Here is a 61,698-nt window from a genome sequence, read left to right as displayed (position 1 = left end):
CCAATCTACGACATGTTTTTTCGAACCCAGCACCATTATATCTGAGATATAAAGGATTCCAACCCCAACTCCCATTATACACTCACCTAGTACTCATCAGTACTCTAGAATGACAGTCAGCTGGATTTTAGATCTTGTACTCAGTCGATGTACTAAAAAATGAACATTCTCGACGTTACATATCTTCTAGATATTTCATCCGCTTGTTCATTCTTCTAAATTATTATAAAATATATCATTTGGGCCAAGCATATACATCTTCTATAACAAAAGAGACTACTACTGGCTACTAAGGGGAGCTTTGAAGCTCCCGTAGCCTTTCCCTTGACTTAAGGGGAGGTTGCGGGCTGGGTTGACCCTGTGTGAGAACTCTGCAACGCAAATTATCAAGTGTCGCGTACGTGGCCCCTAAGTAGCCCACAGAATAACTATGCATATGGCCCTTCGCCCGCATACAGAAAACACTACAAAGTGATGAACGCTACATTTGTGTCGTCCTCCCCCTAACCCATCTGCCACAAACAAAGAAAACCTATTATTTCGTTGGTACTACATGTATTCTAATTTGTTCCAAAGCAACAGAATTAGTTCTGTTATACTCTCCAAGTAAATTTACAATCAATAGTGGTGGGGCTAGAACGTCTTCATCAACCGTGATATCATCAGTTATTATAAGAAAGCATTTTAAATCGTTTGTGCTCCATTTCGTCTATTTTGTTCTACACTATCAACGTTTGTTATTTAACACTTTCAGAAAAAAAATAAGAAAAATTATTGTGGTGACGATAAAAAGAGGGCGCTCTGCCCACCCACATAGATAGATAGGTAGATACATAGATACATAGATAAATATAAAGACTTAATCATTTGTTCTAATTTGGTCTAGAGTATCAAAGTTTGTTCTTTAACCGTTTCAAAAATAAAGAAAAATAATTGTGGTGTGGCTACAAAGACGTCGACCTGGCCCTCACACACCGGCGCAAATCTGTCTTCAGAATTGGGGGGATGGGAAAGAACGTTCCAATAATATATATATATATATATATATATATATATATATATATATATATATATATATATATATATAACCGATGTTTAAAATATTTAGGAAGTTGAAAAACAATGATGTAGAGGATCTAGGGAGTAGAATTATCTTCAGAGGCGTACTTAGGGGGCTATGGGACTCAAGATCCCCTGAAATAAATTTGTTAGTTTTTCGCATTTCTCGTGCAACAATAATCTTTTTTTTACCATTTCTAGGAATGTCATTGATTTTCCATTTTCTTATGCTCTTTGTTCAAAAATAATACTGTATTTGTCAAATTTCATTCCATTTAAGAACTGAGTCATTTTGCTCTTTCATTTTTCTTTCTACTTTTCTGTACCTTTTTCCTGATGTTATTTTCTTTCGTTTCGCCTATGATTTTTTATCGGCCGTTGTCAGTTGTGATTCAAGTCAGCCCATCGGTAACACCAAAACTAAGAGGAGTTGATAAGTGAAACTGGTATTCCACACCAACTTGCCCGGATATCAACATGACGGGACTTTAGCTATTATAACAAAGAAAAAATTATATCGTTTGGTTATTTCTAAAAGAAGAAAATGTTTGAATTAAAGAAAATCAAAACGAGGGAGTAATTAGCTCGGGAAATTAGGTAGGCCAAGAGGGTGCTTCCTTTTTCTTGTATGAATAGAATAACGGGTTAGATTCACTCCAAAATTTTTGTATCATATTATATAGGATTCTCAAACTCAGGTAGGCAATATCCTTCCCTGTGTTGGGCATAGACCCTCGAAAAAAATCCTAAATACGCCTGTCTTAATATTGGAGGTGAGCAGATTTGAGGCTTACTCTAGGAAAGGGAGATGAAACTCATATTACGGTAGATGAATCTGATTTCTGAAGTGAACCTGATGAAGAGTATATAATATATTAGGCGATGTAGATGAAAATGAAATGAAATCTTTAGTTTTACGGCCCACGCTTATGTCAGTTAGGCTAAAGAAGACGGTGATGATGAGAAATGAATGAACTGGTGGAATGAAGAAAGTGGGAGGAAACGGGAGAACCCCGAGAAAAAACAGGAGTGCGGTGTTTTCCACCACAAAGTCCACACGGCGTCAGGCAATGAAGATGAAGTGGTAGTAGTACTTATCAGTATTACAAATCACTGCCGTGAACACATTCTTAACTCTGAATACATGAATACTTATAATTGATATGTTTCTAATTAAGCATCCACGTTAAAATTGTTTTATAATAATTAATAATATAAATAATGACTTCTCGAAAACTATGAAGAAAGAATATCAATTATGTATGACGTAACAATACTCTTATTTGAGGAAAATGATGATTATCTAAATAGTATCACAGAAATCGTTACAGAAATATGACGCGTTATATTCTCTTTAGTTAACAGATGTAACCGTAAGATTGGGGAGAAAAATATTCCAGTAATTGAATTGTTTTCTTTGCTTACGAAGTATTCCCTTTCAAAAGAAAAAATGGTACACGGGGAAATATGTAGGAGCAGACCATGGTTCGTCCAGGAATACATTAAACTAGAAGAGAAGATAAAACAGGCAAAATTACGTTGACTACAAAATTCGAAACAACTAACTACACAAAATTTCGTTGACATCAGGCGGGAAACTTCGAAAAATTTTAAAACAAAGAAACGTGATTTTTCTTTCACTTCTACTCCTCTCTCACGTACACACGCACTTCATGTGCGTGTGCATGTTCAAAGTTAACAAGGAGAAAGTGGCCGATACACTTGGTGTGGAAAATGTAATTAACTGGTAACTTCAGCGTCAAGCTTTTTGTGCTCTGGGGATAACATCTCCAGTCCTGGTCACCTTTGAAAGAAATACTGTTTAAACGCAAGGGAATAAGCAAAATATATTTTTATCATCTGGGTTAGCCAGTCTCTGTTGAATTACCGGGTCACTACGGGTTTGAATCCTAGACCCAGTTGTGGTCCATAAGCTAAACATCATCCGACTGACACTATGATCCGTTTGAGCTCTAGCGTGTTCATTCTCTCTGTACAAATTACGTTATACCCGCAAGAAATGAAAGTGATGCTTGATATTCGAAACACGTAAATCTTCGGAAAAGACTAGAAAATGGCCATTTCTTTGGTCATTTGAAAACAAAAATTTTATTTATACTAGTTCGACATAAATTTGCTTGCATCTTATAATTCAATGTGATTTATTCATGTTGAAATTAGAAACATGCAAAGTCTTCTGCATCTATAACGTACATCCCATTTTCCATTTGAACATTTGAAACTTTTTAATATGATACGGTTTGGACTTTTAATATAAGATATACTGATAAAAATTTACCAATAAAATGAATTCATACAATTTTATCTTTCTTCTTTTCTTCTTTTTTCTTCATTTTGCATTAGTTATCTTGAATGGAAGTTATGACCTACCTACTGGGTTTATTAGGATATAGTTTGCATCAGTACGTCCAAGGAACACTACCGAATCACGCAGAAACAAAGCATCTGCGTTAAACTTTTGACATTACCTTAGATGTGTCTGTGAGATCTACAGTTCTACTGGAAATTGAGTATGCTATCCTTTATGAAAGGAACATAATGAGTCTCTAAAGCATCCTTTATATATTCGAACAGTCCTGAAAAAATATACAAAAACAAACGTTATTTCTATATTACTGTTGGATTTCTGGTAACGGAACTTTATAATGTTAGGTTCTTTTCTAACTAAGTCTAAAATTCCACATTTTTATCTGTTTGCCCGTTTCTTTTGATTCTTCTCTCGCCTTCTCTCTCTCTCTCTCTCTCTCTCTCTCTCTCTCTGTCTGCATCATTTCTGAACCTCAGTGTAATAGACATCCATTGGTTTCAATTTTTCAGTGTGTGTGTTTCAGTTTCTCCCTAAATCAACTTATGAATCTTGTCTCATCTCTGTTTTGTTATTTCCTTTTATCGATAGTAATACGTGTGTAGTTTGAATATAGAATTGCGTTCATATTGTTAGGGTAAACCATACAGTTATTGGCCGGGTGACAGCTATTGCCCATTTCACGAACTAAATTCTGTATTAAGCACAGCTGTTTTTTTCTGCATCACCATTATAGCAAAGGAAAGAGCAATCCTTTACTTGTGTGTTGGGTTTGTGTTGGTGAGCTGAATTGGTCGCGTGAGGATATATGGCGGATTGCATGTAGACATCTTGTTTTCGACAGGTAATTCTTATAGATTTCTTAAGGAAATCTTTCTAGTTTGTTAAGATCCTAGCTTATGCATTGAGCCTAATAATGTATTAGTTTGGCATTTTTGAGATTATAAACGTATAACGTGACAAAATTATTTAAAAATAGCTGAAATTTCGATTGCCAAAACGTCAACAATGGGGTGGCTAATTATTCGACCATTAAATTTTCTTCTTTGACAGTAATTAGCCACCCTGGTCAATAACTACGTTTTCTATGTATTGAATTCTAACTTGCTTTTTCTATCGAAAAATAGTCGTTATATTTAAAATTTTCATCTGTAAAAATTTTACGTTCCTACGATGTTCGGTTACAATTAATAGCCGGGGTGGCTAATAACTATCTTCTGCATGGCTAATAACTATCGCCGTCCCTTTTTTGAATAACATATTGCATTTAAGCCAACTAACTGATAGTTTTATTTTATTTTGCAGATTACACAATGCCAAAACGACCATCATATTCACCACAAGCATTACACATATTCGCCACAGAAATAACAGAACGAACGAGCGATTGAGTCACTCTAGTAAGTGCATGTGTAAGTGAAGAGAATATAAGAAAATGGTTCAAAGACATTTCCGAATATATCCATGAGAAAAATTTAGAAGATGTCCTGAAAGATCCCTCAAGAGTTTTAAATGGCGATGAAACAGGTTTCCAAATATGTCCAAAAGCAGGTAAAGTCCTTGTTGAGAAAAAGTTGCTAAATATGTATACAATGTAGAACAAGGCTCGCCAAAAGAACAAATCACTGTTCTTCACACGTTTGCTGCTGATGGATCTTCCTATCCTCCTCCAGTCGTTTATCCTTACAAAAGAATTCCTGACAAGATTGCTACATCAGTTCCATCTACTTGGGGTGTAGCACGAAGTGACAACGGGTGCATGACAACACAAGTGTTCTATGAATATGTAGACAATGTTCTGCATCCATTTCTCGTCCTGCAAAAAGTAACATTTCCAGTAATTCTTTTCCTGGATGGGCACAAGGCTCACCTAACTTATCAACAGAGCGTATTATGCAACCAACTACATATAGAGGTCATAGCACTGTATCCGAACGCCACCAGAATTTACAGCCAGCTGATGTAGGAGTGTTTCCACCCATCAAGGTAGCGTGGCGTAAGTCAGTACGGAAGTGGAAAACTAATCATCCCCATGAAGTACTCACCAAAGTGTCATTTGCATCTGTCTTACAAGATGTAATGGATTCTTTGCTAAAACCAGAGAACTTAAAGAATGGCTTTAGAGCGTATGGCCTTTACCCCTTCGATCCAGACGCTATAGACTACTCCAAATTTCTTGGTAAATCGACTGAAAAAATGCTTCCGCAACCACAAAGCTGGAAAGATGAAGATAAGCCCACGTTATCTTATTCATCGTTCTCAGATATCGTTGGAGAAGACAGAATAAGTGAATTTGAAAGAATGGACAAAGATGGTTACCAAGGTGATTATGGATCTGACTTGTTTGCCTTGTTTCGTTTGTGGCTTTATTTCAACAAAACAGATAAAAACATGGAAGCACATCATCCTTCCACATGTGTACCGAAAGAAGCACAAAGTGATTCGAATGAAACAAGCCCTAGGCGGGATGAAACTTGCAATCGTAATAGTCCACACGACTTGGATGGAGATATTATGATAACAATAAGTGGTGAACCAAGGCAGTCTCCTGCTCCATCGGGTTCTGTTAATAGGCCTACATCAACTTCTGGTTTAGGTAGTTTCCTTCTATGGCCAGAAACTCCCAAAAGAAAAGGCAAAAGAAACACTGAACGGTTTCCTTACGCTATAACATCAAAACAATATCAGGAAATACTTGAAAATAAGCGGTTGTCTAAAAAGAAGAAACAAGAAGATAATGATGAGAAGAAAAGAAAACGCAACGAAGAAAAGAAAGTAAAACTGATGAAATACCACAAAAAAGGTTAAGAAAGGTTTGTTTCAAAGTAGTGGCAAGAGTAAAGTTGAAGAAAATTGCTTTACATGCAAACGTAGTGTACACGATAAAGAAGTGATTAAGTGTGATCAGTGTCGAAATTTGTACCGCGTAACATGCATTCCAAAAGCTCACACAATTCACATTCCGGATCCAAGTGATGGCGACGGGTTTCTTTGTCTGAATTGTTTCCATCCAGACGACACAAGTTGTTCGTATGAATTGACTGATGAAGATTCTACTGATGTGCAATATCTTGTAAATATTGTTTCAAATTCAAACAAGTATAATTACATGTAGGATAGGCCTACAAGTCGGCTGTCTTTTCTAAATATCAGTGAACTATAAGATTTTATTATATTTCTACACATTCTAGTTAAACATAAAGTCAAATTTAAAAAGTTCTAGTTACGAATATTATTTTTGCTCTAGAACATCGTACTAACAATTATATTTATAGTTGTACTTCATAGTAGTCTTATAGTAAACGTTGTATTTTATGAATACAAAAGTAGTAATTACTTTTAGGTCGCAATTGGCACCTGGCCAATAACTATCTTGATAGTGGCCAATTACTTTAAAGAGTGGCCAATAACTGTAACTTTTCGTAAATGTTCATTTTATTTTAGTTTTTGTACACCATTTATGCAGCTTCCTAGTGCATTTATAGCCTATTGCATTAAGAATTAAACACAGTTTCCAGAAAGATATATTATTTTCTTTTATGCCAAATAGTCAAGTTTTGACATAATTTCAAAATAAAAAAATCCTTAAGTATCCAATAACTATATGGTTTACCCTAGCTAATTTTACTATGAGGGAGAAGAAAGTAGGAGAGAGGGGGTCTCTTTACCAGACACGATTATGGGATAAGAATGTGTATATTGGGTGGCCTAGCTGCACGGCGTTAGCTGCCGCTATTGCTTTGATGCGGAGTATACAATGGGATCAACAAATTTAAGAAAGGCTATCAACCTCGTGCTTACATATTAAAGAAATCTGACAAAATAGTTATCACTGATACAGATAGAATCTTAAATAGATGCAAAGATTTCTTTGACGATTTGCTTAACACGCAGCCAAAAACTAACATGCGTGGAAAGACGGAAATACACACCGCAGAACCGTATATTCCAGAACCTAACCGAATAGATGTAGAAATCGCTATAAAGAAACACAAAGCTCCGGGTGTAGACGAAATTCCGGCTGTTAATTTTAGCTGGAGGCGAAAAATTGTGTAACAAAATACACAAATTTCTCCTTATCTGGAACAAGGAAGAATTACCACAAGGGTGGAAAGAATAAAGTATTGTTCCAATCCACAAGAAAGGCGACAATACTGACTGTAATAATTATCCGGGCATTTCTCTTCTGTCAACTTCAAATAAAATCCTTTCAAAATTCTATTAGCAAGATTGACCCCATACGAGATGAAATTATTGGGGATTATCAGCGCGGATTTAGACGAAATCGAATTACTATCGACCAAATATTTACCATTCGCCAAATACTCGAAAATAAATTGGAATACAATATCCCGGTACTTCAACTATTTATTGATTTTAGAAAGGCTTTCGAGTCGGTTAGGAGAGAAACATTGTACAACGTTCTTACATAATTTGAAATATCGAAAACAGCTAATTAGATTACTTAAAGCATGTTTAAATGAATCCCAAAAATAAAATCCGGGAAGGAAAATTTTTTTGCACGAGCTTTCACGTCGTGAATGGCCTGAGACAAGAAGATGCGTTGTCGTCATTATTATGGTAATCTTGAAAAGTTAAGGTGAAAAATATATCCAAGATTTGATTTAAATTATTTCGTTCTAAAAATTGATATTAGAAATTTAGTTTTTAAAATTTGATTTTAATTTTTAGTTCGAAAATTTTAAAAGTTTAGTTCGAGAAAAAAGTTTGGTTTGAAAATTTTTAAATGTGATTTACATTTTTAGTTCGGAACTTAATTTTAAAAATTGGTTTAGTTTGAAAATTTTTGTTTCCCTTTATCTGGGTCGAAAAATTTTCAGTTTGAAACTTTTTTAAAAAATTTTTAGTTACAATTTTTTTTTTACTTCGAAAAATGTTTAGTTTGAAAATTCTTGCACTCTGCGGAACCGTTTCGAAAAGAATCGCAGCAGTTTTGGTAAGAAAAATCTGGCAACACTATTTCCATTAATGATGCGCTTATATACCAACAAAACGTTGATCGTTTAAAAATTGCTTAAACTCACAACACAATGTGTTACAAGAGTTCTAACAATGAAATCTACAAGCGACGAGGATGGTCTCCTCTTTCACCATTCTTCAAATCAATGTATCCTTTCAAAGACATAGGCTACTAATTCAAGGACAAGATCTCCACACGTAAACATATAAGGTAAGAACCATCTTACCCATAAAAGAAAACGATAATATTTAAGGTGAACTTCACTACATAATAAAAGCCAACGTAATTCTAAAATTCCAGTCAAGGGTGGATTGGCGTCATATCACTCTGAAATTCCCGTATGGGCTGGGGCTAAGATCATGTGACTTCTATCAACCAATCAAAATCGTGGTACAAAAACACTCATCTTACCAGTAAAAGGAAACAAATGAGCGAGGGATTTCTCCACGTTATACCATGTAACCTGTTCACCCTGGTGGGTCTAAAATCATGTGACTTCTATCAGCCAATCAGTATCTTAGTACCAAAGTACACATCAGAGAGGATACCCGAATTTCAAAAATCCCAGGGTATAAGATCACGTGACCTCTACCAGCCAATCAGAGTCAGGTATCAAAGCACTCATCTTACCCGTAAATGGGAACGAATTTTAAAAAATCCCTGAGCTTAAAATCACGTGACCTTTACCGGCCTATCATAATCGAGGTACCAAAGCATCCATCTTACCCTGTAAAAGGGAACGAATTTCAAATATCTCAGAACCTAAGATCACGTGACATCTGTCAGCCAATCAGAATCAGGTATCAAAGCACTCATATTACCCGTAAAAGGGAACGGATTTCAAAAATCCCGGTCATAAAAGAGAATGGAGGATTTCCTTGCGGAGTGACTCATGACGTCATACCACGCGTGGGCGGGGCCTAAAGTCACATGACCTCTATCAACCAATCAGAATCGAGAAAAATTTTGCTGACTCGGCTTGATATAGTGCGGCTACTACTACAACGTTGCTTTGTGCCATTAAGCAAATTAGAACAAATGGAGCACAAACGCTTTTTACCGGCTTTCTTACATTAACTGATGATTTCAAGGTTGTGGGGGGACTGGCGAAAATCCCGGAGGGACGAGGGGCACGTATCTTCCCAATCTTGCACCTGGGGGGACTGTCCCCCTGATAATCTGATTTGAAAAATGCTTTTTGGGATAAAAGTAACGATTTGTTTAATATTGCCACAAAGGAAGTGAGATAAACTTGGTTTCTCTTTGTGGTTCCATTTTTTTTTTTTTAAAGAATCATATTCTGTAGTATTTCAAACTGAAGTTCGTGCTGTAGTGCGTTTAGTAGTCTCATCAATACGATTCTGAGACAATTTCACTTCCGCTACTTGGGCAATAAATGCCAGAAGAGGACATGCACCTCTCCTCATGCTGGAAAGTTGTCTCAGCTGTAGGTACGGGCACAAATTCGGGGAAATGGGGCGGGATCTCCCTCAAACATTGGAATTGGAGGCTCTCCCAACAATCCGATTTGAAAAGTGCTTTTTCCAGATAAGTGTGATTATTTGTGCCCGACTGCCACAAAGGAAAGTAAGATGAAATTGGTTTCTCTTTGCTTTTCCATTTTTAATGAAAATGAAGGTGTGACACTCTGAATGACGTAACCTGATGTGAAATCTTATCTCCTCCTCTCCCCTTGGCCCTAGCACCGAAGAGTATATAGACCACCCTATGTCAGTAAAACCCATCTTTTCAGTAAATGCGTATTTCATCTACTTTTTGAGTTAGCCTAGTCATCTACTCATGCTTCGTAAGCTAACTAACTCTATGGCCTATGGAACAAGGACGTTCAATGCCGCGCTCACAAAAGTTATTCACTGACTTCTATCTTTAGCCAACTGGATTAAGTATCTACTTTGTATTCCTATTTCTTCGTGATCCATCTTAATATTGTCCTTTCATCTGCGCATTGGTCTCCCTTATGGTTTATTTCCGATTGGTCTTCCAGTCAAGACTTTGAAAGCTTTCCTACTTTCTTCCATCCTAGGTACATGACCTGCCCACCTAGGCCTCCTAGACTTGATGGTCCTACCAATGTTTGGTAATCCGTATCAATTATGTAGTTCCTCGTTATGAAGTTTCCGCCGTTAACCATTCCCGTTCCTCTTGGCTCCGAATATTCATCTAAGGATCTTGTTCTCAAATACTTTCAGTCTATGTTCTTCCCTCAGAGTAAGCTACCATGTTTCGAAACCATAGAGAACAACAGGCATGATTATAGTTTTATATATTTTAAGCTTCAAATTCCCCGACAGAATTCGTGACGACAAGATATCTTGAACTGAATAATAACACGAATTCTCTGCTTTTAGTCGGCGTTTAATTTCTTCGTGAATATGACTTTTGTTTGTTAATATTGATCCTAGATATTTGAAAGCATCCACTTTATCAAAAGCATTATTTAATATTTTAACGCATTAATAATTTTCCGTATTACAGTCCCGAGGCACTTCCATGCATTTAGGTTTCTCTGCATTTACTTCTAAACCCATGTCCCTGCAAGCGTTTAATAAGACCTCTGCATTTCTTTCTATTGTTCTCCTATCATCCCCTATCAAATTTACATTAGCGTACGCCATAAACTGGTGAACACCGCTCAACACCTAAGCCCTGGTTGCTATCTTTGATTTTCCTTATAGCGTATTCCAGGACAAAGTTGAATAATAATGACAACAAAGCATCTCCTTCTTTCAGGCCATTCACGACGTGAAAGCTCGTAGACAAAATTCTTCCCGAATTTTATTTTGGGATTCATTTAAACATGCCTTAATTAATCTAATTAGCTGTTTTCGATATTTCAAATTATGTGAGGACGTTGTACAATGTTTCTCTCCTAACCGACTCGCAAGCCTTTCTAAAATCAATAAATAGTTGATGTACGGGGTATTGATATTGTATTTCAATTCCTTTTCGAGTATTTGGCGAATGGTAAATATTTAGTCGATAGTTAATCGATTTAGTCTAAATCCGCGCTGATAATCCACAATAATTTCATCTACGTATGGTGTCAATCTTGCTAATAGAATGTTTGAAAGGATTTTATTTGAAGTTGACAGATTAGAGATGCACCGATAATTATTACAGTCAGTATTGTCGCCTTTCTTGTGGATTGGAACAATACTTTATTCTTTCCACCCTTGTGGTAATTCTTCCTTGTTCCAGATAAGGAGAAATCTGTGTATTTTGTTCCACAATTTTTCGCCTCCAGCTAAAATTAACAGCCGGAATTTCGTCTACACCCGGAGCTTTGTGTTTCTTTATAGCGATTTCTACATCTATTCGGTTAGGTTCTGGAATATACGGTTCTGCGGTGTGTATTTCAGTTTTTCCACGCATGTTAGTTTTTGGCTGCGTGTTAAGCAAATCGTCAAAGAAATCTTTGCATCTATTTAAGTTTCTATCTGTATCAGTGATAACTATTTTGTCAGATTTCTTTAATATGTAAGCACGAGGTTGATAGCCTTTCTTAAATTTGTTGATCACATTGTATACTCCGCATCAAAGCAGTAGCGACAGCTAAGGCCGTGCAGCTAGGCCACACAATATACACATTCTTATCCCATAATCGTGTCTGGTAAAGAGACCCCCTCTTTCCTACTTTCTTCTCCCTCATACTAAAATTAGCTAACAATATGAACGCAATTCTATATTCAAATTACACACGTATTACTATCGATAAAAGGAAATAACAAAACAGAGATGAGACAAGATTAATAAGTTGATTTAGGGGGAAACTGAAACAGACACAATGAAAAATTGAAACCAATGAATGTCTATTAAACTGAGGTTCAGAAATGAGGCAGAGAGAGAGAGAGAGAGAGAGAAGGCGAGAGAAGAATCAAATGAAACGGGCGAACAGATAAAAATGTGGAATTTTAGACTTAGTTAGAAAAGGACCTAACATTATAAAGTTCCGTTACCAGAAATCCAACAGTAATATAGAAATAACGTTTTTTTTTTCAGGACTGTTCTAATATATAAAGGATGCTTTAGAGATTCATTATGTCTCTTTCATAAAGGATAACATATTCACTTTCCAGTAGAACTGTAGATCTCACAGACACATCTAAGGTAATGTCAACAGTTTAACGCACATACTTTGCTTTTGCGTGGTTCGGTGGTGTTCATTGGACGTACTGATGCAAACTACATTCTAATAAACCCAGTAGGTAGGTCATAACTTCCATTCAAGATAACTAATCCAAAATGAAAAAAAGAAAAAAGGAAAAAGATAAAATTGAATGAATTCATTTTATTGGTAAATTTGTATCAGAATAACCTATATTAAAAGTCCAAACCGTATCATAGTGAAAAGTTACAAATGTTCAAATGGAAAGTGGGATGTTCCTTATAGATGCAGAAGATTTTGCATGTTTCTAATTTCAACATGAATAAATCACATTGAATTATAAGATGGAAACAAATTTATGTCGAACTAGTATAAATAAAATTTAGTTTTCAAATAACCAAAGAAATGGCCATTTTCTAGTCTTTTCCGAAGATTTATGTGTTTCGAATATCAAGCATCACTTTCATCTCTTGCGGGTATAACGTAATTTGTACAGAGAGAATGAACACGCTAGAGCTCAAACGGATCATAGTGTCAGTCGGATGATGTTTAGCTTATGGACCACAACTGGGTCTAGGATCAAACCCGTAGTGACCCGGTAATTCAACAGAGACTGGCTAACCCAGATGATAAAAATATATTTTGCTTATTCCCTTGCGTTTAAACAGTATTTCTTTCAGAGGTGACCAGGACTGGAGATGTTATCCTCAGAGCACAAAAAAACTTGACGCTGAAGTTACCAGTTAATTGCATTTTCCAGACCAGGTGCATCGGTCTCTTTCTCCTTGTTAACTTTGAACATGCACACGCACATGAAGTGCGTTTGTACGTGACAGAGGGGGAGAAGTGAAAGAAAAATCGCGTCTCTTTGTTTTAAAATTTTTCGAACTTTCCCGCCTGATGTCAACGAAATTTTGTGTAGTTATTTTTTCCGAATTTTGTAGTCAACGTAATTTTGCCTGTTTTCTCTTCTCTTCTAGTTTAATGTATTCCTGGTCAAACCATGGTCTGCTCCTACATATTTCCCCGTATACCAATTTTTCTTTTGAAAGAGGATACTTCGTAAGCAAAGAAAAGAATTCCATTACTGGAATATTTTTCTCCCCAATCTTACGGTTACATCTGTTAACTAAAGAGAATATAACATGTGTCATATTTCTGTAACGAGTCCTGTAATGCTATTTAGATTATCATCATTTTGCTCAGATAAGAGTATTGTTACGTCATACATAATTGATATTCTTTCTTCATAGTTTTCGAGAAGTCATTATTTATATTATTATAAAACAATTTTAACGTGGATGCTTAATTAGAAACACACCAATTATAAGTATTCATGTATTCAGAGTTCAGAATGTGTTCACGGGAGTGATTTGTAATACTGATAAGTACTACTACCACTTCATCTTCATTGCCTGACGCCGTGTGGACTTTGTGGTGGACAAACACCGCACTCCTGATTTTTCTCGGGGTTCACCCGTTTCCACCCACTTTCTTCATTCCATCATTTCATTCATTTCTCATCATCACCGTATCCTTTATCCAAACTGGCATAAGCGTGGGCCGTAAAACTAAAGATTTCATTTCATTTTCATCTACAGTAATATATTATATACTCTTCATCAGGTTCACTTCAGAAATCAGATTCATCTACCGTAATATGAGTTTCATCTCCCTTCCCTAGAATAAGCCTCAAATCTGCTCACTTCCCAATATTAAGACAGACGTGTTTAGGATTTTTTTCGAGGGTTTATGCCCAACACGAGGAAGGATATTGCCTACCTGAGTTTGAGAATCCTATATAATATGACACAAAAATTTAGGAGTGAATCTAACCCTTTATTCTATTCATACAAGAAAAAGAAAGCACCCTCTTGGCCTACCTAATTTCCCGGGCTAATTATTCCCCCGTTTTGATTTTCTTTAATTCAAAGATTTCCTTCTTTTAAAAATACCTAAACGATATAATTTTTTCTTTGTTATAATAGCTAAAGTTCCGTCATGTTGATATCCGGGCAAGTTGGTGTGGAATAGCAGTTTCACTTATCAACTCCTCTTAGTTTTGGTGTTACTGATGACGGTCAACTTGAATCACAACTGACAACGGCCGATAAAATATCATAGGCGAAACGAAAGAAAATAACATCAAGAAAAAGATACAGAAAACTAGTAAAAACGAAAGAAAGAGCAAAATGACTCAGTTCTTACATGGAATGAAATTTGACAAATACAGCATTATGTCTGAGCAAAGAGCATAAGAAAATGGAAAATCAAAGACACTCTTAGAAATGGTAAGAAAGATTATTGTTGTACGAGAAATGCGAAAAACTAACAAATTTATTTTAGGGGATTTTGAGACCCATAGCCCCCTAAATACGCCTCTAAAGACAATTCTACTCCCTAGATCCTCTACATCATTGCTTTTCAACTTCTTAAATATTTTAAACATCGGTTATGTATATATGAATATTATAGGAACGGTCTTTCCCGTCCCCCCAATGTTGAAGACAGATTTGCGCCGGTGTGTGCGGCCCCACCACAATTATTTTTCTTTATTTTTGAAACGGTTATAGAACAAACTTTGATACTCTAGAACAAATTAGAACAAACGATTAAGTCTTTATATCTATATCTATATCTATATCTATCTATCTCTCTCTCTCTCTCTCTCTCTCTCTCTCTCTATATATATATATATATATATATATATATATATATATATATATATATATAAATAAACCGTTGATTTCAAGGATGTGGGAGGGCAGGGCACCCTCTTTCTAGCGTCACCACAATTATTTTTATTAATTTTTCTGAAACTGTTAAATAACAAACGTTGATAGTGTAGAACAAACTAGACCAAATGGAGCACAAACGATTTAAAATGCTTTCATACATTAACTGATGATTTCAAGGTTGATGAAGTCGTTCTAGCCCCATCACTATTGATTGTCAATTTACTTGGAGAGTATAACAGAACTAATTCTGTTGCTTTGGAACAAATTAGAACACATGTAGTACAAACGAAATAATATGTTTTCTTTGTTTGTGGCAGATGGGTTAGGGGGAGGACGACACAAATGCAGGGTTCGTCTCTTTGGAGTGTTTTCTGTAGGCGGGCGAAGGGCTATATGCATAGTTATTCTGTGGGCTACTTAAGGGCCGCGTACGCGACACTTGATAATTTGCGTTGCAAATTTCTCCCACAGGGTCAAACCAGCCTGCAACCTCCCCGTAAGTCAAGGGAAAGGCTACCGGAGCTTCAAAGCTCCCCTTAGTAGTCCGTAGCAGAGTTTTGTTATAGAAGATGTATATGCTTGGTCCAAAGGATATATTTTATAATAACTTAGAAGATTGAACAAGTGGATGAAATATCTAGAAGATATCTAATGTCGTGTATGTTCATTTTTAGTACATCTATTGAGTACAAGATCTGAAATCCAGCTGACTGTCGTTCTAGAATACTGATGAGTACTAGGTGAGTAAATGGGATTTGGGGTTGGAATCCTGTATATCTCAGATATAATGTTGTCTGGTTCGAAAAAGACATGTCCCAGATTGGGAAAGCCAGATATAAGAATACGGGTTCGAACCTTGGACCTTTCAAATAAGAAAACCACTTCAAGATATTATTCAGTTTCACGGTCTAGTGGGATCACAATATAAAATTAACGAACTGAAATACTGACAACATAACAGGAATTTTCTCCGACAGTCTCAGGATCCGGGCGTAATAATAAACTAGGTATTTGCCGTGTGCCCACCATCACTGCCGTGTCAAACTGTGGACAACATCATTAAAACCTGTAACATAATACGTAAAAGGGGATCCATACGCTAATTTAACACCAGATGAGCAGCGGAATACAAATAAATGTTTGGTTTGATCCACTTCGGAGCTACTATACCTTACACAAATCCTGGATCAAATTAAGTATCCATTTAGGTTGATATCTTTCAGCCACTAAGAAGAAAGCACAAGATTTTCAAATAAATATATGATTGGATATTTTTGTAGCTAAAATTTGTATTAATATTCACTTTCACTGAACAAATCACATACGACTTTAAAACAACACAATAATATTTTCAAATTATTGATTATATTTCAGTCAAAACCGAATTGGCCCATAAATGATGCGATTACGGGACGGTACTCTTAACGCGCACGGTATTCGCGATCGGCGGATGCGGTGATTCGAACGATGATAAAAGTTCACTGCAGATATGTCACTTCCATTAGGATGCGTGAAAAGTATGGTTTGGTCTATAAACTGTCAGGAACTGCGTATTGTGAATTACCATTATATTGTCTTGCTGTTTTCATCATTTACTGATAGATGAAATTGTTACGATTTCTTAAGTTGCATTTTAACATTACGATGCTAGAAACCATTTTGGATTCTGTTTAATAATTTAAACACTAGAATCCTATGCACTTCAATGGTTTACGTGAAGAGTGTCACCTTAATACACCTAACTCAAATGAAAGATGTATATACTCTGACGCGATTCTTGATGCGTCACATAGTTGCCAGTTAAGCAGCGTAGGAACACACTACCAAACTAAAATATAGTTCATAGAAAACACTTAATTTTGACTTCTCAGTTTCACTGATGTTTTATAATGGATGATCCATGTGTCAATTGAAACCACATTAAAGACACTGATAATCCCAATAAAAATAGGTAAATTTTACGTTATCACGTAAAATCTGTCTTCACTGCACGAGTTTATACTGTGTGGGCGTTGAGCATGAGAGTAGCGAAATTCCTCGCCTAATTTGGTCTGACGGGAGGAAGCAGGACTGTCTGGAAAAGTGAGGTACCTTTTGGGTGACAAAATTCCTGAGCTTCGTTCAACTCCAAATGCTACCTGGTTTCGTTTTACTTCTAAAAATTAACGTTGGAAAACACGGGGGTTAATTAAAAGTTCATGTCTATCCATATTGTTACAAGTGTTATGGTTATTTTCTACATATAGGCTATAGTATATTAATATTTACAACCCACACAGCAAGGAATATTTCCTCAATCAAAAGAAAATATTTTCCTTGATTTCCAAAAGATTTTCCTCTGGACATTTCCGTGCTGGTTTCCCAATCTCCGAATTCCGAATATTTCCCGAAAATATTTTCCCATAAAGTTTGTAAAACATTTCAGAAATTACCTGGAGTACATTTTGAGAATGCTTGCCGGAAAGTAAATCCAGGAAAATATTTCCAAAATATATTAGAAATATTGTTTTGGACCTGATTTAATATGTCTTCACTGTTGAGAAGGGAAATAGTTTTGAAATCATACTAAAAATGTTTTCCATATGTGATACGGAAAACAATGAAACGAAATATATTCCACATATTTAAAAAATGTTTTCTAATACGTTATTTGCAATATTTTCTATTTTTATGAGAAAACGTATTAAATATATATTAAAAAACATTTAGAATATTTTTTTAAAAATCTTTCGTAATATAAGAAATATTTTTCAGAAATGTTTTAAAAAGGTTTACTTAATTTTTACAAAAGTATTTTGGTAATCTTCTCCTATAACTTAAATGAAATATTTTCGTATGATATTTCAGTATTATTTCCAGAATATGTTATGAAATTTTGAATATAAAACTTTAAAACAGATAAAAGAAAACATTAAAAATGAATAGAAAAATGTTTTCCATTCTGTTTGGAAGATATTTTGTGTCTTTAGTGAATAACGTTTTCTGATATAGGTCTATTATAGAAACATTTTTACATTGTTTTGAGAATATACTCTTCCGTTACTGGGGAAAACATATTCCTTGTTAGATCTGAGTAGTATCCGAAATATTTGCCGGAAATATTTTTTAAAATGTGTTTGGAAAACATTTAATGAAGTACAGGAAGCAGTGGCGTTAAATAAGGTTTCCTGGCTTAATCCCCACCGAAATTTGTTTTACTATATTAAAGTAAATGAAATATCCTGCACAATCTTCACATTTCCAGGAATAAAGTTAGCAAAAATTCCCTCCACGAAACAAAATCGTAAATACGCCATTGACAGGATGTGCATTTTTAGAACGTTAGTAGGAAAATAATGTAAGGAAAATTTTCACAAATTGTAATAGAAATATTGTGTTGAATGTAATGTAATATGTTTTCAATGTTGAGAGCAGTGGTAAAAGTGGATGTGAAAAGGTGGGGGGACGGTAGTTAGCGGATGACGTCACGCCGTTGCCCCATTCATCTTTGACCATTGTATTTTTGTGGGAACTGGGAAAACGCCGTACATATTTTTTCCAGGTGGGGGCGGCGTCCCCCCGCACATTTTACGCCTAGTTGACAGAGAAAATGTTTTCGAAGTAACACTAAAAATGTTTTACATAGGGCCTACATGATAAAGAAAACAGAATAGGCCTGTGAACAGAATAAAATGTTTTCCAACATGTCATATACAATCTTTTCTATTCTTACAAGAAAACATATGAAATATAATTTTTAAAACATTTCGAATATTTAAAAAATAAATTCGTTCGTAATATGAGAAATAGTTTTAAAACGCCTATTAATTTTGTATGGAAATGTTTTTGTTACCTTGTCCTGTAACTTAAATTAAATATTTTCTTGCAATATTTTAGAATTATTTCCAGAATATTTTATCGAATGTTGAATAAATTCTCTCACAAGAGTATCATAGTAGCATTATTACCAATCATTATACTAGTTATAGCAGCATCAAATAAATATATTTGTTAAAAATTTGAAATTTATAATATCCTGTGTGACAAGGCATTTATTTGAGATTGCAAAATAGCATCGCTACATCAACCGTCATTTGTTTATCAAAAGTACCAGCATTCCTTGCGCGATATGTTGAATTTGAATGTTCATCTGTCTCTGTGAAGTGTTGTGACCAGTTTGTCCTCTATCATTCAAATATGATACAGTACTATTAATACAACCTTATTTTGAACAATTATAGGAAGCAGACCATTTGAATCTATGTTTAGGCCAAACTGCACGTCATTTTACTGATGCCTGATGGAATGGAAGTTGTGACAACAAAAGAACTTACAAGAAAAGTCGGTAAGTAGAATGATTACATAAAATAATATAGCTTTCTTATCTGTAAAAGTTATGACAAATTTAGGTTTGCAAATTAATAAAGGTATGTGGGAGGCTAGATTTCCATTTTTTATGTTTATACATAAAATCCCATGCAGGTTTCTTCTGGCTCACCATTCGAAATAACTGCTGATAAATGGATTATTTTAATAATTTTCTTTTTATTGTCTCCTAGGTGATTTTCGATAGGCGATTTGAAATATGTCACATGGCATAGATGAAATTCAAAGGGAGCGTCAGAAGTAATTGTCGAAAAATTTAATGTTTTGCGTATATATATACGGGGCCGGATGTATGACGTAAAAACTACACTACAAAAAGTACAAATCAGCCTGTACTACGTGGCAACTAAAAAGCACCAATAGGCAGGACTCTAGAACACAGGTCTCTCCGCATTTATCTGTAATATAAACAGAAATCAATGTGCCCTGCGGGGCTCTAACCCGCTTTCACTTGCTAACGCTTGCTCGGCAATACTATATGAATTAAATATTTTACTTTGGTACAGAAAAAATCTATTAACCTATATGGGGACCTGTGTTCTAGAACCTTCCCGCACCAATACTATCTGAATCAGAGCAGGGCGAAGGTGGAGGACAGCAGGAGCGAGTGGATGCTTTCCAAAGGAAAAGATGTGGGCAAGTCTACTTTAGGCAAGGCAGTGGCAATAACCAATTCATCTGAACCTGTTCCTGCAGTTAGTTACAGTTCTCAAGAAGGAAAGACAGAAAACAACGTGCCCTGCCGGGCTCTAACCCGCCTTCACTTGCTAACGCTCGCTCGAATATTTATACTTTATAATATTACTGCCTTGCCCAAAGTAAAAAGTAACCAGGCGTATATTACCATTTTAATGACAGGTTATAATAATTCTGCGTGTAGTTTTACTTCTGGCATGCCACTCGAAATCTGTGTTTTTTTCAGATGTAATGTTCCGGGGGCATTACTAACACTATTCTAATTATTATTATAAACGTATTTATTTGGATGCTCCGGGGGGCACTGCACTTCCAAAAACAGGTCTGGAAGAAACACTGCTCGAAATACTTAGTGAGATATAATTCTTTCGCCACTTTCATTCTTGTTGTGTATTCTATGATTTTCGCCAAGCGAAGTATAAAATTTTCACTTCGCATAGATAAAATTCAAGGACCGTCAGAATTAATTGTCGGAAAGTTACAATTCTTTTACCATGTGCGTATTTATACTGAGTCCTGATGTGTGCATAAGGAGTACAGTACAAAAAATAGAAATCAGTCTTTGTTAAGGGGCTACTAAAAAGCACGAATGCCATCTAACCGAGTCATGGAGGGTGAAGGCGGGGCCCAAGGGGGTGCTTCCGTAGGGAGCAGGCACATACTCTTCTATTTTGATGACGGGATAATGGCGCCCATTTTAATGACGTATTCACGATTTTTGGGGGGGAGAGGGGCTTGGCTAACTTTGTTCCTGGAGATGAGCAAATTCTACAAGATAATTTATTTACTTTAATATATAAGTACAATTTTAATGGGCTTAAACCCGGAAGCCCCCCTTAAATAGACCACTAGGTTATAATAATTGTGTGGTTCACTCGAGCAATCGTTTACACCGAGAACAAAATTTATAGGTAAAATGTGAAATATTTTTCGTGAAGGAATAAGAGTGTGAATGTAAGTTATTTCTGTCATTGCAGAGCTTATTGAAATGGATTTTGAATGCAAATAGGGTAAGAGTAAGCGGCGGGAATTTCCGGTTCATACGTCAGTTGTGAACATCTGCGATGGCCGTAATGTGATTTTTTTTAAAGAATTGCGTAATAAAGAGAGAAAGATTATAAAGTTTCTGCAGAGTCATGGTATGGTGAAGCGCGTAAAATCAACTGCGCAAAGTGTGAAAAAGATGTATTCACGAATAAAAATTCAGAACAGAGGCAATAGCCCTACATACGCTATTTTCAGTCGTAAAGTTGAGAATGAAAGGGGGTGTAACACACGTGTATTAGCTGTGAAAGGTGTTTTTTTTAAAGGATCGAAATTAAGTGTTTTTCAAGATAAGAATAATTACAAATATTGTAAATGACCATCCTCTTTTATGCGTACCCCCACTCCCTGTTGCTGACGTGCCTGCTCCCTACACTGTTGCTCTGGCCCGACTGCTATGCTTCCGCCCTGACTCGGTTAAATAGCGTTCTTGCTTTTTTACTGGCCACGTAGCACAAGTTGTTTCGCTTTTTCTTTTAGAGCTCCTTATTTAGTGCATAGGGGGCGCTGTTTCTTAGTGCTAGAGCGTTCAACTCCGGTGCTTGGAGCCCTGGTTCGATGCAGTATGGCCCCTGGTTCGATGCAGTACTAGTAAATATGTAGTGTATTAATAAAACTATTAGTATTATTTTTTATAATCTTTGATGGTAACACTGGTATTCTTCAGTAGAGTTTGGTTTTACAACAACAGTTTATTTTAGTTATGTGTTGCTACTTTTCAAATAAGCTTTCTGTAGAATCAACACCAGCAATAGCGTAAAGATTCGTGTCAAATTTAAGAATCTTAATGCTCGGAGTTTCGAAGAGTGCGTAACGCTTACTATTTCAAGTGCTGAATTCAAACTTTGTACAGTAAAGAAAGCTTGCATTTTCGGAAAATAATAATAAACCTTCGTCGCGAAAGAAGTGCTCGGGAAATTCCTGCAATTAAAGGCACAAAGCATCGGAACTGAATACTTCAACAATAAAACTATTTGAAAAAATGAAATGAAATCTTTCAGTTTTACGTCCCACTATTATGCCTGTTAGGCTAAAGAAGACCGTGATTATGAGAAATGAATCAAATGGTGGAATGAACCAAGTGGGAGGAAACAGAAGAACCCGAGAAAACTCACGAGCACGGTGTTTATCCAGCAAGAAGTCGACACGGCCTGAGCTGGAATCGAACTAGGGACCCCAAACACCGGAGGTGAACGCTCTATCACTGAGCCACCGCGTCCCTAATAAAACTGTTTATTTTACGCTGTAAGATATTTAGCTTCATTTAAGACATATTGAAACACTTACTTTATGAAGTTGAATTATACAGGGTGTTTCAAAACAACACCGACAACGTTTTTGAAATGATTCCTGACACCAAGATAAGACAAAACGTATATACCACCCTGGGTGCACAATTGCTTCCTTTCGGACTTGTATGCTGCCAAAAATATGAAAAGATGAACTTTAAAGGTGTATAGCGCCAAAACTATGGGACCTACCGTAGTCGTGTGGAGACTTCACTTAAAAACTGAGATGTGCACTCTCCAAAAATACACGTTTCAGAATCCTGCGGTACTCACGCAACAATTTTTGTAGAGTTAGCCTTGCTACTGGCATATAATTTGGAGTACTGGCACACTACCTCCTGTTCATGTTTTCGGCAGCTTATAACTCCGAAAGGAAGCATTTGTTCACCTACGTTGATCTATACATTTTGTCTGACGTTGGTCTCAGATATCACCTCCCAAACCGGTGTCGCCCTTGTTTTGAAACACCCTGCATATATGTTAATTGTTTTAAATTAATCTTCTGGAAGAACGGTCTTGCAACAAGTGCTCGGGAAATACCCGTAATTGAACGCACAAAGTATCGGAAGTGAACTTCAACAATACAACCATTTATTTTACGCTAGAAAATATTTAATTTTATTTAAGACATTTTGAAACATTTATTTTGTAAAACATGAGTTATAGATTGATTTCTTCTAAATTAAATTAATATATTTGTTTTCAATTAATATATTTGGTGTTCATATTAGGCGAATGTCAGTGAGAGTATTAGGCTGATTCGTTCTATATTTGTTCGTTCGTCTGCCTGTACCACACGTACAACAGGGTACCACTTTCCGTCTTTTAAGTCTAAATTTTCAGAGTAGAAGCATAAAACACTCTAAATTAATTGTATATATTTTGGCGGCGATCCAACGTAAAATTTCAAAATGACAGTCATTTTTCAAAACAGCAGTGAATAGAAAATTGTTGCAAGTTGTGACAATCATAATCTTGAAATATAAATCAAAGTTTAACACTTTCGCCTTAAAGGGATTGGAATATTTTTTTAAAAAACCTCAATTAAACCCGAAAATACCCGAAAAACCCTATATGGGCCCAGGTGTGTTGGGCTTTTTCAAAAATGTCAGGGTTTTTCAAACCCTGATTGTATTGCATTTATCTTCACACGTTTTCATACAAATTGTTCACAACGTGAACGTATGATTTGGACACTTCACAGGAACATTGAATGTGTACATATTTATACATTTAAATCTACATCCAATAGTAAAATAGCGTCAATTTAAGTAAAAGAGGTATAATTTTTCATTATTCTAATTTACATACAACGATATAAAACAATATAACAGTTAATAAAGCATTACATTATACATATGCAAAAATATATATACACTTTAATCCTTATTTACTACAGACATTTTTAATATAAGTGATCATGGATTTGCGAGATATTCTCCTACAGAATAGAAGCAGTGCTCGAATAGTTAGTAATTGATTGCTTTATTGAAGCCGGATGTTTTGTTTTTTAAAGTGGAAGGAAGCTTGTTATAAATATTCACTGCCATAGGAAATGTACTATTCTTATGCACTTTTAAACGTGAAGACTACATTAAAATCCGACGCTTGTCTTGTATTATGCATATAAATATCTGAGTTCAACCAGAAATTGCTTGTTATACCTATCTATATATCTTTTTTTTACAAATTTTAGAAGTTCATATATATATAAACATGGAAGAGATAAGATTTCAATAAATTTAAATAGAGGTTTAAAAGAAGTTCGAGAAGAACTACAGTGCCAAGAATGAAAACCAACCAAAAGTCATACTAGTAGTGCTTCTCTTGTAAATATAAAATACAGCTTCTGTACAATGTGTAGGAATATGGCGCCGGTGGAAAATAGTATCTTATACAGTTGTCTTTCGTATGCACTTACGTATTTTGTCCATCGTAAAGCATTTATAATTATTTTACACTTGTAACGCTTCACTTATAAACCTAAAATACATGTATATTACTTTGAATTTAATTCTATCGCCTGCAGAAATTTATTTTTTATAAATGTGTCTTTTCATGCATAGTTTTGAATTTTACCTGCATATCTTCCAAAATGTGGTGCGCCGAAAGTAATCCAGCACCTAAAATTTAAAGGACTGAGTGACGACTGACTGATCCTCGCACAAGACAAGCCGATTAATTTAAAAACTTGAAATTTCGACAGTACATAGGATTTGTGACGTATGGTAACACTAAGGAAGATTTTTTGGAAATTCTACGTGAAAGGGGGAATAAGGGGTGGGAAGTACTTTAATAAAGTGGCCATATCTCTGAATGTCTTAGGCTTAGATGCTTGAAGTTTTATTTGGACTTCTCATTTAAAATAATTTGATACGTTTTAAGGGTTTTTTGATATTTTAGTAAAAATGGAAAGATAAGAGGAGAAAATGACAAACAGGGGATGGGTTTGCAATTATTATAATCAAATGTCGATATCCCGAAACATTTGAAGGTTAGGAGCATGGAGTTTGGAATTCGGACTCATCATTTAACATAATTAGGCACGTATTTCAGTTTTTAATTATTATTATTATTATTATTATTATTATTATTATTATTATTATTATTATTATTTTGACACAAATTAGAATGGAAGAAATACGCGGATATGCGCGGATACGCGGAAAGGGTTGAAAAGCATTTTAATAAGATGGCCACATCTCCGAATCCCTTAAGCTTAGAAACTTAATGCTTTGTATTTAGGCTCCTCATTCAAAATAATTTGTACGTGTTTCACTGATTTTTGATATTTTAGTAAAAATCTTAAGAAAAGAGGGGCAAAGGAAAAAAAGTTTTGGTTTGAAGGTTAGAAACATGAACTTCTAATTTAAAATAATTAGATAAGTAATTAAGCTTTCTTATTTAAATATATGTCCTAGAAGGGAAGAAGAAGGGTGCTGACGGCGATGGAGGTGGTAAAAAATATGAAATTAAATGAAAATGAAATCTTCCAGTTTAAAGTCCCACGTTTTTGTCTATAAGCCTAAGGGAGATGGGTGGTAAAAGTTAGTAGACACGTGTCCCAGAGTTTTTGAAAATTCCGTATATTAGAGTGAAAGAGGTTCAATTGTTGGTCCGACAGTGAAGCGAGTACGTTTAGAACTAGTTGAAATGTTTAGAAAGAACGTAGTTCATCTCTGCTGCATGGGGTCCTTGGTTCGATCCCAGCTAACGCCAAGCGGGCTTTGTGGTAGAAAAACCGTGTGCGTGTTTTTTTCTCTTGGCTGTCCCGTTTCCTCCCACTTACTTTATTCCACTATTTCATTCATTTCTCATCATCAGCGTCTCCCCCTGGATGCATAAACGTGGGACGTTAAACTAAATGTTTCATTTCATCTTAATTTCCATGTACGATACCTGCTTCTTGAGTTATACATAATATTTTCAATCTCTGAACAATGCTAAACTAGTGTATTAATATAGGTTGCTGACATTATAGTACCTACAATTCTCCGCAGAATTTGATATTTATGAATTCTGATAGAACAACTTCGTGTAGGCTTTGCTTTGGAAGTAATTTGGAAATACGTGACTTGTTAAACAATGCATGCTAGAAAGTATCTCTCATCCATGTTCGCGAATAGTTTGTTTTCTGCATTACTACTCCCTGAATACAGCGTGGGTGTAAAGTCAGTTCTTATTTGTAACAATGAATATTTCTAAAACTAAGCAACATTTTACAGTTTTATTTTCATCGAATACATTATTAGAGTCCACCATTTGGTTATTAAGTTACATTTCAACGTATGCTCCCGCATTTTCCACAACTTCTAAAATGTTAACAGTATCACACGCCAGCTAAGCTGATGCCAATTTCTAGGATAATCTAAATTAAAAATAAGTATTGACTTTATGACCACCGTGTTTACTCTGAAACTGTTAAATTATTCCTCGTCTTCCTGTAGATTTCGTAATATTTTTTATATATACGTTGCTTTCATCAATTTCTAATTTACAACGGCAGGGTTGGCTGGTTTAAACAGCTGTTTTAAAAAAAAACAACAGGTTTAAGCCAAAAAGGAAAAAAAGAACGAAAAATGCTTTAAATCGTGTGAACCTCATTGTGTGGTCTCCACATATCACACCATATGCATTATGTTTATCTACTTTTCATCTTTTAATCAAGGGGTCCCGTGTTCAATTCTCGGTCGAACCACAACCCATCTTTCAAGTGTAAACCAAGTAGCGATTCGGTGTCCCTTTAAGCGAAAGTCTTCTCCGTGATAACTTTTGGTATTTCAGAAGGATGTTAAGCCTAAACATATGAAACGAAACCAAATTGTATATTTCTACTTGCCTGAATGCCTGTTGTTTTATGAAGAAGCCAAGGTTGCTTAAATATATTGATAGAAATTGGCAAAATGTATCAACTGCCTACGTAGCTTCCAACATCAGCTTGAATTCTTCTTTGTTTTAATTTTGTTGAATGTTATCTACATAATAAATTTGTCATTTAATATGATACGTTGACCTTAAAATTTTACATACAAATACATTTAAACTAATAATAGGAGTTTCCCAATGGCTAAGGCGGGAGCTTCCTGATTTATATGTAATTCTGTATAATGTTTTTACTTCTGTAACTAATCTTTTTGTCCTTCTGAAATGACTTTTGACAATTATATTAACAAGTAGATCTATGTAAAGATCAGTATAACGTATTTTTATCAGGAGTCCTTCGTGAGTGAGTCGACAATCTCACTTCTGACCAATTAGTTCCGGTTTCGTGTCGAAATGGACAATTTCTCTTGGATGTAAGCCGAGAAGCGGTTTGGATTCCCTTTCAGCATAACCTTGTTGTTGCATAATAACACCAAGACGAAACAAATTAATTTCTGTCCATATCTAATATAAATACAAAGAGTAAATTATTTAAACAAAAAAACTGTTTTTTTTTTCAATAAAAACCATGGTTTTTGCCAACCCTGTACAACTGCTTGAAAATTAGTATGTAACCTTTCTTTTATTGGAAAAATAAAACGTCAGTGCAAATATTAATTTTTGAGGATGCCCCAATTGCAACTGACTCGGTGAGACTGTCGTCTAAAATCAATATAATTTGTTTAAGGGCATCAGTTGTATGCTCTAAATTTCCATTACTATTACTTGAGTGCTTAATGTGTATTTCATTACAGGTCTAAGAAATGAAAAACTGGGAGGTCACAGCTTAGAAGCCATCACAAGAAACATCATGAAAAAGACAAGTGCAATAGCTGAGCAATTTAGTTGGCACGGTGCAAAAGGAAAGAGCTTTCCTCGTTAACCACTAACACAATAATAGGTAAGAAACTCTCACTTCTGTTCTTTAATCTGATTTTCAGAGTGGAAAATAAAAAAATATAGAAGTTGTAATTTGAATAGGGATACACTATGTTTAAAATATTGTAAAAAAATAAAGAAAGAAAAAAGAAAAACATTATGGTGCCCTTTTTATTTTCTTCGCTTTAAATACTTACTATTGTGCCATGAATACTTCTCAGAACCATCTTCCTGTAAACTTTATTTCCCAAAAGCATATTCTGCAACCGCTGTTATTACATTTAATAGGCTTTGGAAATCCTTTGTTTTAGCAAAATGTGCAATTTTCCTGTCCTCAAGTGACACGTTTCATTTAAGTGCCCGTGGAAGAGAGAGCTGAATATGTATAAAATATATTTCATCTTTTTACTGAATTGTTCTGTCATGTTGGTAGTTTTCTTGAGCATTTCATGATTAATTCCTACATTATCAAAATCATTCATTTGTATAAGGCAAAGTAATATGTATGGCCTGCTCCGTGGCAAAGAAATCGAGCAAGGTAGCGGTCATCAAAGCCTTAGTAACCATCTCGGCATTCATCTTGAGCGACTGAGGGAAAAAGAATGATCGGGCCCAGATTTGAGATCGGAGCCTTCGGAATGAGACGCTAGTTCATCAACTCAAATGCTGCCACATGTTTTCAAATTATTATTATTTTTAATATTAGGTTTAATATTTATAAGATGCTATACTTTTTAAAAATAAAAGTGCGAAAACTTCAACATGTTACAACGTCCGTAATTAAGCTACAGTCTGAGGTATGTCACTTTCAGCTTTAGCTCTTGTCTTCCTTGCCTTTTACACTTTCTTCAGGATGTTACTTTTGTAACACATTATTGTCTTCACAACCTGCTGTAGGTCCTACACAAACATTTTAAATATTTTTGTAAGTTTAAGATGTAATAATGATCTCTAATCATTCCCTGCTGTTATTATGTTATTTAACACTGCCTATTATTTTTATTTTCAGAAACTGCAACACGAGAGAAACGTAACTCACGATGAGATCGCGTGGATTATTGGGATTTGGCTTCAACATGCCATACAGAGACGGACAAGAAGATCAGTTAAGAATTCCGCTGCAGTTCCACAAAACTTGAAGTGACAATTCCCAGCGTCGAAATTAGAATTAGTTGTGGTAATCAAAAGTGAGATTATACAGAAGCAAATGAGTATTTCTGGTTATCCAGCAATGTGATATTTCTTGAAAGTAGCAAGAACCCACACAGCAAGGAATATTTCCTCAATCAAAAGAAAATATTTTCCTTGGTTTCCAAAAGGTTTTCCTTCTCTGGAGATTTCCATGCTGGTTTCCCCAATGTATTCCGAATATTTCCCGAAAATATTTTCCCAAAAATGTTTGTAAAACATTTTAGAAATTACCGAGAGTACATTTTGAGAATGCTAGCCGGAAAGTAAATCCAGGAAAATATTCACAAAATATATTAGAAATGTTGTTTTGGATGTAATGTAATATGTTTTCACTGTTGAGAAGGGAATGTTTTCGAAATGATACTAAAAATGTTTTCCATATATGATACGGAAAACAATGAAACGAAATATATTCCATATATTTAAAAAATGTTTTCTAATACGTTATTTGCAATATTTTCTATTTTTACGAGAAAACGTATTAAATATATATTTTAAAAAAAAAACATTTAGAATATTTTAAAAATAAATTATTTCGTAATATAAGAAATATTTTTCAGAAATGTTTTAAAAAGCTTTACTTAATTTTTACAAAAGTATCTTGGTAATCTTCTCCTACAACTGAAATTAAATATTTTCATATGATATTTTAGTACTATTTCCAGAATATTTTATCGAATTTTGAATATAAAACTTTAAAACGTAAAAGAAAACATTAAAACTGAATGGAAAAATGTTTTCAATTGTGTTTTGGAAGATATTTTGTGTCTTTAGTGAACATTTTCTGATATAGGTCTATTATAGAAACATTTTTACATTTTCAGAATATACTCTTCCGTTACTGGAGAAAACATATTCCTTGTTATATCTGAGAAGTATCCCAAATATTTGCCGGAAATATTTTTTAAAATGTGTTTAAAGAACATTTAATGAAGTACAGGAAGCAGTGGCGTTAAATAAGCTTTCCGGACTTAAGACCCCCCAAAAAATTGTTTTATTATATTAAAGTAAATGAAATATCCTGCACAATTTTCACATTTCCAGGAATAAAGTTAGCAAAGATACCCTCCACGAAACGAAATCGTAAATACGCCACTGACAGGATGTGCATTTTTAGAACGTTAATAGGAAAATAATGCAAGGAAAATTTTCACAAATTGTAATACAAATATTGTGTTGAATGTAATGTAATATGTTTCCAATGTTGAGAGCAGGAGTGAAAGTGAATCTGAAAAGGTGGGGCGACGGTAAGTAGCGGATGACGTCACACCATTCTTCCTGCCTATCTTTGCCCATTATATATATATATATATATTTTTTTAGGAACTGGGGAGACGCCGTACATCGCACATTTTACTCCTAGTTGAGAGAGAAAATGTTTTCGAAGAAACACTAAAAATGTTTTACATACATGATAAAGAAAACAATAGGCCTATGAACAAAATAAAATGTTTTCCAACATGTCATTTACAATCTTTTCTATTGTTACAAGAAAACATATGAAATATAATTTTTAAAATATTTCGTATATTTTAAAAATAAATTCGATCGTAATATAAGAAATATTTTTAAAACGCCTATTAATTTTGTATGGAAATATTTTTGTTACATTGTCCTGTAACTTAAATGAAATATTTTCATGCAATATTTTAGAATTACGTATTTCCAGAATATTTTATCGAATGTTGAATAAATTCTCTCGCGAGAGAATCGTAGTAGCATTATCACCAATCATTATACTAATTATAGCAGCATCAAAGAAATATATTTGTTAAAAATTAGAAATTTATGATAGGCCTATCCTGTGTGGCATCCCATAGACATCTGAGATTGCAAATTAGCATCGCTACATCAAACGTCATTTGTTTATCAAAAGTACCAGCATTCCTTGCGCGCTATGTTGAATTTGAGCTGTATCATTGATCTGTGGCTGTATTTAGGCAGAGATAAATAAAATAAAATAAAATAAACCAGTATATTCAATCATGTTGAAGAAGATATCTTTATATAGAAAAAATAATATTTAAGACGATGATTATTTGTATTGCTTGTAATATTCCTTCAACTGAAGAAATATATTGAAACTTACGGAAATAATCAGCTGAATTTAACTACCAAACACACTTATAGGCTAAAAGAAGACTTCGAAGTCGGTAAGTATAACGATTACATAAAATAATTTAGTTTTATTGTTTGTACAAGTACAAGTGGATATAGTATACATGAAGCTGCATCAGTTCCCGAAGGAGCAGGACGCTCATACTTTTAGGGATTATTCATTGAGTATGTACGAACTTATAAAGGGGGTAACAAAGCGACTTTTATTTACTTATCTACTGATACGAAAATAAAAAAGAACGTACCTGTACTTTATATCTGCATGTGTAGTGCCCTTGTACTTTATATATGTGTGTGTATGTGGAGGGGGGGATTTAACGCATATCGCATGTCTTGTGCACATGGATACTTCTTACTATTGCACTACGTAGAAAATTTATGATATTTCATGTAGAAGTGATAATAGAACACAAGAAACGTAGATCAGGGGGTTCTTATGTATACTATTGCCGTACAAGCTTATGTTTACAAATTTATAAAGGCATGTGGGATGCTACTTTTTATCTCTATACATAAAATAACGTGCAGGTTTACTTTCGGCTCACCATTCGAAATAATTGCTGAAAAATAGATTCTTTTAATAATTTTCTTTTTATTGTCTCTTAAATGATTCGCGCTAGGCGATTTGAAATACGTCACATGGCATAGATGAAATTCAGAGGGACCGTCGGAAGTAATTGTTGAAAAATTACAGTTATTCTTTTATGATTTGAGTATATATATATACGGGGCCGGATGTATGATGTAAAAACTCCAGTGCAAAAAGTACAAATCAGCCTGTACTACGTGGCCACTAAAAAGCACCAATAGGCAGGGTTCTAAAACACAGGTTCCTCTTCCCATTTATCTGTAATAAAGACAGAATAAACGTGCCCTGCGGGGCTCTAACCCGCCTTCACTTGCTAACGCTCGCTCGGCAATACTATGCGAATTAAATATTTTACTTAGGTACTGAAAAAAAAACTATTAACCTATATGGGGGACCTGTGTTCTAGAACCTTCTCGCACCAATACTATCTGAGTCAGAGCATACGAGGGGTGCTTCCAAAGGGAAAAGATGCGGGCAATTCATGTGAACCGGTTACAGCAGTTACAGTTCCCAATAGGGAAAGACAGAAAACAATGTGCCCTGCGGGGCTCTAATCCGCCTTCACTCGTTGACGCTCGCTCGGCAATGCTATGTACTGACATAATATCACTGCCTTGCCCAAAGAGGCGTACATTACCATTTTTATGACAGGTTATAATAATTCTGCGTGCAGTTTTACTTCTGGCGTGCCACTCGAAATCAGTGTTTCTTTCAGAAGTAATGTTGCGGGCGGCATTGCTCATGCTATTTCAATTATTATTATAAACGTATTGTTTTTATACTGCTCGAAATACTTAGTGAAATATAATTCTTTCGCTACTTTCCTTCTTGTTGTCTATTTAATGATTTCCGCCAGGCGACGTATAAATTTTTCACGTGGCATAGATAAAATTCAAGGGGGCCATCAGAATTAATTGTCGAAAAATTACAATTCCTTTACGATTTGTGTATTTATATTGATTCCTGTGGATAAGAAGTTCAGTACAAAAAATACAAACCAATCTGTGTTAGGGGACTACTAAAAAGCACGAATGCCATCTAACCGAGTCAGGGAGGGTGAAGGCTTGTGGCCCAAGGGGGTGCTTCCGAAGGGAGCAGGCGCGTACATTTCTGTTTTGATGACGGGTTAATTGCGCGTATATTACCATTTTAATGACGTATTTACGATTTTTTTCAGGTGAGAGGGGCTTGGCTAACTTTCTTCTGCAAGATAATTCATTTATTTTAGTATAGTAAGTACAATTTCAAGGGGCTTAAGCCCGGAAGCCCCCCTTAAATACACCACTGGGTTATAATAATTCTGGGGTTCACTCGAGCAGACGTTTACACCGAGAACAAATTTTATAGTTAAAATGTAATGTGAAATATTTTTTGTGAAGGAGTGAGAGTGTGAATGTAAGTTATTTCTGTCATTGCATAGCTTATTGAAATGGATTTTGAATGCAAATAGGGTAGAAGTAAGCTCCGGGAATTTGCGGTTTATACGTCAGTTGTGGACATCTGTGGTGGTCGTAATGTGAACATTTTTTTTTAAGAATTGTGTAATAAAGAGAGAAGGATTATAAAGTTTGTGCAGAGTCATGATATGGTGAAGCGCGTAAAATCAACTGCGCAAAGTGTGGAAAAGATTTACTCAAAAAGAAAAATTCAGAACAGAGGCAATAACCCTATATACACTATTTTCTGTCGTAAAGGTAAGAAAAAAAGGCGGTGTAACACTGGTGCATTAGCTGTCAAAGCTTTTTTTTTTCAAGGGTCGAAATTAGGTGTTTTTGAAGAATAATTACAAATATTGTAAATGTTTTTCCACCATCCTCGGTTATGCGTACCCCCCTCCCTTGTCGCTGATGTGCCTGCTCGCTACGCTGTCGCTCGGCCCCCCCTGCCATGCTTCTGCGCTGACTCAGTTAGATAGCATTCGTGCTTTTTTACTGGTCACTTGATACAACTTAGAATGGAAGAAATAGGGCGGATACGCGGAAAGGAGTGAAAAGCACTTTAATAAGATGGCCACATCTCCGAATCCCTTAAGCTTAGAAACTTGATGCTTTGTATTTAGGCTCCTCATTCAAAATAATTTGTATGTGTTTCACTGATTTTTGATATTTTAGTAAAAATTTGAAGAAAAGAGGGGCAAAAAAAGTTTTGGTTTGAAGGTTAGAAACATAAACTTCTAATTTAAAATAATTAGATAAGTAATTAAGCTTTCTTATTTAAATATATGTCCTAGAAGGGAAGAAGAAAGGCGATGGAGGGGGATTGGAGGTGGTAAAATTTATAAAATGAAATGAAAATGAAATTTTTCAGTTTAATGTCCCACAATTATGTCTATAAGGCTAAGGGAGATGGGTGGTAAAAATTAGTAGACACGTGTCCGAGAGTTTTTGAAAATTCAGTATATTAGTGTGAAAGAGGCTAAATTGTTGGTCTGACAGTGAAGCGAGTACGTTTAGAACTAGTTGAAACGTTTAGAAAGTACGTAGTTCGTCTCTGCTGCATGGGGTCCTTGGTTCGATCCCAGCTAGCGCCAAGCGGGCTTCGTGGTAGACAGGGTTGGCTGGTTTAAACCAAGGTTGTGTAAACCATGGTTTAAACCAGCTGGTTTTTTTTAAAAAAAAACAACTGGTTTAAACCAAAAAACGAAAAATGTTCGTAAAAGTGTAAGTGTTTGTAAAATCTTGATGAACACACGTTTGTGGGTTATCACGTTTCACTCCCATATATTATTCGTATTATATTCAGACCTAAATTCACCATTCATTACTCAAAAAGATTATACTACAAAAGCAACTTTTTTTATAAGTTTTTAAATGTTTGTTTTGTGATTCTTTTGTAGTTGTTGTTATTGCTATGTAATTGCAATCGAAGAAAAATTCTAAATATTTTTTTCGTTTCAGTATTTACTATTGATAAAATACATAGAAATACCGTACTTTGTATGTGTGTGTGTGGGGGGGGTGTCATACAGACCCCACGAGAGACATTTAGTGAAATGAGAAGTATCTTTGGTATCTATTTATGTATAAATGAGTCTGAGCAAACGTGAACTCAAGTAATTCGTATCTTTAATCACTTTTCTTACTGATATGCAAATTAAGTTATTGTATTTCTTTAATTTGGACCAATAAAAGTCGTTGTTAACTAACTTGAACTAAATTAGATCTTCTGTACTCCGTAGTACTTTGAAATTGTCCATATGTAATTCTGTATAATGGTTTCACTTGTGCAACTGTTTATACGATTGTCCTTTTGAAATGACTCTTGACAGTTATATTAAGAAGCATGTAATCATCAGTACAACGTTATTTTTATCAGGATTCCTTCGTGAGTCAGTCGGCAGACGTATCGCATTTATGGCCAATCAGTCCTGGTTCCGAGCTCAAATGGAGGACAATTTCTCTCAGATGTAACTCGAGAAGCAGTTTTTATTCCGCTTTAAGCTTATGTGACCCCTTCCAGCATAACCCGGTTGTTGCATAATAACAAAAAGGCGAAACAAACTTATTTCTGTCCATAGATGAATATATGGAGCAAATTATCTAAACCAAAAAACCTGGTTTAAACCAAAAAAACCGTTTTTTTGTTTTTTTTAAATAAAAACCATGGTTTTTGCCAACCCTGGTGGTAGACAAACCGTATGCATGTGTTTTCTAGGGGCTGTCCCGTTTCCTCCTACTTACTTTATTCCACTATTTCAATCATTTCTCATCATCAGCGTTACCCTGGATCCATAAACATGGGACGTTAAGCTAAATGTTTCATCTTAATTTCCATGTACAAGTACCTGCTTCTTGAGTTATACATAATATTTTCAATCTCTGAACAATGCTAAACTAGTGTATTAATATAGGTTGCTGGCGTTATAGTGCCTACAATTCTCCGCAGAATTTGATATTTATGAATTCTGATAGAACAACTTTGTGTAGGCTTTGCTTTGGAAGTAATTTGGAAATACGTGATTTGTTAAACAATGCATGCTGGAAGGATCTCTCATCCATGTTCGCGAATAGTTCGTTTTCTGCATTACTATTCCCTGAATACAGCGTGGGTGTAAAGTCAGTTCTTGTTTGTTGCAATGAATATTTCTAAAACTAAAAAACCTATCACAGTTTTATTTTCATCGAATACATTATTAGAGTGCACTTTTTGGTTATTAAGTTACATTTCAACGTATGCACCCGCATTTTCTACAAATTCTAAAATGTTAACAGTATCACACGCCAGCTAAGCTGAAACTAGTTTCTAGGATAATCTAGATTAAAAATAGGTATTGACTTTACAACCACCGTGTATATTCTGAAACTGTTAAGTTATTCCTCGTCTTCCTGTAGATTTCGTAATATTTTTTTATAGATACGTTGCTTTCATCAATTTCTAATTTACAACGGCAGGGTTGGCTGGTTTAAACAACTGTTTTTTTCTAAAAAAAATGGTTTAAACCAAAAAAGAAAAAAAGAACGAAAAATGCTTTAAATCGTGTGAACTTCATGGTGACGTCTCCACATATCACACCATCTGCATTACGTTTATCTACTTTTCACCTTTTAATCAAGGGGCGCCGTGTTCAATTCTCGGTCGAATTGAAAATTGGCAAAATGTATCAACTGCTTACGTTGCTTCCAACATCAGCTTGGATTCGACTTTGTTTTAATTTTGTTGAATGTTATCTTCATAACAAATTTGTCATTTAATATGATACGTTGACCTTAAAATTTTACATACAAATACATTTAAACTAATAATAGGATTTTCCCAATGGCTAAGGCGGGAGTTTCCCAATTTATATGTAATTCTGTATAATGTTTTTACTTCTGTAACTAATTTTTTTGTCCTGAAATGACTCTTGACAATTATATTAACAACTAGGCCTATGTAAAGATCAGTATAACGTATTTTTTATCAGGAGTCCTTCGTGAGTGAGCCGGCAATCTCATTTGTGACCAATTAGTCCCGGTTTCGTGTCGAAATGGACAATTTCTCTTGGATATAAGCCGAGAAGCGGTTTCGATTCCCTTTCAGCATAACCTTATTGTTGCATAATACCACCAAGACAAAACAAACTAATTTCTGTCCATATCTAATATAAATACATAGAGTAAATTATTTAAACAAAAAAAACTTTTTTTTTTCAATAAAACCCATGGTTTTTGCCAACCCTGTACAACTGCTTGAAAATTAGTATCTAACTTTTCTTTTATTGGAAAAATAAAACGTCAGTGCAAATATTAATTTTTGAGGATGCGCCAATTGCAACTGACTCGGTTACACTGTCGCCTAAAATCAATGTAATTTGTTTAAGGGCATCAGTTGTATGCTCTAAATTTCCATTATTACTTGAGTGCTTAATGTGTATTTCATTACAGGTCTAAGAAACGAAAATCTGGGAGGTCACAGCTTCGAAGCCATCACAAGAAACATCATGAAAAAGACAAGTGCAATAGCTGAGCAATTTAGTTGGCACGGTGCAAAAGGAAAGAGCTTTCCTCGTTAACCACTAACACAATAATAGGTAAGAAACTCTCACTTCTGTTCTTTAATCTGATTTTCAGAGTGGAAAATAAAAAAATATAGAAGTTGTCATTTGAATAGGGATACACTATGTTTAAAATAGTGTAAAAAAAAATCTGGTGCCCTTTTTATTTTCTTCGCTTTAAATACTTACTATTGTGCCATGAATACTTCTCAGAATCATCTTCCTGTAAACTTTATTTCCCAAAAGCATATACCGCAACATTTAAAAGGCTTTGGAAATCCTTGTTTTAGCAAAATGTGCAATTTTCCTGTCCTCAAGTGACACGTTACATCTAAGTGTCCGTGGAAGAGAGAGCTGAATATGTATAAAATATAGTTCATCCTTTTACTGAATTGTTCTGTCATGTTGGTAGTTTTCTTGAGCATTTCATGATTACTTCCTACATTATCAAAATTATTCATTTCTATGAGCAAAGTAATATGTAAGGCCTGCTCCGTGGCAAAGAAATCGAGCAAGGTAGCGGTCATCAAAGCCTAATTTAGCATATCTCGTACTTCCACCGTCAAAAATTCAACTTAAAAGACTGAAAATTGCGCTTCGTAGCGTGGATATTCGCTGTTTTGAAAAAATGGCCGCCATTTTGATATTTTACTTTGGTATGCCGCTAAAATCTATACAGAAAATTTAGTGTCTCATGCTTGTACTGTGACAATTTTAACTTAAAACGCCGAAAGTTGTACCCTGTAGTGTGTGTGGTAGAGGCAGACAGAGGAGTTCAGTTGATTTTGTGTTTAACGCCCCTTTCAGCAGCGAGGCTATATGAGACGGGAGCTACTGATTAACGTGGAATCCGAACCACATGAGCTCCCTCCTGGGAGCAAACCCGGGTCCCACATCGAAGACGCGTACACTAACCGGATAGCCATGAAGGAGCTCGGCAGACAAACGAACAAATGTAGATCAAGTCATCCAGAAGCCTGACTGACGTTCGCCAAATATGAATACCAAAAGGGGTCTATTAATTTAAAACAAAGATACAATTCATGTTGTATGAAATAAATAAATGTTTTAAAATGTCTTATATGAAATTAACATCTTCCAGCGTAAATAAACCTGCCATATTTTCTCCATGAGAATACGGGAAACCTCAGATCCTCCCCTTCTCAACATTGCAACACAATGCAATGAGCTGTAGCTCTGGTTATAAAGAAAAGTATAATGGGCCGCGGTGGCTCAGTGGGAAGAGCGTTCACCTCTGGTGCATGAGATCCCTAGTTCGATCCTAGCTCGCGCCAAGTGAGCTTTGTGGTGGACAAACACCTTGTGCGTGCGTTTTCTCAGGATTCTTCAGTTTCCTCCCACTTTCTTCATTCCGCCATTTCATTCATTTCTGACCATCACTGTCACCTTGCGCATAGCAGGCATAACCGTGAGACTAAAACTAAAAAATTCATTTTATTTTATTTATTTTATTTTATTTTTTCAAGAATATAATAGGTAAAAGTTCACTAAGCAGCATCTGCTTTTCTCTGTTCCTACCCTGCAATTAATTGTACAGACTGAAGATGCCTAAAAACTTAAGATGTGCTATAAAAATACTTTACAGGAAAACAATATGCAAATTATTTAAATCAGTGCTACAATCTATCTTCAATATTCTTCGCGCGTTTAGCAATACTTATTTACATGGCTGTATTTGCCAAAATTACGTTCGTCTCAGTTTAATCTGATGAAAAGCGGATTTTTTTTCCTTGTGTCGTGTGTAATTGTCAGGACCAGATTTACATTTTTCTAAGACCTGGACCAAAGCACAATTCTGTGCCCCTAGCCTCTGAAAAAGGTTATAATTCTTGTTAACTTATCTAATGTGTTGCTGGAGAAAAGGTTAGCCAACTTCCCTGTGTTTGTAAATGTGGAAACACTTTTTTTTTAATGTTCCAGAGAGTATCCGAGTTTCCATCAAGTGCAATGGAAAAAGGAGCATTGCAAATTTCGCTCGCTATCGAGTCGAACAGGGTGGTGTAATAACTTCCTCGAAACTGTTACATGCAACAGCGCACTGTTCATTCACTAATTACAGGATTCCCAGCCAATGTCAGAATTTTTTGTTTTTCACTTTTCGAATAAGCTGATAATGATAGCAGAAATGGAACGGAATTTAAATACGGCACATTTCTCTGTCCCGACTAAATTTACCGGGACGCGAGACTTTCCCGTATTTTACGGGACGTATGGCAGGCTTAAGCGTAAAATAAATAGTTTTATTGTTGAATATTCATTTCCGATCCTTCTGCGTTGAATTCGGGAATTTCCCGAGCACTTATTTCACGGGAACTAGTACGGAAATTTGAACTTAGCACTTGAAATAGTAAGCGTCAGTGGCGGATCCAGGGGGCGCCCCCCAGAAGAGGAAACTTTCTTATTTTATATATAAAAATAAAATCCATCCCAGAAAGCCTCTACTTTGCCCACGGAAAATCTAAAATCTGATAAAAATCACTTACAATGTGATCACCTTAGTTGTACCAATAATATACGAACAAATAGATCAAAAACCCAGGTGGATTTTAAAGTGGGTTTTTTCGGGTGGTTCCAACCCGAAAAAAAAAACACCGAGTTTTTCGGGCTGGGGCCACATGGGCAAACCCTGTCTTCCTTGCCCTTTACATTTTCTTCAGAATGTTACTTTTGTAACACATTATTGTCTTCACAAGCTGCTGTAGGTCCTACACAAACATTTTAAATATTTTTGTAAGTTTAAGATGTAATAATTGATTTCTAATCATTCCCTGCTGTTATTATGTTATTAAACACTGCCTATTATTTTTATTTTCAGAAACTACAACACAAGAGAAACGTAACTAACGATGAGATCGCGTAGATTATTGAGATTTGGCTTCAACATGCCATACAGAGACGAACAAGAAAATCAGTTAAGAATTCAGCTGCAGTTCCACAGAACTTGAACTGACAATTCGCAACGTCGAAATTAGTTAGTTGTGGTAATCAAAAGTGAGATTATACAGAAGCAAATATGTATTCAGCAATTGGATATTTCTTGAAAGTAGCAAAAAAAGTGACATTTCGTGAAAAGATCTATTCCCCATGCGCCGTAGATTTGTAGAACATATTTTCAGCAACATACATAAATACTGTTGTTGATTTCTATTGAATTAGCGTGTCAGTGACATAATTTTCTAGAACAAGTTTCTACAAGTTAAAATGTGAAGTTCTGATATTTGAGAAGATTGTTCTTAATGTATAGAAACAAATAATACGAGCAGCATGAAGATTCTGCTGAAGAGAATTTAAATAAATAAAGCCAGAATAGTGTACATTTATATTTTTATTTAACTACTAACCGATATAAACTGATATATATATATATATATATATTTATTATAGTGGACAATGTAAATTATAACTACATAATGTTAGCTTGCTCTCATAATTTTATTTTATTTTTTTTTAAAATACTCAAAATCTTATTTATGCACAGAATGTTTCTGGGTGTTCCACTGCTACTACTGGTATGTGGCCACGCCGTGTATGTATGTTGGGGTGTCTTATGTCATATTGCGAGGTTCAGACTGCAACTTAGAGTCTTCACAATCATCGCGTGCCAGTTTTCAAAGCGGCTATATTGGATTTATTATTTTTAAGATAGGAAAAGGATTGCCAACAATTGTTTCTTGAATTGGATGTCTAAACCTCAATCCTTTTCGTATTTTTTTTAATGGATCCAATACAGCCGCTTTCAAAACTGGCAGGCGACGATTGTGAACACACTGATATCCAGTTTGAATCTCGTAAGTCACATAAGACACCCCAACATATATGCACGGCGTGGCCATATACCAGTAGCACCAGTGGAACACCCAGAAACCATTTGTGTAAATAAGATTTTGAGTAAAAAATGCTTAAAATTATGAGAACAAGCTAACATTATGTAGTTACAATTTACACTGTTTATTATTATAATTATTATTATTATTAATTTTTTATTTTTATTTATTTATTTATTTATTTATTTTGTCTGAGTCTGTGGGCTGCAATGGTTTTTCGTCATGAAGACAGAGTGAGGCAGAGGCGTCTAAGCAGGTAAAATTGGACAGAAGAATATTATGTTTTCTTCCACCTGCTATGTCATAGTCTGGCCGCCTTGTTTTCGACCCACTATTTGTTCCCAGCAAGAAGCCATTATATATTGTTGACACATGTGATTGATTTTATTTTAGAATATATTATTTTTGGTAAAGGAAACATATTTAATCATTGAATATTATGTCAGAAATAAAGAAACTCAATGTTGACATGTAACGTAAACACATGTGTATGTTTTGTGTTTACATCAATGTTTTGTGTATGTGATGAATGTTTGTTTGGCTACGGCTAGACGCTTAATCGTCAGTTCGTATGCTATTGTAATGTGTAATTTGTAATGTTGTGATTCAAGAATGAATTGTCATCAGATTGTAATATGATAACATTGACACACTTTGACTGTGGCATAATCATTGAGTTTGCAGAAATTTGTGAATCTGAGAATTTGATCACGATGTAATTCGGGTGAAACCAATGTTTTACCAATAGCTGAGATATACAGAAAGTCAACAACAATGAATTCCAGGATGTCTGGAATCCTAGTATAAAACCTCATGGTTTTGAGGATCATGGATCAGAAGTGGACCATCATACATCGAGTATACACCTAGAGATCCACTCATATTTATATCGCAGTAGTTACTTAACTGTGATTCTCTTCTACGGTTAGATCAGGAGATCTATTACTTCCTGTAAACCATTAATGTGGAGTATGGTTTACTAATAGTCAGTCACTCCAGACTATTACAGCGAGACATTCAGCTTACAGAACATCGACAGCAGTTCCAGGCATCATCACTAGAAAGGTACGTGTATCTCAGTTATGTTCGAGTTATTCGTGGTTCAATTCTTAGATGCTTAAAGATATGTGATCTGGCGTTTATCTACAGTCTTCGATCAGTTACAATAATACACACTTTTTATGGAAATACAGAGATTTCATTCAAAGCTAATTTAATGTGGTTTATTTCTGTTATCCTTAACCTACTCATTCTAGATGGTGAGTAGCAGCGATCTTCGACCGTCAATTATCATTTTCATCCCCATGCAAACTAGGCACGACGGTGGAAGGTTGTTATGGTGGAGATTTGCTGGTTTTGTAACGACCCTAGTGTGCGAAAAGTACTAGTGTAACTCCCACCAGTCTTATGGTGGAGATAGCTGTGGTTCGAGTCCCGCGCCGGTACAGTTTTAAGGTTATGAGTAGTTCTCACCAGTCTTATGGTGGAAATAATTTCGGTTCGAGACCCGGGGTGTGTGCTAGTGTAGTTCTCACCATTGCTATGGTGATAGAAAGCTATGGTTCGAATCACGCAACGAAATAATTTTAGTTTTAAGAATAGGTTTTAATAAGTTATGGTTTAAGTCCGGTTTAAATATATAAATTTATAGTAATTAGTATGTTAAGATTTTTAGTATGATCATTCACCAATTGAATACGAGATTTGGTTCGGATCTCGAAAGACAAAGGCATTGACTCAAGTAGATTAAGTAATTACGTTAACCCTCACCACCCACCCTCACTTCGTAATCAAAGTTGAATTAAGTATTTTAAATAAATGAATGAAAACACGGTGTTAACTAGAGCACAGAAAGCGAGTAAGGGAATAAATATTGATGTGAATAATTTATTTGGTGTGAGGACACCGGAAAGACGAAATACTTCTTGCAGTCAGGACAAAGTCGCGAGTCCTAAAATTGTTGTGAGTAGAGAACCAGTTTTCAATTTCCCGAGTAGTCCGGTGACTAAATCAGTATCAGAAGACTTTCCTTCAATCATAAATTTAGATCCGAAATTAATAAATAGTGACAATAAGAATTTTAAAATGGCGTCTAACATTACGTTTTATGCAGACATTAACAAACTACCGAAATTCGATCTGAAGAACGATAATGACATCGTTTCGTTCTTCGATGAATTCGACGATGCTTGTCAAATGGCAGGTATCGCCGAAAGCAAAAGAAAGGAATTACTGCCTAATATTTTCAAAGGAGTAGGGAGGCAATGGATTAAATTGTTCCTGAAACGGAAAAATACGGCAGAAGTACAGTATAAAGATTTGCAATCAGAAATCGTGGAAGAATTCACCAAATCTAATGTAACGATAGATATCGAAGATAAAATTAGGGAGCGTTTACAGCACGAAGACGAAGCCGTCATCAATTACGTATATGACATGCTCGTTCTTTGTGAACGATTGGATTCAAACATGAATGACATTAAGAAAATAGGTATTATAGTTGGAGGATTACATCCATACTATATGGAAAAAGTGGGAACGCGAGAATATTCTAGCCTAGACAAATTCGTTGAGGATTTGCAAACGATAGAAAAGAATAAATGTAAGATAGCAAAACGTGTGAAAAAAGAATCCGGTAAAGTCACGATTAAAGATCTTGTTAAAAAATTATGGAGCAAGTAGAAGATGACGAAAGTGGATCTGATTCAGATCACGTAGTCGTAAGGAAAAATAAAGAAGAGAATAAGATAAAACAAGAGCCGCAGAGTATTACACAGATCGCGGAGTTAGAAAAGAAAATAGACAAATTGCAACTTGCATTATCGGCAAAAACACAAGACGAAGAGAAACACGATAACAGAAGAAAACAAGGGAAAAATCAGTATTATAGAAATAATAGGCAGAATAGAGGTAATAAGAGAAATAATTTCCGTGGAGATGGAAATAAGAATAAGAATTGGTATAGTAATAGTAACCGAAGTCAAAACAACAATAGAGGAAATAATGGTTACTACAATAAGCGTGGAAATCGAGGTAATTATTGGAGAAATAATAGAGGACGAGGTCAACAAGGAAACTGGCAAGGAAATTGTCAGAATTCGTGTTGTCACCAATCCTATAATTTTGAAAATCCGAATCATCAGAGATTTGTGCAAGTGGTACCCGCACAAGTAAATGGTACTACTTACTATCAAACAGCAGGTCCGAGTATTTAAACGGAACACATCTGTAAATGGGCGAGGCGCATTTACAGGCAATCGAAATGTGCGAACAAGAGAAATAATTGCCTCAGTTAATTTAGAAAACAATATGGTGTATTTACCATTAGAGATCGATGATAGACAGATTAAGGCGTTGCTCGATAGTGGGTCACAAATTTCGATTATTAATGAGAGTGCCACCGAGTGCAAAAATAATCCCACGACAAACTAAGATCAAATGTATCACGCAAAACACTCTTGTAATTAATAAATTAGCAGTAATCAAGTTCAAAATTTCAAATCAAACTTTTCACCAAGAATTTAGGATAATAAAAGATTTCCCATATCAGATGCTGATCGGAAATGATTTTTTGCAAACACAGAATTGTCGAATTGATTATGGAATTGGTAAAATTATAGTTCAAAGGTTCGGAAAACCAATCAAACATTGTAGAAATGATCAGGAAACCAGAACAGTTTCCGACAATATAGCAATTAGCATAAAAACAAGTTTAAAGCCGAAATGGGTCCTTGGACATAGAGTGAAGTTGTTACCAAGAACTAGGACAACTGTTGAAGTTAACCTAGTTAACTCTTGGGCGAACAACGAAGTTCTATTAGAACCAGATAAATTATTAGAGTTTCAATATAACATATTTGTACCTAGAGTAATATTGTCGAAAGAAAATAGGTGTTTAGAAGTAATCAATCCATCCAATAAGGTAATCATATTGACGAGAAATTTGAAAATGGGAGATGCAGAAGCATGCATTAGTGAATCAGAATTAGGACAAGAAGGATTAACAGAGGATGAAATTGAAGAGGTGTTAGAAGCGAGGAAAAACTACGATAAAACAAGGTTAAAATTTGGCAATAAGACTAAACCAGAAATTAAAAAGAAATTAGAGAAGTTATGTTTTGATTACGCAGATGTTTTTGCGTGGAGAGAGAATGAATTAGGAAGAGTCAAGGGAGTAGAACATAAGATCGAGTTGGAAACGGAAGTTCCGTTTCGACGTCAACAGTATCCAATACCTATAGCCATGAAAGATAAGGTTAAAGAACAGATAAACATCTTACTCGAACAAAACATCATCGAGGAAAGTAATAGCTCGTATAACTCGCCTATGCTATTTGTAAAGAAGCCAAATGGATCGATCAGAGCCTGTCTTGATTGTAGACTGCTCAATAGGCACGTAAAATTCCACTCCGTGGCGTTGCCGCCTATACATCAGATTTTAACATGTATGGGTGGTCACAAATTATTTAGCGTCCTTGACATTAAGAGTGCTTACCACACGGTATCAATTTCGAAGGAATCAAGGAAGTACACGGCGTTTAACATACCAGGCGTCGGTGCATACCAATATTCTAAATTACCCATGGGATACATTCAATCGCCCGCTATATATACAAAAATCATGGCTATGACATTAGCTAACGTTCATCTGGAGGCGGTGTCATATTACATGGATGATGTATTTCTATACGTAAACAATCAGGAGAAGATGGTATCGGTACTACCCTCAGTTTTTCAAAGACTAAGAAAATATGGCTTAAAGTTATCGGTAGAGAAATGTCACTTCATGGAAGAAAAAGTAATGGCATTAGGTCACATTGTGAGCGAAGCTGGTTATGAAATAAGTCCTAAAGTGATTCAGGCAATAAAAGCTTGTAAGCCACCCACAAGCGCGAAAGAACTTAAGTCATTCCTTGGGTTGACTAACTATGTGCGAAAATTTTGTAAAAATTATGCAGAAATGTCAGCTAATTTTCAGCAATTATTACGGAAAAACCATAAATTCGTATGGACCAAGGAACACCAACTTAGTTTTGAAAAACTAAAGGAAGCCTTGATGAGTGCACCGTTACTAGCACCGTTCCGTGAAAATCTGGAAACGAGAGTATATACCGATGCATCTAGAAAATCAATAGGGGCTGTACTCATGCAAAAGCAATTGAATGGAGAGTGGACACCTATAGCTTATTATAGTAGAGTGTTAAGACCAAATGAAACGAGAAGACATATAGTTGAGTTAGAAATTTTGGCCGTGGTGAGTGCCTTTAAAGCATTCAACTACTATTTGTATAATAAAGAATTCGAGTTATACACGGATTGCAGATGTATAAAATATCTTCAGACAACGCCAAAATTATCACCTAAATTGTTAAGATATAGTTTAGAGATGGCTCAATACCAATATACGCCAGTGCATTGTCCAGGTGAGAAAAACCCTAGTGATGTATTATCAAGAAACACGAACATTCAACCAACCGATGAAGACATTGATCTAGATGCGTTACCAGTAAAGACCGAAGACCTCGAAGTAAACATCACGTTCGACGACGATGTGGACGTAGCCGAGTTGCAGAGGAAAGATTCTTTCTTCGGGTCAATAATGAAGGCGATAGAACATCCAGAAGAAGCAGACGAAAAATCGGGAAAGCAAGCTCGCTGGTATGAAATTAAGGACGGAAAACTTTTCAGAACTCAGAAAATGGCTAATGGAAAGAAATTTCTATTATGCATTCCTTTTTCTTTAAGGGAACAAGTTTTCAAGAACTTGCATTGTTCGATATATGGAGGTGGACACTATTCCTACACGAAGTGTTATAATCGAGCATTGAAATCCATCTACTTCCAAAATATGAAAAGATTTTTCCAAGAGAAGGTCAGCCAGTGCATTAGTTGCCAAATTCAAAAACGCAAAGCTGGTACAACACCACTGCATCCGCAGACATACCCGAGTTATATGCCATTCCAGCATGTAACTATGGATGAGATTGGACCGTTTAAAAGATCGAAAAATCATAGGAATAAGTACGTTATTGTGTTCGTTGACAGTGCCACTCGTTACGTAATTGCTAGGGCAGTTCCCGCTATAACTTCAGAAATTATAGCAGAAATAAGTTTTGAGGAACTGATTACAAAACATGGGATTCCTGATATTCTTGCTATGGATCGTCATAGTACACATCGCAGTCGAGTCATGGAAGAGATGGCTGAGCGATTTGGTATGAGGTTAAACTTTGCTAATACAGATGCTCATTATAATAACGGAACATCGGAAAGAGCAATAGGGTCAATTCAACAGATTATGAAGCACTATATAGACCGTGAATTCACAAACTGGGACGAGATATTACCTTGCATAGTGTTTACCATGAATACACAGATTCATGACGGAACAAAACACTCGCCATATTATTTGCTTACAGCGCGTGAACCCAGAACGTTCTTGGAACAGGATCTGGACATACCTTGTGAGTATGTAGAAAACGAAGAGCGAATAAGAAATGTAAAGGAAGCAAGGAAGATCGCGTACCAGAATTTGCAAAAGCGGTTTAAATCCCAAAAGAAGCAGATTGAGAAGAAGTTCTCTCAACCAAACTTCGACGTAGGACAAAAAGTTTGGATTCGTGAAATGCCAAGAGCAGGCATTCCATCTTGCTTTGGAAAAAGATTTAATACTCGAGGAGAAATAGTGCAAAAGATGAATAATAATTCATATAACGTGAAATATGAAAATAAGAAAGGACAAGAGAAGACGGACACCGTGGATATAAGACGTCTAAAACCATTTGTTAGCGCAAATGAGGAAGATTCAGATAGGCAAGAGGAAGAGTCGGATTTAGACAGTGATGTCTAAAAGAAAAAAAACAACGCGTGGAAAAACCAAGAGATTTAAAAAACTCAAAGGACTACATCACGAAAAGTTAAAAATTATTTTGCAACGATAAAAACACGAATAAGTTTTAGTATACAAGTTTTTTTTGTTAGGTATCTGTATACAACATGTTTTGATCAGTGAAACAGCGAGATGGACCGCTGTTTATCAACAAAAGTCCGTGTCCCGAAATCAAAGTAAATGTTGATTTCCATCTGAAAATCCCTTAACTGGTAAAAATATATTGTGTACAGAGCATAAAGTGATTAGGAAATTAGAGAATTTTTTTTTAAATTAGAGATATCAAGTAAATATATTTAAATTGTTGAATAATCCAAGGTACACATACAAAGCAAACTAAATAAATAAAAACATAAGTATTAAAATAATAAGTTAAATTCAAATACTATTGATTAGTATTGGCGTAGCAGAAGAACTGGGATTATCGTCTATTGGTTTATCGACGTATAACTTAATACATAACAAACAGTTGTCTCAGTCTATTGACAAGTTAAGTAAACATGAGAATGTATTAACAAACGAAATTAAAAATTTAAAAGAATCATTTAATAATGAGATAACAGTAGTCCACGGTATTGTCGTAAAAGTGCAACATGTATTGCAAGATTTTAAAAATAAAATTCAGGAGCTATACTGTTATTTACATCAATCCCAACGCAAGATAATGGCGAACTTGTTTGCTCATCTTGTACAGGAGAAAGTAAATAAAATAGTAAATAGCATATTAAATAATCAGTTAACATATCATATATTATCTAATGCTGATGTTAAAAAGTTAATTAATTTTCATGATGTATTAAAGAATACTATTTATAGGTCAGACATTGGGATGTTTTACCAAATGTCTAGCATATATTTAGTAAAATATTATTACGAAGAAAATAATGTTGATTTAATAATAAAAACTCCGATAATATATGATACTAGTATTTCAATAATGTATGACGTAACATCAATGGGCTACTTAATAAATAAGACCAGAATATTTTATGAATTACCGGAAGCAGTTTATTTGGCTGAAGGTAAATTTCACTCATTGGATAAAAGTAAATGCGAATTTAAAAGTTTTCTATATTTTTGTGAAAGCATAACGATGAATCGTGAATCTAAATGCTTAAATAATATCATTTTAAATAATTCTCTGGAAGGATGCCAGCAGAATTCTGAAAAATTTTTGGGGAATGTGATATTCAGATATACACACGCTGGTGTGATGTATTCTTCTGTTGAAAAAGAAGCGTACATGACAAAAGTGGGTGTACATCAAGAAATTAGTTCAACAAAGCTTGATCAAACTAAAGCTAAATCAAATTTCATAAACTGATAAATTTGATAACATAATAATAGGAGAGCTGGTCATTCCAACCAAGCGGATAATTCAGATTCAAAATAAACATATTAAATTGATCGGTAATTGGACTGAGAGACAAATAAATTTCACCTTGCATACGCAAGAATTAAATAATTTAACTGAAAAATTGTTAAAATTGAAAGTCGACAAGTCAATCCCAGAACTACATCTAAAAACAGATTATATCATGTATGTAATTTTTGGAGTAATAATATCATTAATTTTGACAACAATATTGTTATTAGTACTGTATTGTAAGCTTTATAAAGCAATACGGAAGTATAAAATTCAAAATCAGGAATAATAATAATAATAATAATAATAATAATAATAATAATTATAATAATAATAATCATCAAAAAGTAACAATGGAGTAAGTATAGTATGTAAATCAATATTGTATGTGCCTTGGGTTATGAAAAAAAAGTTTTACATTTTTGGATATGGAGAAGAATGTAGTTTATTTGAAAAAAAAATCTAAGTTGCAATAAAACTTGAAAAGGAATATCAGATTAACATTTAAAAACAATTGGTAATATGAAGAAATACTTACCTACAGCATGAGGTAGTTGTGAGTTGAAAAACCTTTGGTTAAGTTATCCTAGATAAAACTAGGATTGGTCTAGTTGAGTTGGTGAAACGAATAAGTTGTTGAATAAAAATGGTTACGCCGTATTAATACGAAAAACTTTGTACAAAACTCTTTGTTTTGGTAGAAAAAGAAGCAATAGAAAATAAGCATAGATAATAATCATCATAGATAAACATAGATACAAGCGTGTAAATAGATAATAACTAAGTTAAATAACATCATATTAGTGAAATCAGTAGCTCTAAGCTATAGAAAACAAAAGCGAAAAGAGAGAAAAATAGAAAGAATTGTCTATGAGTAAAGCTAGACAAATAGATAAATAATAGATAATGTAGATGCTAGTAATATAATCTACAACAGTAAGCTTACTACGTATTACGAATCTAGAATAAGAAGTCGTAAAAAGTACGAAAAAAGTATGAAAAAGTCGTTAAAAGAAGTAAATAGTTGGAATAGAAAAGTAAGAAAATCATAGATAATAGATGAGAAATAGTCAAAGATAGAATACACTCATAATGCATCATGTCTATAATCATCATTAAGTTGTATGTAAACACGTTATTTTTGTCAAAATTCATTTTCTAAATTCAAGTTTTTTTAAATGAGAGGAAAATTATTGATTTATTATTATTATAGAATGATAAATTGGCATATAGATTATTTGTATAATAATAAGTTAAAGTATTCAGTTCATGAATATCTTCAATATTCATGTAAATGCAAGATTCAGTTGTGTAGTTTTCTGTCTTCTAAAGATACTACTCGCTGAACGCTAGCGGAATCTTGGCATTCACTGCTTGCGCTCATGTGAGAAGGATCGGTTGCTAAGGGGCGTGGTTTACGAGAAGATGGCCGCCGGATAGCAACAAGTCCCTCCCACTTGTGACGAGTTACTCTCATTCACAATGATTTTGATGCGTTATGAATGATTTCTAAGTACAGAGAATGTTGGAATGTTAAAATAAGATAGATTAAACATCTATAAAGATAATAGTACCTACAGACAACGTTAAAACTAGCAGTAAAGTGTATTAAAGAACAGAAATATGCACGAAAATGTAGGATTTTACGACTTTAAAAAAATGACAAAGACAGCGTCAAACGAATAAAAATGTAACGAGGATAGCATTTTTGTATCCGAATAGGTTACATAACGATTAGAACACTAGTCATTATTTAGAATATGCATCGATTATGCATTTTATAGAGAATAATGAACGATTTTTGAACATTAAGACTAGGCCTATGCAGAAAGTATGTAATATTTTTACAGAATAGAGTCATAGACCGCGATTTAGAAATATTAGTTTTTAAAGAAAATAAAAATAGGATTTCACACTTAGTTATTTATTTACAGGCAATATGGAGAAGAAGTTTATCGTATTTACTATTGCGTTAACATCTTTAACAGTATTAGTATTATCGACGTCTATAATTATAATTTATTTAGTTATTAAATTACGTAGATTTAGTAGAAAGAAAGAACAGGAAGGAAGTGTAAAGATAAAAAGGTATATGACGATATTAGTAACATAGAAAACTGCGGATTATTTCCAATCTATGCAGAAGTAGATAAAAATTACACTAAAAAGCACACTTTTAGCACTAAAAATGCAGATCACTATCACGAGCAAAAAGAAAAATCACATAATAACTCAAACACTGTTGGTACACAAGAGAGATATCCAGAGGGATGCACTAAAACCAAAACCAAGAGGGATGCACCAAAAATCACGAAATTATCCAATTTCGAAACGGAAAACACGGATAAACTTTCTCACACAAACTTGAAAAGTGAAAAACTTTACATTCGACCCTGTGACGTAGTTATACTGTGAACAATTTTCCGAAATTTTCACGAAAAGTGCGGAGCACGTCTTCAAAGTTAACTTTAATTATTGAAGCGACGCGACAAACAGGATGAGACGTGGAGATTTTTCAATGTCAGGATCAACGTTGCTGACATAAACATTTTACGGAAGGAATTGCATCAGAGTTGCTAACTCGACGTATAGCAAACTTACCATGAGTGAAGTGATTAATATTTTTCAAGTTTTATTTTTGTGTTCTAAAATCATGCAACAACAAGAAACGTTGTTTATTAATATATTAGTGTACTGTAACAACATAAGTAGTGTATAGTAAAGTGTATTATATTCAGTGGAAGCATCAGTGATAAGGACACTGATACTAGTGGAAAAAGTGCAAAGATAATAAACACTGGTTTGGACTTTGCGACTAAATGAAGTGGAAAGTTTCCGAGAACGAGAATAAAAAAGTATATGTATATACAGTTCCGAGCTCAGGAGATGAAAGACAATTCCAAGTAATTATGTATATAACTCAATAGATGGCAGGAGCCCATACTTTATGAGGACTCTTGACAAGTACTTTTGAATGTAAATAAATGATGTTTTTATGATTTCTTTTAAATGTGATAAATGAATATAAAGCTATATACAGGGTGATGGAAAATATAATCAATTATTTTACGGTCAATTTCAGGGAAGAAATTGATTCGAAAACGGAGTTCTCTCATTTTGAAGGCAGGGCATGTTGACACATGTGATTGATTTTATTTTAGAATATATTAGTTTTGGTAAAGGAAACATATTTAATCATTGAATATTATGTCAGAAATAAAGAAACTCAATGTTGACATGTAACGTAAACACATGTGTATGTTTTGTGTTTACATCAATGTTTTGTGTATGTGATGAATGTTTGTTTGGCTACGGCTAGACGCTTAATCGTCAGTTCGTATGCTATTGTAATGTGTAATTTGTAATGTTGTGATTCAAGAATGAATTGTCATCAGATTGTAATATGATAACATTGACACACTTTGACTGTGGCATAATCGTTGAGTTTGCAGAAATTTGTGAGTCTGAGAATTTGATCACGATGTAATTCGGGTGAAACCAATGTTTTACCAATAGCTGAGATATACAGAAAGTCAACAACAATGAATTCCAGGATGTCTGGAATCCTAGTATAAAACCTCATGGTTTTGAGGATCATGGATCAGAAGTGGACCATCATACATCGAGTATACACCTAGAGATCCACTCATATTTATATCGCAGTAGTTACTTAACTGTGATTCTCTTCTACGGTTAGATCAGGAGATCTATTACTTCCTGTAAACCATTAATGTGGAGTATGGTTTACTAATAGTCAGTCACCCCAGACTATTACAGCGAGACATTCAGCTTACAGAACATCGACAGCAGTTCCAGGCATCATCACTAGAAAGGTACGTGTATCTCAGTTATGTTCGAGTTATTCGTGGTTCAATTCTTAGATGCTTAAAGATATGTGATCTGGCGTTTATCTACAGTCTTCGATCAGTTACAATAATACACACTTTTTATGGAAATACAGAGATTTCATTCAAAGCTAATTTAATGTGATTTACTTCTGTTATCCTTAACCTACTCATTCTAGATGGTGAGTAGCAGCGATCTTCGACCGTCAATTATCATTTTCATCCCCATGCAAACTAGGCACGACGGTGGAAGGTTGTTAATATACAGAGTGACGCAAAAGGCCGGAGCCCATAGGCCAACTCGGTTACTATTGCAGATATGAAAACAAGGTAAGATATGTAAGGACATTTTTAAATTCCAGCAACACTTTTGTTTTAGTACTAGTGTACCGCTCAATAAAGAGCATGCGTTACCATACATCATGTTGGGCTACACGAATGAAAGAATGTGTGGTTTCAAATTAGCTACACCGAGAAGAACTGAAAGGAGACACAGTGAATGATAAACATGCAAATGCAATATCCACGCCAGTGGCGTAGCAACTACGGTGTTGGGGGGGGCAGATACGAAGGACGCAAAATTGTGGCTTGCACTATATTTTTCATTGTGTCTTTCCGTTCCCTTTGGTCCAAATAATTTCAAACCACACTTTCTTCCATTCAGTGCCTTCTATATCTTACCTTGTTTCCGTATCTGCAATAGTAACCGAGTTAGCCTATGGGCTTCGGGTTCTATCATGTACAGAAAATATCCTGTAAATATTTTGTCATGTACAGAAAATATTCCCTAAATATTTTGTCAGGCACAGAAACTATTCTCTAAATATTTTCTGAGATGTACAAAAAATATTCACCAAATATATTTTGGCATATGTAGGAAAATATTGTCTGTGTTACTGGTAAATAATTTTAAAATATTCCATGAGAAACATTTTTAAAAACATTCCGTTAACATTGTATAAAACGTTTCAAATACATTTTCAGTAATGTTTGGAAATCGTACAGGAAACATTTTTTGGAAAACTTCTCTAACGGCGTATAAAATATTTCTACAACGTTTTTGAGTGTATTCAGAGAATGTTTTCAGTATTATGTGGAAAATGTTTTCAACAACATATGGAATATATTTCCTTAAGGGAAGTAGGATACATTTTCTGAAGGAAAATGATGGCACGTTTTAGAAACGTTTTGAAAATATTTCATTACTGTGTGGGTTAGGAAGTGTCGGAATAAAATAAACCGTAAAATAGACTACAAAAACAATTTGCAATCATAAGAATGACTAAGTACTCACATTGTCGTTAATTTAAAGTTGTGAGTAATTCCCCAAAAGAAGATCTTTTGTTTGTGTAATAATCAACACACAGGTTCCTCGATCTATGCTGCAGATCAACATAAACCTTTTTAGTTTTCTTGACGGGGTATTGTCCTCTTTCGCACTAGGAAATGGTAGAATGAACGGTGGAATTCTCTTTCTGTAGGCTTTGTATGAATTTCCATACCGTTGGGTGGTTATATCCAACCAAATGGAAATACTTAAGATTCCACCCCTCACATAAGTTATTTGTGCGAGGATTGTTAGACAAAGTTGCCTCATCAGAAATCCAAACTTCCGGTGGAAATCTTGGTGGCACTCTCTTTATTATTACATCAGAATTCTCAGAATTGAAATATTATTAGCAGTTCGAATTTTGGAACATAATGAATAAATCAAAAATTTATGCCGAAATCTTCATTTACCAATTAAGAAAGAAAATAGTTTAAAACCCGAGAATTCAAATTATACTTTCTGCCTTTATGTCCTCCTGCCATTTCGTGCGCGTGCCATTTCGTTCTCCTACCATTATTTCCTGCCATTATGTACCCTGCCATTTTGTCCTTCTGCCATTCTGACCGTTCCCCCTTGCTCTAGATCCATTGGATGTGTCTCTTGGAAACTTCCTAGGAACTGCGTTTCTTGTTAAATTCAGCATGCAACATTTTTGAAAGCGTTAACTCAACTTGATAATTATGTTGCATTTGTCTTCCGTACGGAAAGCTACGTTGATTAGTCGATGTCAAGTTTCTGTACAGTTGTGTGGGGGTGGGGGTCTAAGTGGAAAATGGAAATGACTCTTTCGTGCCTAAAAGTAACGCGTTGCTTTGGAAGTAGGGTAACAGTTACTTTTTGGGGACAAGTAAAGCGTGACATTTTAAAGGAAAGTAAAGTAACTTGTAACGCATTACATTTTTACAAGTAACTTACCCAACACTGCCCAGAATCGATTGCAGAAAAATGTCTATTATAATTTTTGTTCTATAATGATAATTGATAAATATTCAAACCAGTAATGCTGGGCTAACCTGTTTCTGTGAAGCTTAATCGATGGTGAAGTATCTCTTCCAGGGGCGGATCCAGGGGGGCGATCTTCACCCCCAGAAGAGGAAACTTGCTTATTTTATATATAAATAAAACCCATCCCATAGTTTGGAGCTCTTAAAAGTAGCTATAAGGAGCAGTATTACAACACCTTCCAGAAGTCTGTCCTGGATCCAACCCTGACCTCCTCTCTATATCTCTTACCGGTGTTGCTCTGAAACATAACGGCAGACGAACGGACGCACAAAGTCGTTCTATAAAACTTCCGACCTTTATGCATAGGTCATAAATTGAGGTCATAAATTTTGTATGTCCACGGGTTGAGGACCTCCTTTCGATAATCGAAACCAGAGAAAAAAACTTCAAGAAGTGAGACGAGGCGTGACTTGAAAAAAAATACGAGGAGAGACAAGGAAACCTGATTTCCCCTGTATATCAAAATTTGAAATGGGGTCTATTACAGTACATTTCGCTATAGTCAATACTTACTGTACTATTAATATAGCGTTTATTATTCTATTCCTAAAGTATTCGATCAACGTTCAGGGGAGACGATTATGATTATTGTGTTACATTGCTCCTGTTTCGGGCAACGGGAAAGTCAATGAAAATTGTGTTGAAAAAAGTGTTTTAAAAAGCTGACTGAAAGAAAAAAAAGGAAAAGACCATCATATTCTTTCGTTCTTGATATAAGATTGACGGATGGGTTGTCACAGCGGGCGGGTTGTCGGTTGAGGTTATTTGAATGTTGTTTTGTGGTTTCAGGGAAGACAGCAACCGAGCCTGTGAATTTCTGAAAGTGTATAAAAGAGAGAGAGAGAGATAAAAAAGAACTGTATTATACGTGAGGAAAGGAAATGGAATGACGTGTTTGGCGCGTGTCAATTATTACCTGTTGTGCAGCGGAAGTTGCTGTGAAACGAAAGGCGCAGAACGAAAAGGGAGGTTTGTAACTTTTGCCACTATTCACATACCATAAAGGACCTGTTTTATTTGTCTTTTATTTTTTGAATTTTTCATTTTTTCATCTTTTTCTTACAGTGAAAAACAATACAAGAGTATCATTGTGTTTTACTACGTATGTTTAAAAACAATGAGATAATATCTTTAGGTTTTTCGTCCAATGCTTCTCCTTACGCTTTGCGGCTGGTCTGTCGATCTCACTCATATACACTAGGTGGCGCCGTCGTATATTTCGCCCCGAGCGCTGATTTTCCATGGCACGACGCCATCCGGCGGTACAATCTCGTGTGATTCAGATCAGATGTAGGTTAAAGTTTCATTTAATAGCACTGTTGAAGGTAAAGCTAAATTCAATTTATATGATCAAACGGGTGCCTCCTATTTAGAGTATTAGTCAGTGACTATGTGGTCTGTTGATTTATACAGGTTGAATCAAAACGACACCGAAAATTTTGGGAGTTGAGTCTCGGCACCAAGAGAAGAAGAAAAGTATAGATCAACCTGGGTGCACAAATGTTTGCCAGGGCTGCTATCGGGGCCATCGCTCGTCTCCACAAAAAGAAAGTGTTTTTCATATTTTATATATAAATAAAAACCATCCCAGAGTTTGGAGCTGTTTAAAAGTAACTCTAAGTAGCAGTATTACAACCTAACGCCCCTCTCTAGAAGTCCGTTCTGGATCCGCTCCTGGGCTTACTTCAGTCGGAACAAACCGTAACTTAAGAACACTGGAATATTTAAATTTTAAATTAAATTGAATAAATATGAATAAACGTTTTTTTCACTGCTTTTCCACTTGATTGATACTCCTTGATACCGAAAATGATTTTATATTTGGACTGTAGAGGAAAATTTGAGAGCCAGAGCTAATTATGTGGTGTATGATTTTACGGTAGTTTTTCATTTTAATATATGCGAACTGCTGAAAGTGGTTTCCTGTTTTGTTGCATTCTGATAACTAGAGCAATGTGAAAAGCTGGATGCTTGGCATGCGAGGTTAATAATGTCTGATATCGACCATATGTGAAGTCAACAAGAAAAGAAATAATAGAAAGCCTGTAGTTTATGTTTTTGTAAGAGCATGATTAAAAATTGGAATATTTAAATTTTAAATTAAATTGAATAATTATGTGTAATAATAAATGTCTTTTTCTTTGCTTTTCCGCTTCATTGATTCTTCTTGATACCGAAACTGACTTCATATTTGAAGTAAAGAGCAAAATTTGAGAGCCAGAACTAATTATGTGGTGTATGATTTTCCGGTAGTTTTTCATTTTAATATATGCGAACTGCTGAAAGTGGTTTCCTGTTTTGTTGCATTCTGATAACTAGAGCAAAGTAAAAACCTGGATACTTGGCATGCGAGGTTAATAATGTCTGATATTGACTATATGTGAAGTCAACTAGAAATGGAATGATAGAAAGCCTGTAGTTTATGTTTTAATTAGAGGATGAGTAAAAATTGGAATATTTAAATTTTAAATTAAATTAAATAAATGTGTGTAATAATAAATGTGTTTTTCTTTGCTTTCCCGTTTGATTGATTCTCCTTGATACATAAACTGATTTTATATTTTGACCGAAGAGCAAAATATGAGAGCTAGAGTTAATTATGTGAGGTATGATTTTCCGGTCGTTTTCCATTTTAACGTATGCGGACTGCTGAGTGTGGTTTCCTGTTTTGTTGGCTTCTGATAACAAAAGCAATGCGAAAAGCTTGATAATTGGCATGCGAGGTTAATAATGTCTGACATAAACTATAGGTGAAGTCAACAAGAAATGGATTAATATAAAGCCTGTAGTTATGTGTTCATTACAGCATGATAAAAAATAGGAATATATAAATTTGAAATTAAATTGAATAAATATGTGTAATAATAAATGTTTTTCTCATTGCTTTTCCGCTTGATTGATTATCCTTGATACCGAAAATGATATTATATTTGGACTGAAGAGCAAAATTTGAAAGCCAGAGCTAATTATGTGAGGTATGATTTTCCGGTCGTTTTCCATTTTAACGTATGCGGACTGCTGAGTGGGGTTTCCTGTTTTGATGGCTTCTGATAACCAAATCAATGTGAAAAGCTGGATACTTGGCATGCGAGGTAAATTATGTCTGATATTGACTATATGTGTAGTCAACAAGAAATGGATTAATAAAAAGCCTGTAGTTATGTTTTCATTAGAGCATGATTAAAATAGGAATATTTAAATTTTAAATTAAATTCAATAAATATGTGTAATAATAAATGTGTTTTTCATTGCTTTTCCACTTGATTGATTCTCCTTGATACCGAAACTGATTTTATATTTGGACTGAAGAGGAAAATTTAAGAGCAAAAGCTAATTATGTGAGGTATGATTTTTCAGTCGTTTTTCATTTTAACGTATGCGGACTGCTGAGTGTGGTTTCCTGTTTTCTTGGCTTCTGATAACAAAAGCAATGTGAAAAACTGAATACTTAGCATGCGAGGTTAATAATGTCTGATATTGACTATATGTGAAGTCAACAAGAAATGGATTAATAAAAAGCCTGTAGTTATGTTTTCATTAGAGCATGATTAAAAATTGGAATATTTAAATTTGAAATTAAATTGAATAAATATGTGTAATAATAAATGTGATTTTATTGCTTTTCAGCTTGATTCATTCTCCTTGATACCGAAAATGATATTATATTTGGACTGAAGAGAAAAATTTGAGAGCCAAAGCTAATTATGTGAGGTATGATCCTTCGGTAGTTTTCCATTTTAACGTATGCGGAGTGCTGAGTGGGGTTTCCTGTTTTGTTGGCTTCTGATAACAAAAACAATGTGAAAAGCTGGATACTTAGCATGCGAGGTTAATAATGTCTGATATTGACTATTTGTGAAGTCAACGACAAATGAATTAATAGAAAGCCTGTAGTTATATTTTCATTAGAGCATGATTAAAAATAGGAATATTTAAATTTTAAATTAAATTGAATAAATGTGTGTAATAATAAATGTGTTTTTCTTTTCTTTTCCATTTGACTGATTCTCCTTGATACCGAAACTGATTTTATATTTGGACTGAAGAGAAAAATTTGAGAGACAGAGCTAATTATGTGAGGTATGATTTTTCGGTCGTTTACCATTTTAACGTATTCGGACTGCTGAGTGTGGTTTCCTGTTTTGTTGGCTTCTGATAACAAAAGCAATGTGAAAAGCTGGATACTTAGCATGCGAAATTAATAAAGTCTGATATTGACTATATGTGAAGTCAACAAGAAATAGATTAATAGAAAACCTGTAGTTATATTTTCATTACAGCATGATTAAAAATTGGAATATTGAAATTTGAAATTAAATTGAATAAATATATGTAACAATAAATGTGCTTTTCATTGCTTTTCCGCTTGATTGATTCTCCTTGATACCGAAAATGATATTATATTTTGACTGAAGAGCAAAATTTGAGAGCCAGAGCTAAATATGAGAGGTATGATTTTCCGGTCGTTTTCCATTTTATTGTATGCGAACTGCTGAGTGGGGTTTTCTGTTTTGTTGGCTTCTGATAACAAAAGCAATGTGAAAAGCTGGATTCTTAGCATGCGAGGTTAATAAAGTCTGATATTGACTATATGTGAAGTCAACAAGAAATAGATTAATAGAAAACTTGTAGTTATATTTTCATTACAGCATGATTAAAAATTGGAATATTTAAATTTTAAATTAAATTGAATAAATATGTGTAATAATAAATGTGTTTTTCATTCCTTTTCCGCTTGATTGATTCTCCTTGATACCGAAAATGATATTATATTTTGACTGAAGAGCAAATTTTGAGAGCCAGAGCTAAATATGAGAGATATGATTTTCCGGTCGTTTTCTATTTTTACGTATTCGGGCTGCTGAGTGTGGTTTCCTGTTTTGTTGGCTTCTGATAACAAAAGCAATGTGAAAAGCTGGATACTTAGCATGCGAGGTTAATAATGTCTGATATTGACTGTTTGTGAAGTCAACGACAAATGGATTAATAGAAAGCCTGTAGTTATATTTTCATTAGAGCATGATTAAAAATAGGAATATTTAAATTTTAAATTAAATTGAATAAATATGTGTAATAATAAATGTGTTTTTCATTCCTTTTCCGCTTGATTGATTCTCCTTGATACCGAAAATGATATTATATTTTGACTGAAGAGCAAATTTTGAGAGCCAGAGCTAAATATGAGAGATATGATTTTCCGGTCGTTTTTCATTTTATCGTATGCGAACTACTGAGTGTGGTTTTCTGTTTTGTTCGCTTCTGATAACAAAAGCAATGTGAAAAGCTGGGTACTTAGCATGCGAGGTTAATAATGTCTGATATTGACTATATGTGAAGTGAAAGGGTTGCCTCTCTGTGCCGTTTAATTTCCAAAATGGACCTAACAAATTAATAAGCTCAAAACAAAATTATTAGTTATATGATTATAAAAATAAATTATAAGTATTATAAGAAATTATAAGTATTTTTAAGTCATTGACTTGTATTATTCTTGATTGGTTTTGGATTTAATGTTTGTTCACGCTCCAAGAATAACAGGATGGTTGTGGGTTTCTACGGGAAACAGGTTTCCACTAAGACAAACCACAACGGTTTTGTCATTCTAAATAGTGATGATTGTGGTTTCCTACGGGAAACATATTATACGGAAAATGTGGTTGTATCGACCACAGAAGTTTTGTCATCACAGGTAGTAAGACAGTAATGAAATCCGGAAAACGGATATTCTTCATATCTCTACGTCGCTGAGCCATCCTACTCAAGTCCTGATACTCAAGTTCATAACCAATCACGAATAAACACGTCAAGGGATCACCATCAACTCCGCCTAATCATACTATTCGATCCCCCCCCTTACTTACAATTTGCGTCAATTAACATTGTGTGACTATGTGTTCCGGCCAACGCCTTGTTATTGGACATAAAAACATTTCAGAAGTGGGCCTAGGCATCCTTTTAGACTCCGAAGTGCTGTACTGCAGGAGGTAACTATGATTTTTCTTTAAATCATTATCGTTGCTATGAGACTTAAAATTCAATTCCCCTAGACGTTAAATTTTAAGATCTTGAGTAAAGAATACTGTTTATTTTTTTCTTTTTTTTCGAAAAATGTACTACAAAAT

At 34.8% G+C, this 61,698-nt stretch overlaps 1 long non-coding RNA gene across 1 annotated transcript; it reads left to right on the top strand.

The window, feature by feature from the left end:
* The first annotated feature begins 19,442 nt into the window (after nt 1-19,442).
* On the top strand, nt 19,443-29,434 carry LOC145675681 (uncharacterized). The gene is made up of 3 exons (XR_014129181.1): nt 19,443-19,554; nt 27,802-27,947; nt 28,935-29,434. It is a non-coding gene; the product is annotated as an uncharacterized LOC145675681 (long non-coding RNA).
* Nucleotides 29,435-61,698: the final 32,264 nt, after the last annotated feature.

The sequence above is a fragment of the Thermobia domestica genome, chromosome 18 (assembly GCF_964235325.1).
Source record: "Thermobia domestica chromosome 18, izTheDome1.hap1.1, whole genome shotgun sequence".
Lineage (NCBI taxonomy): Eukaryota > Metazoa > Arthropoda > Insecta > Zygentoma > Lepismatidae > Thermobia > Thermobia domestica.
The sequence above is the reverse complement of the archived record's forward strand: the minus strand, read 5'-3'. Positions and strand labels throughout refer to the sequence as shown.